Consider the following 72,089-nt stretch of genomic DNA (forward strand, 5'->3'; position numbering starts at 1 on the left):
CTAAACTTCAGCTAAGTTTCATCACGTCTGCCACATAAGTCTTCCAGTAACCATCACCTCATGTGAACGTAAATGTCATTGTCATCAAGCTGTTATATTAATTTACGTCGCGCTACATTGTACTAGCTGGCAGTTCTGGAAACAAAACACTCATAAAATACGAGAGCAATACTTTCCCCCATAAATGCACTGTCAAGGGACCACCACTGAGTCCTCAGTTTATGACCCGCTCAAATACTCGCCTATATATACCACTGCACCACTTGTCAGGGTCAGCTGTGACGGAGAACTATAGAAAATGGCTGGACTGAGACTATATACACAGGTACGTCGTTTTCTCCGAGCTGTTTACACCAATCAATTGTTTGATGGCTATTCATCATCAAACAAACTTGATTCCACGTTAACATTGAACCTATATCACGACTATCTCTGTATTTGGTAGAAGATGTGATTCAGGCTCCCTACACGTTCGAACATGTTTTCCAGCAAGTACTCGAAATTCGTTGCACCCATTTGCAACAGCTATCGCCGTGTTCCGGGAACGTAGTAATTATCACTGGAACTTAGTTTATTCGCGCTGTGGAGTTTAGAAATGGAAGATTCTCTGACTTGGAAAACGTCCTTCAGTTTGAGATACCAAACAGGTACATCCACGGCTTTCATTGCCAACAGTTGGTCCCCTCCATCGAAAATGTATCCTTTGTTTCCCTCACGGGCAGGTTGTGTGTTGCTATGGAACTATTATTAAGGTAGAAAAATTTGGCAGTTTTTCAGCGATTTACACTGTAGAAAATATAACACTAAGCCAGCATCTTACGGCAAGCGAAAGCATCCATTCCTAAACATTTTATATGTATGTGGAAGGTAGTGGCATGTGATGCATACATGACCATCTACTAGTAAGGGCACGAAACTTCCTTGTAAACGGTAACGTGATACAAACAAGGGGAGATCGGGGAGTTTAACGGCGTGATGCTAAACCGACAACTTCTTAACTAAGTGTCGGGAAATTTGGCATTTTCCCCTATTTCGTCCAACAATGTAGATCAAATGGCAGCAGTTTTCTAGTTTTGTAAACTTATAGAGTTGAGGTTCGTACGTATTCTTAACATGATTTATGTGAGAAATTGATGCCCTAGATGTGACATTAGGGAAAATAATGTGATTTGATGGTGACGTTAACAGATATGCTTGCTAAACAACTGTGTCGTACTATCGAGTACTAGTTCATCTGCTGCGACGATAATGGAAAAACAACCAGATATTATGGTCACATTAGAGTCATTTTCCATGACATTAAACTAGGATATAATTTTTTTCGCGTAATTCTATGTACAGAAGTATTTTTGACCCATAAATGAACAGTAGTACGTGCTAGTTTTAGGGCGAATAAATTTTTTGTGAATGCACAATTTCCGCTTATTGTCTAAAAAGTTCTTAATTTAAAACATACATTGGCAAACATTGAATCGCCAGTGTGTGTGTATCATCTCGAGGATAGTCTTCTAGTCTTAGTGATAAACGTTCGTTTCCAGAGATCACTAGCTTTGTCTCACTCCACCTTAAGATATTCCACGATACATTTCTAGTGGCGGCAGTGACGTACACCGTCAACGGAACGAATCGTTACCCTCAGGGTTCTTTTGGAAGTGAATCTGTTCTTTCTGTAGTACTGAATTTTATGCTGTCGCGGTTTCTTAATACTTTTTTTATTGTCTTATTTGATTTCGACACATGTTTTTCCAAATTCAGTGTCAGGATTTCGTATTATTTCTTCTATTGTTCTCCCAAAAAAGACATTCAGCTACGGAGAGCGAAAAATTATTTTGATTTTACAATACATTGTAAAAGAATAGGTCAATTTATAAATAATCACCGCAACAATTAAATGGCTTTTAGTGATATTTATGTGTAGACTATGCAAAGCACCTTTCGTCAGTAATAAAGGCTACTAACATTGTTACTTCCTTGATTCTGGCACTATATTCTGACATTTTTGTATGACTGTCAGTCCCTCGTAACTGCAGCTTTCAGTGTTGAGCCTATCTATGTCATGTCCTCTGGAAATCCTTCCAGCGCGAACACACCATCCTTAGGCGATGCTCTTACGTACCGATGGCATTTGGGGATAATATATTAACAAATGTTACAAGTCTGTGAAATCAGTTATTTGAGATAGTATATTTCCGGTCAGAACAAGTTTAATATACCGGCAATATATTTTCGAAGAATTTTAGTTCAGCTTCCTAACGATTCAGTTATCGTGGACTTCATAAATGATATTAAAGTTACCCATGAGTTAATGTATGTCACTGTGTTCTTGAAAGTATAATGCCTCCTTCAAAAGTAAATGTAATGTCTAATGTGTAAGAACAAGAATCGGTTCGAGAACATTTTTCCACACATGCGACTAATCATTTGACACATCCATCGCTCTCTTCTGCTTTCATCCACGTCAGTCTCAGCTGCTAATTGTGATACGCACTATATACACTGAAGGAAACAAAATTGCAACGTCAAGAATGAGTTGTGCTTCATAAACGAAAGTTGGTAGGCTTGTCTGTATATCAGAAAGGTGATGTCTACTTAGATTTCATGCCAGAAGCTTAACAGTGGTGCTAGTAACACCAGTACGAGGATGTAAATCAGGTTTGCTTTAAGTGCTCCATGTAACGGTCGTGAGCCTTGGTTGACTTTGAGATCTGACGTGGTGAGTCTAAACTCACGAGGGTTCCTTACATAAGCTTAGCAGAAAGCTAATTAGATAATGTGCTGATACAAATTTACATTTCTTAACGACACTCTAGAACACAATACATCAACAAAACAAATAGTCCTGTCGTAGGAGAAGCCACGTATCACGCTCTTATACGGAGTTTGTGAATATATTACACACTTGTACAATGTTACCCCTTTTACAGGACATGATGTGATTTACGAATAATGGTAATGGAATTAAAATTATTAGTTCCTTTTCCTAAGAGTTTTCTAGTTGTTAGAAAGAAACGCAGTAAAATGTAATTATACTGAATCTAGGACCTTTCAGTACAAAGTTGATTAAGTGGTTTGGCCAATGAACTTACGGTCGCCAGTATACCTGGGCAAAGAAATGGTTAAGTTTCATAAATGCAGAAGAAGTAAATTTGGCCTACCTTCCTGATGTTCCCTAAATAACTTCACAACAGATAAATATGACATTTTAGGATATGGTTCTGGGAAAGACACAGGAATCTTTTTGCTACTACACACTTATAAAGTTTGATATAGAAAGGGCACGAATTTGTAATCATGCCAAATGATAAAAAAACTGGCCAGAGGGACTTCTATATTTGCATTTTATATAACCAAGAAATTAAATACTTACATGTTCTAATAGCGTAATGCACACATTCAAATTCATTAAGACACTTTTTTTGTATCATTCTTTTAACCAATGATCTGTCAAAAGCCAAAGGTTGGGTGTTATCGCTCTATATTGTCATTCAGTATTTGTATGCAACCCAAATTCGGTGTTACTAAGCCGCATTAGCTACTTTCTTTTTATAACTCTTTGCACTTTACTGACTTTCTTTTAACAACTGAAAGAATTTCATCTATACTTCACTCAAACGTTATTTACTCAGTTTCGCTTTACATCTTGCCACAAAGAGAGAGTATTAAAATCGTTAAATTTGTTTGCAGTCATCTACTTCAGTACTTAAGCAAAATTTCACTACAGCACTTCTACTACGTAAGTCATACAAAGTCGCTTCAAATGTTAGTTCACAATAGCTATTTTGAAACATTTATTCAAAGACGAAAATTTGTACTTGTAGATACTGGACAAAGCATTTCAACCGTTTTGTAACAGGTTTATTCGGATAATCAAACACCCGGGGAGGACCCTATATGCGTGAATGATTGGGATAACAGGGTGAACCAAATTTTATGTTTAACAGTCCGAGGCTATCTTGCAGCAATTTCCAGACAACGCATCGCCTGCTCCGTTCGTGTGTTGCCTCTTACACTGCTGTCAAGAGACTGTGTTTTCTTGCTCCACATTGTGAGGTAATGGGCGAGTTGTGGTGCCCTGAAATCTTTATAAGTTCGGAGTTTGCGTGGCGACGCGGACCGCTCGGCGGACCGGGGCTCGTCAGCAACCGGGTGGTGTCGAACAGTAGACGGAGCAAAAGTAGAGGCCACAGCGCGTGTTCCAGACGGACCGCGTAGCTGGGAAGTCCACGTTAACGCTGTGTCCATGACTGTGCTTTGTGTCGATGAAAGAGATTTGTATGCCAGGAGTGCCAAAGATGGTGGAATTCGTGAAACCATAATGGCAGACATTTCACAGTTCATGTAGAAATTAATAATAGCCAGAAGAATCATGATACCTTAAAAAGAAACGTGTACGTTACCATTATTTGCAAGACTATTCCGATGGTGTAATCAAATTTTCAATATCTTTATTAGTTTAAAGTTTAGTATCTGACTGTTAATTATACAAGTAACACCAAGCGACGAGTTTCGAAAACCAAAACGCTTCATCAGATTTGGTCGATCGACGCGTCTTTAAAAAGCTATTAGCGTCAACTTAAATTGGTACTAATTACAGGCATGTAACTTGAATACTACATGAGTTATTGGAGGTCAAAGCGGCCGATTACTGTTGATCGCGTCGGGTCAAAAGTACTCCACAGTTACACGAAGAAACGGTGGCAGCATGCTTATAAATATATTTATTCGTGTATGTCTTTGTTTATATCCGATATATGCTACTCATGAAGAAATTAGTCAAATACTTACTGTGTGTTAGAAAGCACAGACACATTAGGCTGCTTGCCTACTTTTGTTTCTATTTCTTTGATACATGTTTATTTGATTTCTTTACGTTTTTAATAATGCGTGTTGGTGCCTGTTTATGGTTCAGCCACAGGAATATTTATTTAATTTCAAGTTATTTAAATGTAAATCCAGTATTTAGTATGTGTTTCAATATATTCGTGACTGTGCATTGGCTTGGAGACACGGCGGTAGTGCTCTAGCCAATCACAGTGTTCGTTACTATGGTAGGCGATTATGGAAGTCAATGGAGACACTGTAGAGAGATGGGGGAGGATCATAGCGTCGCACAGGACACGGGAGAGTGCTGAATGGGAAGACGCGAAACATGGGCACAGGAAATACTTGCAGAGTGTTGGGCAGTTTGCTCGTGGTTTCGGGAGATAGAAATATTTCGTAGTGCCGACTCGTGTACTTTTGAGATATCCGTGGCTTCTAGTGAAGACGTCGTATGTGTTTAGAAGTGAATGTCTCGCGAACTATGTTGTTGTTCGTAACTAATTACGTGAAGTAGGGATCTATTGTTTCCCTGTTGTTCAACTTATATTTTATTTAATTGTTGGACCATCGACACCGATATGTGTTTTGCGGCATTCTTAAAGGTACTTCTGCTACGGTACTCATCTTTTAAAGTCGTTAGCATAGTACCTCCAGATTTTATTTAACTGCAATCTTTCATTTATGGATTTCTAAGTTACATTAAAAATTCTCTGTTGATGAGTGATAGGAACCTCGGACCATTCGATTCATGTGTGTATTCATATAGTATACTGCAGACTCAGCAGTATTTGGCTTGTAATGCAGCAACTACGTATCCCAGCCTCTAGACAACGAAACCAGCGAAAACTTTTAACATTTCAACTCTGAGTATGATGGTACGTAGTTGATGGACACCATAATTTTTTTTGAATGCCCGCACCCTCGCTCTACAGGTTGTGCGTCACGAACCCAAGCCACCTTTTACGCTTCCCACAGTAACTTCCTTACAGTACAGAAGCACTCAATCTTTTACATAACACATACCCTACACATTGTCCATAAGTGTGTAACATTTTATACAAATGACAACTTGCGCAAATACATAAAATTATATACACGAATATTTTCGTGTCAGTAATCCATGACAAAATATTATGTAGTAAATTATACGTTTCACATATTTTCTTACGTGAGTCGCAAATATACATTAGCAATGCACTCTTAATCACACATTTCACGCTTTCCAAATAGTTTTTCAATATCACACTTAGATTATTACGAACATTAAACAGTAAAAGTTTTCATAATTTAGATGCCCTAATGAATAATAGTGTCATATCCTCTAACAGAGTATTTCATCAAATTTAACTTAAGATTTTTTAAATTTTTTTAATCATAAAACCACTGCTTAGTGCGCAATATCTGTCAGATGGAAACAAAAGGCTCAGGCCACCCTAATCCATTCCTATCACCAATGATATAGTAAACAGGAAGCACCTTACGGGTTTTCATGAGTAATTTTCCGCGCATCAAAATGTGTGACATAAACGGCAGTATCTTCTGATTAGATTGATTTGGACGCTTAATGAATTCACACCGTAAATGGGACTACAGATCTTAGTATGTGACAAATTTCAACTTCGTCCTGTCCTTTCTGAGAAATACATGATAATAGACGGACAGCAGAATAACAATTGACCAAAAAAGTTTTGTCGTGTCATATATTCGGAAATTAAAAATTTTCGTATTTTTTTCCTTTAATTGTACTGTAACATCCAGCTTCTGACAAAGTTCCTGATTGTAGGTCAACAAGAAATACCCAGTTGGTTTCGATGAGTGAGTTTGCAACAGACCTGGCCTTATCTTCTGATTGCATTGATTTACAAGCTTAAATGTTTTACACCGCAGATGCACCATTGACCTTAGCAAGTAAAGTAAATTTGACATTGATACGTCCAGCAGTTCCAGAGAAAAAGCGTTCTTAACAGTCGGGCAGACAGACAAGCATACAACAAAGTAACCCTGTAAAGATTCCGTTTTTACCGATAGAGGTACGGGACTAAAGAAACGTAAAAACCGCTGAAGGTACCGGAACTTGATCCCACATTGTTGTCTGCCTTTGGCGGCACCCTTGCAAAACAGATTTTTTCTCTCTTTTTTTCTCTATCAGTCTTCTGACTGGTTTGACGAGGCCCGCCACGAATTTGTCTCCTGTGTCAACCATTTCATCTCAGAGGAGAAGTTATTTGCTAGATTTATTCTACTCTTATAGCTTTTACTCTCCACAGCTTCCTCCAGTACCATGGAAATTACACTCCTAGAAATGGAAAAAAGAACACATTGACACCGGTGTGTCAGACCCACCATACTTGCACCGGACACTGCGAGAGGGCTGTACAAGCAATGATCACACGCACGGCACAGCGGACACACCAGGAACCGCGGTCTTGACCGTCGAATGGCGCTAGCTGCGCAGCATTTGTGCACCGCCGCCGTCAGTGTCAGCCAGTTTGCCGTGGCATACGGAGCTCCATCGCAGTCTTTAACACTGGTAGCATGCCGCGACAGCGTGAAAGTGAACCGTATGTGCAGTTGACGGACTTTGAGCGAGGGCGTATAGTGGGCATGCGGGAGGCTGGGTGGACGTACCGCCGAATTGCTCAACACGTGGGGCGTGAGGTCTCCACAGTACATCGATGTTGTCGGAAGGTGCACGTACCCGTCGACCTGGGACCGGACCGCAGCGACGCACGGATGCACGCCAAGACCGCAGGATCCTATGCAGTGCCGTAGGGGACCGCACCGCCACTTCCCAGCAAATTAGGGACACTGTTGCTCCTGGGGTATCGGCGAGGACCATTCGCAACCGTCTCCATGAAGCTGGGCTACGGTCCCGCACACCGTTAGGCCGTCTTCCGCTCACGCCCCAACATCGTGCAGCCCGCCTCTAGTGGTGTCGCGACAGGCGTGAATGGAGGGACGAATGGAGACGTGTCGTCTTCAGCGATGAGAGTCGCTTCTGCCTTGGTGCCAATGATGGTCGTATGCGTGTTTGGCGCCGTGCAGGTGAGCGCCACAATCAGGATTGCATACGACCGAGGCACACAGGGCCAACACCCGGCATCATGGTGTGGGGAGCGATCTCCTACACTGGCCATACACCTCTGGTGATCGTCGAGGGGACACTGAATAGTGCACGGTACATCCAAACCGTCATCCAACCCATCGTTCTACCATTCCTAGACCGCCAAGGGAACTTGCTGTTCCAACAGGACAATGCACGTCCGCATGTATCCCGTGCCACCCAACGTGCTCTAGAAGGTGTAAGCAACTACCCTGGCCAGCAAGATCTCCGGATCTGCCCCCATTGAGCATGTTTGGGACTGGATGAAGCGTCGTCTCACGCGGTCTGCACGTCCAGCACGAACGCTGGTCGAACTGAGGCGCCAGGTGGAAATGGCATGGCAAGCCGTTCCACAGGACTACATCCAGCATCTCTACGATCGTCTCCATGGGAGAATAGCAGCCTGCATTACTGCGAAAGGTGGATATACACTGTACTAGTGCCGAAATTGTGCATGCTCTGTTGCCTGTGTGTATGTGCCTGTGGTTCTGTCAGTGTGATCATGTGATGTATCTGACCCCAGGAATGTGTCAATAAAGTTTCCCCTTCCTGGACAATGAATTCACGGTGTCCTTATTTCAATTTCCAGGAGTGTATTTCCTGTTTCCGTAACTGGCGACTTACCATCCTCTCCCTTCGTCTTGCCAGTGTTTTGCATATAAGCCTTCCCTCATCAATTCTCCGGAGAACCTTCATGTTACTTATCTTATTAGTCCACTTAATATTCAACATTCAAATGCTGCTATTCTCTTCTGTTACGGCCTTACCACAATACATGTTTACCTGTCATACAATGCTGTGCTGCAAACGCACATTCTTAGAAGTTATTTCCGCCAGATTAATGCATATGTTTGGAACTAGTAGACTTCTCTTGTCCAGGAATGCCGTGTCTGCCAACGTTGGTCTCTCTTTATGTCCTCCTTGCTTCGTCAATCATCCCTTTCTTAGACGTCTTTTAATCTGAGTACTTCGTTTTTGGTCTCCTACACTTCTTATCCCCTCTTGGTTCTGGTACGCATTATACATCACCTATCTTTCCCTGTAACTTATCAACATTTTTCTCAGAATTTCAAACATTTTGCGCCATTTTTCTTGGTAGAACGCTTTTCCAGATCCTCTGATTCTACGAAGGTGTCTTTATTTATTTTCGTTATTACTTCCATCATCAACCGCAATGTGAGAACTGCCTATCTGGTGTCTTTACCTTTCCGAAAGCCAAACTATTCGTCATCTAACAGATCCTATTATTTTCTATTCTTCTGTATATTATTCTTTACTTCAGCTTGGGCTCATGCGCTGTTAAGCTAGTTGTGCAATACTTTTCGCAGTTGTCGGTCTTTGCTATCTTAGGAATTGTGACCAAATGGTATATCGCCAATCTCATACGTTCTACACACCAACGTCAATAGTGTTTTGGTACCACTTCTCCCCAATGGTTTTAGAGTTTCCGGTGGACTGTTATCAGTCTCTTCTGCCTTATTTGATGTTAAATCTTCCAGAGCTCCTTCAAATCCTAACTCTAATAATGATTCTCCTATCCCTCCCCTATCGACTTCTGTTTCTTCTCCTATCTCGTCATTAGATAAAACCTCCCGCTCTTAGAGACAGTCAGTGTACTCTTTCCACCTATCTGCTCTCCTACAAATTTACCAATGGAATTCTTATTGGGCTCTTAATGTTACCACCCTTGCTTTTAAATTCCCCAAATGTCATTCCAACTTTTCTGTATGCTGAGTAACTCCTCCTGACAATCCTTCCTTTTTCGATTCCTACTGATTTTTCATACAGCCATTTGGCCTTAATTCCCCTTCACTTCCTATTTATTGCATAGCTAAGTAACTTTTATCTCTCTATTCCTGAATTATCTTGAACAATTTTTTACTTCCTTCTTTCGTCGATCAGATGAAATATCTCTTCTGCTACTAATGGTATTCTCTCAGTAATCTCCCTTGTACCTGTATTTTTCATTCAAACTTCTGTTATTGCCATTTTAGAGATTTCCATTCTTCTTCAACTGAACTGCCTACTCACTTCAGTATTGCAGTGACTATAGCCTCAGAGAACTTCAAGTGTATCTATCCATTCCTAAGTATTTTCGTGTCCTACTTTTCTACATATTGATTTTCCTGACTAGATCGTTAAACTTCAGGCTACTCTTGATCTCTACTACATTGCGACCTGAATCTATATCTACTCCTGTGTATGTCTCATAATCCAATATCTGATTTCGATATCTCAGCCTGACCGTGATGAAATTCCGCAGAAATATTTTATCATCTCCCGGCTTTTTCCAAACGTACCTCCTCTTCTGATTCTTGAACAGAGTATCCGCTATTACAAACTGCAATTTTATTGCACGACTCAATCATACTCTGTAAATTAAAGGTGGAATGGGGAGAAAGGAAAGGAAGAAGGAGGAAATATTTATGTAATTACAGTGGTTCAAATGGCTGTGATCACTATGGGACTTATCTTCTGAGGTCATCAGTCTCGTATAACTTAGAACTACTTAAACCCAAATAACCTAAGGACATCACACACAGCTATTCCCGAGGCAGGATTCGAACCTGCGACCGTGACAGTGAGTACCTATAAAAGACTGCATAATGACCTTCAGCGCTTGAATCAGGAAACTGTGACTGACTACTTCAAATGATTTATTAAAATCAGTAAAAAGGAAGGGTTCAGAAACAGAAGTTGCTGCATCCACCGAGACGACGTCCTAACATTCAACTATAAAAGTGAGAAATGTCAGACACACAGCATTGGTGAATAGCACGCATTTTCTCCAGCAATATCACCATACGGCTATTAACAGCCCGTTCGACTGTTTTACAATCAAACTGAAGTAGTATGATCAGATTGAATTTGTCAATGTCTGTACGTATAGTTGTCTTCGGAAGTAGAGAGATTTTACCAATCTAAAAGGGCCACTAATCAAACCCCCTCCACTTCCCTAGCACATTATTTACCAGTGACGAAATTTTATCCTCTGTAAGAGACCAATAATATAAGTAAAATTCCTTAGAAATACCGTGGAGTCAGTAGAATTTTGCAGTGGTGAACCAACAATAATGGAAATTATATTATCTCTAGTAAAGTCACTTAGAATATCATAATTTCATGCAGGAGTAACTACGCAATCCAGGAAGGAATACATGCATCAGTGAACATCGTATCCGTAGCACGGAGGTAGTAAAGGTCGGTAAAGTAATTATTGATAGCTCTGGAAATACCACATTGGAACGTCAGTTCACGACTGTCGGTTTGAGTGAGGGACTCATTTTCGATGGGTCCACCAGTGGATAAGATAACATAAGGAGGCCAATTAATTCAGAAGGACGAGCGGGATTTTGATCGCGCCCTGAGTCCTTTCATTTGTTGTCTCTTTAACTGAAGGAGCTTCGCCTTAACATGGCGGACATTCATAATCTTTAAGGAAGCTTTTGTGTCACTTTCATAAAGTTGTCGCAGCAGGTAATAACAAAATTCCTGGGTCTACCGGAGATTCCTCGCCCTCTCACCACCATAAAGCCTTAACGCTTTCAGGAGCAGTGGATTTACATGCCATGATCACCAATCCATGAGAGAAGTGTAAAAGTCATGCGAACGCAAGCTACCGGCCCAAACCTCTCGAACGATATTCTCGAGAGAAGCATCCTTTGAGAGAGATGTGTTCAGTACCCAGCGGAGGCGATAAAGATTACTGGGCGGAAATTCAGTACCAGGTGCAGAGGAAAAACCCTACTCTTGCACAGGTTGGCGGTACGGCTCCAGAGAGTCAACGAACTTCTTTTACCGTCACGGTTCCATTGGCATTCTTGTGCCGATCTTGTTCTCATCAGCAGTGGTTTGTGGCATACTTACACCCACCCGTGGGTGCAGAAGACGGATGGGAATTCCTTATAGATGCAGGGGTTTCCAGCAAGTCCCTCAATATAGTACTCAGCTCCGGAGAAGGTCTGTCCTCATGCGATTCCCAACAGGTGGTCTCTGCCTCGGCATACACATCAGAGGAGGTGCTGGACACTTCCTAATATTGAGCAGCATCTGACATTTTATCACCCGGCCTGAGCTCAGGGCGTCGAGAGGTCTCCTCTAACGGATTCTTTCAGTTTGCGGAGCAGTGAAAATGATTCGTCTGACTCCTCATCATCTTGCGTCCGTATACACCTGTTTCGAGGAGGAGAGGGCGGCGGCGTGGAAGCTACAGTGGTGAAGTCTCTACCCGAGGACTAGGACCATCGAGCTATGGCTCGTGTTGCCACTCAGGAACTTGGTTAGGCACAACGGCTTTCAGTAGGGTAGCAGGTCCACTAGAGGTAGCTTTCTACGATGTTCGTCAGTGGACTTCAAGACCATGGCATGATGCGTAAATTACAAGGTGTTTCAAAAATGACCGTTATATTTGAAACGGCAATACAAACTAAACGAGCAGCGATAGAAATACACCGTTTGTGCTTGGGGCAACAGTACATTTTCAGGCAGACAGACTTTCGAAATTACAGTAGTTACAATTGTCAACAACAGATGGCGCTGCGGTCTCGGAAACTCTATAGTACGATATTTTCCACATATTCACCAGGCGTAGCAATAATATGGCGTAGTCTCTGAATGAAATTACCCGAAACCTTTGACAACGTGTCTGGCGGAATGGCTTCACATGCAGATGAGATGTACTGCTTCAGCTGTTCAATTGTTTCTGGATTCTGGCGGTACACCTGGTCTTTCAAGTGTCCCCACAGAAAGAAGTCACAGGGGTTGATGTCTGGCGAGTAGGGAGGCCAATCCACCCCGCCTCCTGTATGTTTCGGATAGCCCAAAGCAATCACACGATCATCGAAATATTCATTCAGGAAATTAAAGACGTCGGCCGTGCGATGTGGCCGGACACCATCTTGCATAAACCACGAGGTGTTCGTAATGTCGTCTAAGGCAGTTTGTACCGCCACAAATTCACGAACAATGTCCACATAGCGTGATGCAGTAATCGTTTCGGATCTGAAAATTGGGCCAATGATTCCTTTGGAAGAAATGGCGGCCCAGACCAGTACTTTTTGAGGACGAAGGGACGATGGGACTGCCACATGGGGCTTTTCGGTTCCCCATATGCGCCAGTTCTGTTTATTGACGAAGCCGTCCAGGTAAAAATAAGCTTCGTGAGTAAACCAAATGCTGCCCACATGCATATCGCCGTCATCAATCCTGTGCACTATATCGTTAGCGAATGTCTCTCGTGCTGCAATGCTAGCGGCGCTGAGGGGTTGCCATGTTTGAATTTTGTATGGATAGAGGTGTAAACTCTGGCGCATGAGACGATACGTGGACGTTGGCGTCATTTGGACCGCAGTTGCAACACGGCGAACGGAAACCCGAGGCCGCTGTTGGATTACCTGCTGCTCTAGCTGCGCGTTGCCCTCTGTGGTTGCCGTACGCGGTCGCCCTACCTTTCCAGCACGTTCATCCGTCACTTTCCCAGACCGTTGAAATTTTTCAAACAGATCCTTTATTGTATCGCTTTTCGGTCGTTTGGTTACAGCAGAAAGGCGACGTACAGAATGGCGCACCCACAGACTGCGTTGTCTTCTATATCTTTCACATCACTTGCAGCGCCATCTGTTGTTGAAAATTGTAGCTACTGTAATTTCGAAAGTTTGTCCGCCTGAAAATGTACTGTTGTCCCAAGCATATTGCAACAAACGGTGTATTTCTATCGCTGCTCGTTTAGTTTGTATTGCCGTTTCAAATATACCGGTCATTTTTGAAACACCCTGTATGTATACCCGGTATCCACAGACCTCCAAGTAAGAGGGGATATTCCGTTTTATCACCACGTCCACGGATCGAACACAGTTACGAACTTGTAGACAATGTTAAACGACGGCCCCAAATGGAAGCATTGCAGTCTTGAGGAAACTTTCATCTTCAGACGAAAGCTTAATCACCCTAACATTCGAACGTCTCACCTGCACGTTCACCAGGATAGCCCTACCATTAAGATCATCACTATGAGTGAAATTGACGTGTTGCCTATGCTGCAAAAGGAACCTGTCAGCCTGAAGAATCTTAACAGAAAACACATGCGATTCAGAATGCAAGTAAGCTGTGTGAACCTGTCCGGAAGCTACCTTGATCGTGTCTGCAAGCCAATCACGAATTTCTAACGAACTTGGCTGCACATGCCACGCGGATTTGTCAAAACTGCGAGGGTTGCCCAGAAAGAAATGCACCGCGTATTCTTTCTCAGCCCAAAACAGTGGTAAGAATGCGGGCCGTTACGTGTGTATTATTTGAAGTCTCCTGAGTGAGCGTGCCAAGTTTCCGTCACTTCCGACAGATAGCGTACCGTCATTAAATTTCACACTGCAGAGAAAGAAACTGTGGAGAATATTCAAAAACGCTTGTTCGAAGTCTGTGGAGCATCTGCTGTCGACAGAAGTACAATTAGTCGCTGGGCACGGAGAGTGAGGTCACCAGACAGCGGCTCAGCATGACTCCACGATTTGCAGCGGTCGGGGCGACCATCCACGGCTGTCACACCTGACATGATGCATCGTGCCATCTGACTTCCACTTGTTTAGGGCATTAAAGGATGCCACTCGTGGACGACATTTCCAGGAAGATGAGGAGGTGATTGACACAGTGAAGGAGTGGCTCCTCCATCAGGACAAGGTTTGGTACCGACAGATCATAGTCGCCCTTGTTTTGAGCTGCAGAAAAGCCATAGAGCGCGACGGAGATTACGTGGAAAAAACAGGGTGTGTAGATAACACACAAATCTGTCGTATGTGTAATTCTCATTACGTTCAGTAACGAACTGTTGACGTAAACTACGGCACATTTCTTTCTACGAAATCCTGTTAGAACTGACAGTACTTACGTGGAATGCTCGTGGGAACCGTGGACGACATCGCAGCGTAAGACAACATCATGTCAAAAATTTAGTCACCGGCGCTGAGACACAAACAACGGCCGGCCGCGCTAGCTGAGCTGTTGTAGGCGCTTCAGTCCGGAACCTCGCGACTGCTACTGTCGCAGGTTCGAATCCTGCGTCGGGCATGGATGTGTCTGATGTCCTTAGGTTAGTTAGGTTTAAGTAGTTCTTAGTTCTAGGGGACTGATGACCTCAGATGTTAAGCCCCATAGTGCTCAGAGCCATTTGAACCACAAACAATGATTCGACGCACGCACTGATTCACACGGCACTGAAGCAGAACACGGAAGCTCTCGAGCACCACGATAGAGGCGGGAAATGTATAATCTACTCCCCGTCGCGTCGAAGCGGGAATATCCTTAAGACCGCGAGGTCTATCACAACGGTATTCCGACGAAATTCCACGCCCCGTTTTGTTGCCCTACAGGGCAAGCCGTCCTGCGCTTACACTTCCCCAACGCGAGAGTTTCTACTGCGTATCTTCGTGGTTACCAAACCTCATTTTGACCATCAAGGTTGCCAGTCTCTCCGCAACTGCGAGAGCTTGGTCATTATAGGCAGGGCCCTCAAACTGTCTCGGGATTTTGATGATCTAAAGCGTCAGTTGAACATAATTTGGCACAGTATCTCCCGGAAGGACATCCAACCACTCTGTCAGTTAATGTCAAGCCGGATAACTGCGTGCATATGGGCCCAAGGAGACCCAATGAGTTACTGATTTCCTCAATTTGTGAAGCTGTGTATCGTGGACAAATCATCCAGTTTTTCTGAAACTGTAATCATGTATTTATCTGTGTACATACATCACACCCTCCTATATCTGTCCCGTTAAGATTATTTCTTCATGGTGGGTCTTTTTTCTCATTAGAGGGTACTTCTAATTGAACTCTTCAGTATTAAATCGAACCTATTAAATGAAACTCTTGAGAATTCATTAAATAAGAAATTGGTGAACCTGCACATATAAATAATAACGCATAATATAATTAATCCTGTTCTGATGATACTTGGGGGGAGGAAAGCGGGGGGGGGGGGGGGGGGGTTGTAGCACGTTTCTGCTCATTTAAAGCTAGTATTTGAAACTTTGTAAGTAGGGTTTGCCAGGATAGTTTATGTCTACCTTCGAGTGTTTTCCAGTTATTTTTCTCCAGCATCTCAGTGACACTCACACATCAAACGAACCTGTCACCATTCGAGACGTCCTTCTTTGATATGCTCAGTACCTGAGAACCTGCTGCACTGTACTGATGAGTCCGTACTGTGATTTGGCAAAGCCCAGCGGGCTGAACAGTGCTGGTGGGTATCGACTAAACTCATTGGCTCCTAATGTGGTGATTTCAGGTGGTGCTGGTGTCTGCGATGCTGATGGTGTCGGCCTTAATGCTGGCACAGCCTGCAGACGCCGCTGCTGTGGGCGCAGCCCATGCTAAGGCGTTGCCGCCGTCTGTGGTGGATGAGGATGCCCTAATTGACATCGATTTGTCGGGCGCCGTGGACGGCTTAAGTGGCCTCACTCACCATCTTCTCGGTACGGGCATCGTCGGCGTGAACACGCGCAATGGGAAAGCTCCGGCAGGTCGCTCCCCTCACAGTTCTATCAACAAGCGTCACTCCTAATCGAAGAAATGACATTAGCATTTTTGCACGCCAGCCAGCGTGTGTAACAAGGTTATGAATAAATACTGTCATACTAATGGCTTTTACATCTGTTATTGTTCCTGCAATTATTTCCTTGTCGACTTGCCAATCACTGTTCTATGAGCTATTTAGCAGACAACGTCTGAGAAAACTGCGAAGCTAAGCAACATACAGTTCTCTGCTGTTAGCATTGTACAACAGGTTACGTGCATAGCATTACAAAATCATTAGGATCACGAACTGTCAGTACTCTCTGGGTCTCTGATTTCACTATATTATTAGTCCCCCACCGGTATCACTCAGACTTTCAATCGTGACATGCAAGGATGATCTGGACACCAGGAATCGCATTTCGCCTATGGAAGAACAATACACAGACGATTAGTCATTGTGGTTGTACGTTGTAACATGTACTGACGGCTCTACATCAACTTTAACTTTCAATTCTCTTCCAGGCTATAAACACTTTTAACAGTAGAAATCATATTTTACGTTTCCCAATATTTTATTCTTGCACATGGAACACACCATTGTCTGTGACACTCAAAAACCAAGAAAAATACAAATGACCGAAACGAAGTTCATACAACAGATTAAGTAGAAAACAGGACATAAATTATGGTTTGAAGCCTCCGTGTGCTCCAAACCTTATTGGTCAATGCCCCTCTATGCGCTTTATATTTGAGCAAATGAAAAAAAATAGAAAAGAAAAAAACAGTAGTTCCTGGCGGTTCATCATCAAGTGTTTGCGGACCAGTTGCATCGGACACACATTTGATGGCTGAGATATGAGGGTGACGTGGCCCGGGCATCAGTGGTATACGTAGTTCTGTGAAAAAAGTTTCCTCATCACTATCCCGTTTTTTCGTGCCTGAACATGGTACATGGACGATCCGATATTACCGATATTGTTAAGTATTCACCTTTTTGGTTCTTTATCGGTCTCGATGGCGAGCATAGAATGGTTTCGTAGCATCTTAATGTCAGAGTATTGGTACACAAATCATCGAATGGTGTTAGAAAAGAGAATAATATGTCAGCTCTATGAATTGCAATAGTCGTTGAAACGTCTGAATTTTATAGTTGACAATGCTGTCTAACACCCAGAAGAATTTTATTGACTGTGACTGTTTCAGCCCTTGTTTATTGAAAATTAAAATGTCTGCAATGCCTTAGTGTTTCAGTGAATAATTTTTACCATACCAGACTAAACCTGTCGAATTTCAACAAAATACGCCAGTAATATTAAATATGTGTTCATAATGTTGGTAAAATGGCTGGAGCATTCATTTTATACTGAAGATAGCATGATGGTTGATACTAAAAAAGCACCAGGTCTCCCTAGCTCTTAAAAATGATATTGTCATGATCTCTCTATTGTTTGCTGTTCGAATTCTTCTTGTTTTGTTTATCCTTTTATTAGATTTGATCAGTTTTTCGCCAAAACACTGCATAATTATCATTTTGCCTTTTATTGTGAATAATTCCTGCTATGATAAAGAAAAACTTAAAGGTACATAAGTAACAAATAGCCTCCAATACTGACCATTTCAATATGCCATATATTATCAATACCTCGATTACATGGGTAGTAGTATATCAGCACCTTGTGATACTGTCAGTATGGATACTTTTAGGTTCAATGCTATCGAATTATGCTAAGTAACGGTACCTGCTGCGTGCTCTTTCCCAGTTTTCTAGGTTACTAAACAACCTTCATCATCTCCCTGAATTTCAAAATATGCTGAGGAGCAGAGACGTTGTTGGACGGTAATAATCACAGCTAATGAAGGACGACATGAGACACGGTACATACTAACAGAGGTACATGGACCCGCCAGGTTAGCCGAGAGCACTAATGCGCTGCTTCCTGGACTCGGGTAGGCGCCTTGGCCCCGGATCGAATCCGCCCGGCGGATTAACGTCGAAGGCCTGTGTGCCAGCCAGCCTGGATGTGGTTTTTAGCGGGTTTTCCACATCCCAGTAGGAGAATACTGGACTGATCCCCACGTCCCGCCTCAATTACACGACTCGCAGACATCTGTAACACGTTCGCACTATTTGATGATTTATACTGTATGCAGACAACTAGAGTACACTGACTACATCCAGGGGGGGGGGGGGGGGGGGGGGGGGTGAGGAGGAGGAGAGGTTCGGGGTGGCGGCAGAAAGGGCATCTGGCCACCCATTCAAATTAACCTTGCCAAATCCGATTGTAACCACGCCGACCCTGAAAAAACTGCGGGACATAGACGCAAACGAAAGAAAGAAAGAAACTTAATCGAGGTGGATTGGCGTAATCATAACGAAAGGTGGAGTGGTATATTGATGAAGAAACATGGTGCAGATCACCACATGGGATAGTAGGATAACAGACATAATTAGCGCTTATGTTTGACACAGGTCATACTCCCAACACAAATGACGTTAGTGGACTCCCCTCGAGCGTTAATGCACATTTTGCAGTGGTTATTCATGCTGACTACGAAACTGTGGAGAGATCCTTTGGGTATACTGTCCGATTCAAGGTGGTTTTCAGTTCTTTCGCAGTTCTGGGAGGGGTTTTCTTTAAGAAACGCGTCTGCCATCAACATCCCAGGCATGCTCCATAGGAGTTTTGTCCGGAAAGTACGTGGGCCCTTCCATGTGTTCTGTATCTCCACTTTCCAGTGTGTCCGATAACTCAGCCGTCCTGTGTGCGTCGGCATTGTCGTCCATAAATGAAGTCGGAATCTGCCATTTCCCCAAGCAGATGGGCATTGTCCACAATCCTCTTCCTTTTATACCTCTCTGCGAAGATAACCAGCGTTGTTAGGTCATTGTGTAATGCCTCCCTGTACCATAACGCCTGGGACATGCCATGACGTTCCCGAGCGCCTAACGTTTACCCCTCTCTGTCCACACTCAGTAGTGGCCAGAAACACCTGCGGGAATCGTCTGGGAATGTCACACCGGAACTCTGTTGCTGAAGCCTACTAACATGCAGCCTACACCAACGAACTTGAGATCTCAGTGGTTGCCCCGGGATACATCATCAAATTAACAGGCGGAAGGAAGCCCATTTGTTGCTTCAAGATAGTTGGTAATCCTGTATTTAACAAGATATAGATACTTAAAAACAGCAATAACATATAAATAAATAGTAACTGTCAGTCTGATTTCAGGGAAGCGGACCAAAACTAACAATAACTTTTTTTTCTTTTTAAGGACAATAATACCTCTTAAAAATAAACTTGTTAACATTTAAAAAATGGAGCTCCCGAGCGCTTTACGCATCTGTAAGATTTCAAACGGGGAAATATGACTTCACTACAATTACAGAAAGAGCATTACAATAACAATTTGAAAACCACTCATCAGGTAGTGAACTTCAAACACAGTAGATGACCCTTATTTAGAAAAAATTTTATACGTTCGGCACTACCATTAAAATAATTTGAGGGTGCTTTTAGCACTAGCAATTTAGCAACTTTTCAGACAGGGAGCTAATAGTATTCAAAGTTTACACGTTCAGCATTTGACAATATTTTAAAGTCTACAGATTCAGGATTACAATAAATATCTGGAACGCCCTTTGGACCCTTTACCGACGATCAACTTTATATGATCAGTCAATTTTAAAACACTCCTAATGCGTACTCCCAGATAGTTTATGGAATTAACTGCTTCCAGTATCTGACGTGCTATATTGTAGCTAAATGATAAGGGATCTTCCTTTCTATGTATTCGCAGCACATTACACTTGCCTACATTGAGATTCAGTTACAACCTCTCGATATACCACAGCATCATCCGCAAAAAGCCTCAGTGAACTTCCGAAGTCATCCACAAGGTCATTTATATATATTGTGAACAGCAACGGTCCTACGACACTCCCCTGCGGCACACCTAAAATCACTCTTACTTCGGAAGACTTCTCTCGATAGAGAATGACATACTGCGTTCTCTTATCTAGGAACTCTTCAATCCAATCACACAAATGGTCTGACAGTCCATATGACAATAGGTCACACATTTAGTAATTTTTCAGGCACGTAGGATGCTGTTACATCATTGAAACTTTGTTAAATTATTACCCATGGATTCCAACACTACATAAAAAATAAATTGGAAACTGCTTTTTCTGGTAAAATTCACGCTGTAACTATACCGCCGCCCTTCCGCCGTCCTCGTAGCACCAACCAGGGACTACTGCCCGTCTGCTAAGGATATGACAGCCAACATTCTGCCGCTGGAGTTTGCAATCTGCCCATTGTTGCTCCCAAACCATCGATCCAGAGTTAGACTTTGGACGCTAGAAAGATCTGCCACAGGTGCGGAGACGTCTCTGTCCTGTCCGTAGCAAAGTACATCCTGTCTGGGCCGCCACTTTCAACTCGGCATCCAGCATGCCTCCTACGCCAGTTCAGCGCGCCAGCATCTTCTGGGCAGCACGTGTACACCGCATGCTGCGACTACTATGCTCGCCACTACAATTTGGAATATTACGGAGCTGACGCTCAACTACGCCAGAGACAAGGGCGCACCTAAATGAGTCTTCATGCTCAGTGAGTTTCAAAGATCTGCTTATTTCATCATTTCTTTCCATGTCGCTGCGCACCACGACACATCTCTCTCTCTAGCCATCGAAAAGAAACAAAGCTTTTCCTTGTGAAGTCGAGCACATCCTGACACACAAGAAGACGACACCCTCCAGCCAGTAATCGTCATTGTCACGCTCCGTTCCTCTAAGGTGGGAGGGCATCGGTGTTTTCTTGGGTACGTGCGGTGTACAGACGATTGTGTCCGTTTATCCCACCATGAAAAATTGTAGCTAGAGCCAAATGACAGGTCCCCAGTCTCAGTGAAGAGGGTACATCTTCACCTACCTTTATACTCCGCAAGCCATCCAACGGTGTGTGGCGGAGGGCACTTTACGTTCCACTGCCACTACCTCCCTTTACTGTTCCAGTCGCGTATGGTTCGTAAAAAAGAACGACTGCCGGAAAGCCTCCGTGGGCGCTCGAATATCTCTAATTTTACATTCGTGATCTCCTCGGGAGCTATAAGTAGGGGGAAGCAATATATTCGATACCTCATCCAGAAACGCACCCCCTCGAAGCCTGGACAGCAAGCTACGCCGCGATGCAGAGCGCCTCTCTTGAAGAGTCTTCCACTTGAGTTTGCTAAACATCTCCGTAACGCTATCACGATTACGAAATAACCCTGTGACGAAACGTACCGCTCTTCTTTGGATCTTCTCTATCTCCTCCCTCAACCCGACCTGGTACGGGTCCCACACTGATGAGAAATACTCAAGTTAGGCCGAACGAGTGTTTTGTAAGCCACCTCCTTTGTTGATGGACTACATTTTCTAAGGACTCTCCTAATTAATCTCAACCTGGCACCCGCCTTACCAACAATTAATTTTATATTATCATTCCACTTCAAATCGTTCCGCACGCATACTCCAAGATATTTTACAGAAGTAACTGTTACCAGTGTTTGTTCCGCTATCACATAGTGATACAATAAAGGATCCTTCTTTTAATGTATTCGCAATACATCACATTTCTCTATGTTTAGACTCAGTTGCCACTCCCTACACCAAGTGCGTATCCGCTGCAGATCTTCCTGCATTTCGCTGCAATTTTATAATGCTGCAACTTCTCTGTATACTACAGCATCATTTGCGAAAAGCCGCATGGAACTTCCGACACAATCTACTAGGTTGTTTCAAAATTTCTTCCTAACTGACAATTTAGAACAACCTCAGGTAGGGCAGTTGGGTACATCTGTACACCGTCCACCCGCAATCAACGAAGGCTCCAAAGACCATATAAAGTAGGAGGACAAGAATTCTGTACGCAACCCTATACATTTAAATGTAGTAAGGCCTTTGACATACTTAACATGTGGCGAATGGCGAAGTATTTCATAGAATTAAAGGAAGAAGTACCTTTTAAAATTCATCGTGCTGAATTCAATGAAATATGCGACATGATAAGGGAGCAACAAGCGGTTTACTACATGGTTTGCTTTTTATTCCAGGTGACAATGAGATGAATATTGTGCGTTCTTTAAGATTAATTACATGGTAGCTGGCCCATCCAGTTTAGCACATATGCGATTAGTCAACGACAATGTACTGATTTCTTTCAGAAGCTGTTGTGTAGGCGTCTATGTAGTAATTCGGAGGGAAGAAGTCTTCCACTTGTTTTTCTGCTTCTGCACTTCATGGATTAGGCGTGCTTGCCCGTTCTCACTTCACTGTTTTCTGCAACGTGTCCTGTGTCGTCCTCTCCTTCTTCGGTGTATCACACGATGCTACCGTGGAAAGTCTGGTATCGTCCATTCTTTGTAAGTGATTGGTCAAATTCTATTACTTAATACGTTATTACGTACTGATTATATATTTAGTTCTTTCTTAATATCCTCATTTCGCGTCCTATCCGTCCTTCTACATCCTTTAACATTCCTTAAGAATCTAATTTCTGCCAATTGTACACTGATCACTTGTTTTTGAGTCATAGACCAGTCTTCGGTGACTTAAAACGATGTGGTTAAAGCCACTCCAAGATTTTCCTCCACAGAGTTCACTATACCTATCTCATATCTAGTGTTTTACGTCTTGGCCGACCACCGCTGCCGGTTGGACGTGTGAAACTTCGTTATTGACGGAGCCGGCGACGAACTCCTTCAAATATCTTTCGGTCTGGTAATCTGGGCAATGGGAAGCGATCCTGGTAAAAGCGAAGTGCTTCCAATGCATACCCATCCGCCAAACGGTACATCTAATTCATGGTCGCGAGCTCTTGGTTAGTGCACGTGTTTAGACTGAAAACCTACACTGTACAAAACTTTGTTAATGGCTGCGGATACATTTAACGATCTCATTTCAGAGCAGATTACACACCATAAATACTAAATGGGAATACGTATGTAACTGGTGTTCATTGTACGTCCTCTGCGCTTGCTGAAGGACATTCAAGCTCATATCAAATTTATTCACTATTTCATTGCATGTGTAACACTTGTAACCGGAGATGTACACTTCCTTCCTGCAAATAGCGCCTGTTTGCGTGCACTGCGTAACAGTAATATACTCGAATAGCTTAGCAACTACTCACTTCCGGACTCAAGTTAACATAATCCGTTTCTCTTCTTGTTATACGAGGAGTCCATTTCTGAAATTTCGCCTTGGAGTTTTGAAACACCATTCGTAAAGATTGACCCACGAGGAATGGTCAGTATTCACGGATATGACAGGAACGATCCTTAGAAGCAAAAAGCTTCAAATGGATTTATGCCATATTCCGAATGGTTTCCAACACACAACACTTTTAATGTACATCGTTATTTGTTTTCTGTGTTAATCAGTACATGGTAATTATTTACAATGTACCACATCAGTGTAGATGAAGGCGAGGCGAACAGTTTGAAGGGACCGATGACCTCAGCAGTTTGGTCCCATAGAACCTTACCACAAAGTTCCAAGAAAATTGGAACAGTTTGTTACAGGAAACTTGTGGGCTATCATGTGGGGAACCTACCTCAAAAACTACTTAACGCACAACGCATGCGTGTAATGCAGCGCGCGTGGTTTCTTTGCACAACTTTGCGCAAACTATAAGCCCTAGAAAGAAAAGGAATACGACCTTCTTGGAGAAAATTGTACTACTACACGTTTCCGATATGCTGCGGTTTTCGGGTTATGCAAGAGAAACGTGCAAATTAACATTTATTGTGTTCTGTCTAGGAAACAATTCGGAATAGTCAAACGTACGAGGTGCATTCAAGTTCTCAGGCCTCCGATTTTTTTTCTCCTGACTGGAAAGAGATAGAAACATGCGCATTGTTTTAAAATGAGGCCGCGTTCATTGTCAATACGTCCCAGAGATGGCAGCACCGTACGGCAGATGAATTTTACCGCCAGCGGCGAGAATGAGAACTGTCTTAAATACTTAAAAAGAGTGCAATCATTCGTTTTCTGAATTTGCGTGGTGTGGAACCAATTGAAATTCATCGACAGTTGAAGCAGACATGTGGTGATGGAGTTATGGATGTGTCGAAAGTGCGTTCGTGGGTGCGACAGTTAAATGAAGGTAGAACATCGTGTGACAATAAACAGAAACAACCTCGGGCTCGCACAAGCCGGTCTGACGACATGATCTAGAAAGTGGAGAGAATTGTTTCGGGGATCGCCGAATCAATGTTGAACAGATCGCCTCCAGAGTTGACATTTCTGTGGGTTCTGTGCACACAATCCTGCATGACGACCTGAAAATGCGAAAAGTGTCATCCAGGTGGGTGCCACGAATGCTGACGGACGACCACATGGCTGCCCGTGTGGCATGTTGCCAAGCAATATTGACGCGCAACGGCAGCATGAATGGGACTTTCTTTTCGTCGGTTGTGACAATGGATGAGACGTGGATGCCATTTTTCAATCCAGACACAAAGCGCCAGTCAGCTCAATGGAAACACACAGATTCACCGCCACCAAAAAAATTTCGGTTAACCGCCAGTGCTGAAAAAATGGTGTTCATCTTCTGGGACAGCGAGGGCGTAATCCTTACCCATTGCGTTCCAAAGGGCACTACGGTAACAGGTGCATCTTACGAAAATGTTTTGAAGAACAAATTCCTTCCTGCACTGCAACAAAAACGTCCGGGAAGGGCTGCGCGTGTGCTGTTTCACCAAGACAACACACCCGCACATCGAGATGACGCAACGCAACAGTTTCTTCGTGATAATAACTTTGAAGTGATTCCTCATGCTCCCTACTCACCTGACCTGGCTCCTAGTGACTTTTGGCTTTTTCCAACAATGAAAGACACTCTCCGTGGCCGCACATTCACCAGTCGTGCTGCCATTGCCTCAGCGATTTTCCAGTGGTCAAAACAGACTCCTAAATAAGCCTTCGCCGTTGTCATGGAATCATGGTGTCAGAGTTGTGAAAAATGTATACGTCTGCAGGGCGATTACGTCGAGAAGTAACGCCAGTTTCATCGATTTCGGGTGAGTACTTAATTAGAAAAAAAAATCGGAGGCCTTAGAACTTGAATGCATCTCGAACATATGAAATTTCTTACTTCAGAGTAGAGTTACTGTCAAAGTACTGATTGGCGAACAGTCCTCTTGTGACACCCTTTATAACTGTATTAGTTAGCAAGACAGGGTCATTCTGCATGCTGTGAATGAATTTTTATTTACACACTAACTGACTACATAGCAAACGTACATCCCGATAGGTAATCACAAAGTCCATTCTGCTTCAAATTTCTTTTTTTTGTTTTAAGAAAGAAACTCTGTTACCAGACACACACGCGCACATACAGTTGCGCGCGCGCAAACACATACACACACACACACACACACACACACACACACACGCGCGCGCGTGCGCCCATGTAACAGAGAGAGAGACACAGAGAGGGATAGAAAACAAAGACAAAAATTAGTAAATCCACCAGTCATCTTACTCGTTCGATTCGGTCTGCCAAGAAATTCTTCAGGTTTAATTCTAAGAACAAGTACGTGTAAATTAAAAGTCATGTAATATTCAGGACACCCAATGAGAATGCCTTGTTAAATGTCTAAATGCGTCATACATATGCAGCTACAAAGTTGCGTTTTCTTGCTAAATAATTTTTCAGCAGTTGGCTGGTTTTTTTTTTAGGTTATTGTTTATAGTTAGTTTTTCCTGTCAGACTTGAATTCAGAGTAGGAATGCTCGCGTCTGTGCATTGTACATCGTGCAGGGATGTTAATACATTCTTTATCTGTGCCAAGTAGAACTTCAGGAGCTAATTGAACGTACTCATGGTGCTAACCACAACGACTTGCCTTCGAACGTACTGGAAAGGGTAGAGGAAGATATGTAGCAGCCAGGCTACTATCGTTCCAGAACCGATCACTCATGACAATTTTTGCCCTGAGCCCTCACAAAAGTCCTAGCCACACATTCGTCACTGCATCACATACAATTAGTGGAACAATTAAGAAAAATTATAATTTTGTCAGGTAGAGCTAGGTGATGCCGTGGCAAATACACCAAACAGCTCAGTGCAGAGGCAACCTACCATAAACCTTGAATAAAGATGAAGCAGCTTATGATATGATGACTCCGTGTCACTAAATTACAAAGCCTGTAGCCAAGGGAAACTTATATCACGGATAACTATCTTTGCTATCGCGTCGCAGCTCCTCAGTGATTGATCCAGTAAGGACTCGTTGCTATTCACGGTGCATAACTACAGGAAGTATAAACACGCACATGAGGCCTAATACGGTCAGTAGCTGTCATACCAGAACTTAAAAGAACTGCGGTAGAGACACATACGGACAACCTTTCCTTTTTCTGCGCGTATCTGCAAGTTTACACCTGATTAGAAGACTTAACGAGGTGACGTGTTCCCTTATCATTCTTCCTTTTAAAAAATAGTGCCGTCTTTCTCTCCCTTGAAATACTGCCGCGGCCGTGATTTAGATACTTAGAGATATTTATATCTCACATTCATAGATAAGACAGCCTTACTTGTTAAATTACCTGTCCGAAAGGAAAGAGTATCCTTTAACTTGGGACACAACACTAAAATAAGTGGGGGGTTTTATCACAAGGAGCTGACGTCTATTACTCATTGTTATCAGTAAAGGGAGAGGCCGTTGTTTTGTTCACGTGTGCATGTGCAAAGAAGCTTTCAGCTAGTTTGTCTAGCTATCTCACAACATAATCCGCTATATTCTACGACTTATAACGTTTATAACACTCTACGTGGGTCGTGCGGTAAGTAAGTAGACCATATTAAATATAAACCTCTCATACACATTGGGTGTCCCATGGGAAATGGTCAATATTGAGAGATTTGGCAGGAAATATCATTCAAAGAAAAATGTCTAGCAAACATGGGTTCTAGAGTGCATACTTTAAAAAGTATAGACTCTTCATCTTCGATACTATCAAATAAATCTCTTCTACTGTAAGTTCTATGATTTCTATGTGTTGAGAAGTGATAGTATAGACCTGAACAAGAACAAATATCCAGAAAGTGTGGGTTTTAAAGCGCATACCTTAACGCCAATGAGCTCTTGTCCAGCTTCGATGTTTTAAACCGCATATCTTCTACCGAACCAGTACTCATAGTTCTTAAGGCGTATGTTTCAGGGCCCATGTTTACCTGGTAATATATTCTTTTTGTTTTTGCCCATAATAAAATCCTGACAAACCATGGAAAGCAAAGAGCCGGCAATAGAATGGATTTATTTCACAATATTGAAGATGAATAACTAGCCATAGGTCTTAATGTACCCATTATGAAGCCCATGTTTACTAGACATTTTCTTCTTCAGATGATCGTTCCTGACAGATTCTACTAGATACTCATATTTCCTCCTGGGATATACTGTGTAAATGATTCTTGACCCAATATAAAACAGTAGTACTTCAGAACGTCTAGTAATACACAACAGTACAACAGGAATGCTAGCCGGCCGCGGTGTCCGAGCGGTTGTAGGCGCTTCAGTCCGGAACGGCGCGACTGCTACGGTCGCAGGTTCGAATCCAGATTCGGGTATGGATGTTTGTGATGTCCTCAGGTTAGTTAGGTTTAAGTAGTTTTAAGTTCAGGGAGACTGATGACCTCAGTTCCATAGTTCTCAGAGCCTTTTGAACCATTTGAATACGAAGGCTGCTAAAGTAACGTGAGAATCTAGCGAGCAATTTAGACGGATGCAAGACCAGCATCCACTTCAAATATAACAGATTATTTTACCAATAGCTGCGCAAATGGTGCAGGAATTGAGGTAATCTATAACGAAATAAAAGTCTGCTTTGAGGATCTCCTGAATTGTGAACCATCCTTGGAAAATATGAATCCTTTAAGAACATTGAGAAACCGGATTCAGAACCACCAACGACTGAAGAACTACGAAACCTAATGTCAGGCCTCAAAACGACAAAGCGTCTGGAGAGAATCGAATGCAATTACAAGACGGACACTGACGGACGGGCAGAGTAAAACGAGCCGTTGCGTTTAAAATGGAAACTTCACAACTGTTGGTGGCACGGTGGGGGTGTGTTCAGCCCAGACAGTTGGTGGAAACATAGCGTCAGAGGACATATACGTTTTGAAAACGTAGTCAATAAATTTTACTATTGCAGGTTTCTGTTTCAACACGTGCTCCCCGTCTTCCCACACTTTTACACTGCACTATCACCGGTTTCGGTTTTTGCTAGGTTCAGATCACAAAATCTTCCGATGTAGGTATCAACTTTAAATTATATTTGTAGGTACACAGCACTTACTGTGTACCTATAACGTATAATTTTACGTTGATACCTACATCAGAATATTTTATGATCCGAAGATGACAGTAGCCAAAACCGGTAAAGGTGAAGTGTAAATGTTTGTGTGATCGAGACGGAGCTCTAAAGTAAAGTTACACGTTTTCAATAGTAAATGAAAGTGAATAAAGTGAGTGGATGAGCAGACCAAAGTGTTTCTCCAACGTGAGTTAGTGATTGTCTGCAGTTTACAAGTTTCGACAGCTAGAATAGAAAGACGTTTATCGGATTAGTCGATAAGCAGACAAGCGGCTCGGTTCGAAATTCATGGGAATATTAGGAGGAGGAGCCGGGCATACACAGGCCACATGCAGCCGAGAATCGAACCTGGCTGCTTCGCATGCGACTCAGCCCCTCTGACTATCCATCAGAGGAGGTGGACCAACATTTAAGTAGCTTGTTCGCGGGAGAATGGCGCGCCATGTGAAGAACGCGGATTTCTTTTTTTTTTTTTTTCGCGGTTTGAAACTGTGTCTCCTGCAGTTCTACTTATTTGAAATTTGGTTAATAGATGGCTATCTTTATTCATTCCCTTCAAAGCGTTTTCGACGGGTCATCTAGGTCTATTTTACCTCTTCCAGCGGTGTAATTATTTAGGCTTGATAAACATTCCGCATTTAATTAAAAGTTAATATGGAAAATACTCTTTCGTGAGTGACCTTGGTATATTAAAGTGATTTTCTTCTTGGAGAAATGTTGTGTCTACATCAATGATCTGTCATATGATTCTCCGTACGTTGCCCATTTCCACGTCAACTCCCACGACCATTCTCTGATAAGGATGAATGTGACATTTCCTTTAAGCCTGAGCGTGTTGTCAATACACGGAAGACGGCAAGAGAAGCTACGATAAAGTTTGCCAGATACAATCGTGGTCGTGTGAAGCCGAAAGGAGGAAAATATTAATCCAAACATTAGTGTCTACTACGGAGTCATTAGCGATGGAACACAAAATGAAAATTGGTTCAAATGGCTCTAAGTACTATGGGACTTAACATCTGAGGTCATCAGTCCCCTAGACTTATAACTACCTAAACCTAACCAACGTAAGGACATCACACACATCAATGCTCCAGGCAGGATTCGAACCTGCAATCGAAGCAGCAGCGCGGTTTCGAGAACCGCTCGGCCACAGCGGAACACAAAATCGTAAGGGGCAAATATTGGTATGCAAACCGTCTCAATCTTTTCCAAAAGAACTATTGCGGCATTCCTATCAATCGGTTAATAGGAACCTTAGATAATCGGAACTTGAGTTGTCGGTTTGTGATTTAAAAACAAATACCAGTGCGGCGTGTAGATCGACGTGCGTTGTCCGTCTGTTGCATCACTGACCGCACGTGGCTGTGGGCTCAGTCCACACCGGGGACACTTGTTTCCATGTTGCGTCCTATAACTCATTACCTGCAGGTGAGTCTCAGAAGTGAAATATTGCTTCAGAGACAAAAGTGTAGTTCTCACTGGTCATAAATTCCCTTACCGACAAGCGCAACTAGCATGTCAGCCGCAGCACTTCACACAAACTGTTCGTTAAAGTCGGAGGTCGGACCGTTCATTAACCGTTATCTGTAGTCAGACACGTCGTTTAGTTATTGAGTACTTCAACTTGAGCGCTTTTAATTATTTCTTAAGCTATCTGGCCACTGATCTACTTGCTGCAGTGTAATAACTTTTTCTAATCGTCACAGTTGCGTTTTGTTGCGTAATCAGTTTCCTGACTGGTTTCATGCGGCCCGCTACGACTTTTACCCTGTGTCAGTCTCTTCTTCTCATAGGACGATCCCACGTACTCAAACATTAGTCGATTATATTCCTGTCTATGAATTCAGCTACACTTTTTACCCTCTACAGCTCCCTGAACTAATATGGACATTATTCCTTGAAGTCTTAACATATGTCCTATCATCCTGTCCCTCCTTCTATTCAGTCTTTTCCTCATGTTTTTCTCCTCTCCGATTACGCGGAGAACCTCCACATTGCTTACAGTACCAGTCCACCTAATTGTTTAACATCCCTCTTAAGTGACACATCTAGTCTCCGACTGTCTTGTTTTTCGGGTTTCGCACAGCCCAAGAGTCACTTCGGCACAATACTGTGCTCCAAAGGTATATTATCCGAAATTCAAAATCTTAAACATCGCTGCGAAACAGCAACTGTGTAAATCTGATGAGGGTGAAATATCAGCCAACCAGTTGCCTATAAAGATTTATTTGCCATTGATCTAGGTTTCGATATTTGTAAAAATATCTTCTTAAGAAGTAGTGGGCTTTGTTACGTCACATGATGGCACACTAGATTAGATGAAGCCGAGCGGTTCTCAAACAAACAAAAAAATTGACAAAAGAAGAATGATCGCAAACCATGGTCTTAGATAGCAGACGGATTACATTTATCGTACTTCAGAATGAATGTTCACTATTAAATGCCCACAGACAGAGCCTCTTGTCGACATAAAATTGTAATAAGCGTTACAGGATAAAATATTTGCATAAGTTACGTGTACCTCATGCCAGAGACTAAGGCCAGCTGCAGTTAGCATGAAACGTGGTGTGGTGGCAACAAACGTCGATCGTGTAATAATTCTGTCAACGACTTCCTGTCACGTGGCACCGAGCACTAGGAGGAAAGAAAAATCTTTAAGGTTTGCTACGTGTGTGGGAAGAATGAATTATCTCCACATTTGAACGAACCGTTCAGCTTCATCGTTACACTGAGGGTGAAAAATAGCTGTAGCTATGCAGCATATGCTGTGGGCTGCACAAAACTGTTGAAAATCGACTGACGTCAATTGTGGTCTCTTGCCGGAAGCAAAGACCTTAGGAAGACCTTAGAGATGATTTATTGAAGAGGGAGCTGATTCATTACTAGCAGTGGTGGTTGTCATGGGGAAATTTAGTGTATACATCTATCACCAACAACCATCATGTGTTCCAGAATGTGGACCATCGATGTCAATACGGATGCTTTACCAAATTCAGAAAGAATGTAACTACTGAAAAAAAAAGAGTTTCGGTAGAGTCGACTGATGCTCTATACATATTACACATCTCCTGAATTTGGGCGTGCATTCCCTGCCAAGTACAACGACATCAGGTGAGTTGCCTTGTGCCACAGTGACTTTGATGGAATAATGACAAAATTTCCAGCATCTTCAATCTGTACATGCAGCAGCTGACTCTGCGGATTATGTGTGATAATGTGAAAAGTAAAGACGTGCCACTGGGTGGGGGATCTCATTGAACGTATGGAGCCACCTATGGCACATGTACTGCAAAACTACCCTAAGGCCTCGGTTAGGAGCAGTTGCTCCAACATTATGCCAAAATAGAAAAGTTCTGAAGAAGTCCAGATGTATCAACATGATAACATGATCCCTCAGGTGAATCAATTACTGTGTCGGTACCGACCGTAACCGAGACAACAAATAATAATCTTAATTTTTTTGCACTGGGACCATACAACAACTTGTACAGATAATCAGACAATGCAGCCCAATGTTACAATTTTTGCACTGGACAGGACTGAAATGTTTGAACAAATCTGTTAAAGGTCGAAGACCTGTAGTGAAATAGAACTTCCGACCATAAGAATATTGGTAGAACTTGGTCACACCATACATAATGGTGAGGGCCTCTTTTTCAAGTCAACTGTAACTTCACTGCGCTTTGTTGATAGTTCTCGGGGAACAATCAATGGAGCGGTCTGATGAACCAATTCTATGGAAGAGTACGGCTCCAATTCAGCAAGAAGGTGTATCTGCAGCTAACTGAACAGACTTAGGTGGATCAAATTGAGTTAGACGATAACGACTTAGCAAATCATCCCGTAACTGCGTATATGCGTCCTGACATTGTTGGAACCACACAAAAGGAACTTAATCGCAAACGCGTGTGAACAAGCAGGACGAATACAGTGCGCATTTATGACGGAAATATTCAAGTTCTTCGTAGATGAAGGAGCACTTTTCCTTGTTACACTTCAAGCCAGCCGCAGCAAGAAATTTGCAAATGTTCAGAATGAGTATATCTCATGACAACAATATCGTTCAGATAGTTAGCACATCAGATGACTTTTACGGTTAATTGTTCCAGAAAACATTAAAATAACACTAGCTGAATGACTTCCGAGCCGTAGTCCTTAAAACTAGAAAGAATCCAGCTGTTGACCACAAAGTATTACTTGGAATGCTCGTGCAGTGGTAACTGAAAGTATGTCACACACAAACCGATCTTGGAAAAGAATCTTCCTTGTCTTATTCTGTCCATTAATTCCTTTGGTCGCGGAGAAGGACATGAATCCACAACAGTTTGTGGGTTTACTGTTGCTTTGAAATCAGCACACAGATGTAAAAACCCTGACGGCTTGTTGGCAATGACAGAGGGGTCGGGGATGGGGGGAGTGGGGGATGCTCATTGATTTGCACAAATGGGTTGTATTACGCCTTTGTCTCTCCATCGTTGCAGTTCCTGAGCTGTCAGCTCGCCTGGCGCGTAGGGGACAGGCGTAACCGCGATGCGGCCGTGATTGGATGTTGCCTTTAACAGTGGTAAGAAGCTCAAAAACTTTTAGCGCTTCCTAAACCTGGTTCAGAACGTTCAGTGTACTTATTAGCGAGGTCATAAACGTTGGTACGGGGCAACGAAACAGTTATTTGTAATACATCGTCCCGTATGCTCACGTAGAACAAATCAAATAATTCCAAACTACATATAATTTCACTGTTTCTAGAACGTGGTAGATGAAACTAAAAACTCTGTTGACCACAAAGCCATGAAAATTTGCTGTCTAAATGCAGGTGCCGATCACAGATAAAAAAGAATGGTTTCATAGGTGTCTTTATTGATTAGGGAAATAGACACAATTTGTCTCTTGAGCCACTTTTAAATAGGCAAAAAGTTTCTTATTTTGCCTGTACACAACAGAAGAAGGTTACTGAGAAGTGGCAATACGAGCATTCATTGGCGCTGGTTGTAAATGGAGTGCCGACACGGCGTTCACTCCCTGGAAGCTATCCCAAAGCCGTACGGTAGACCGTTGCTTGTTCTGTCTGCCTTGTGAACAGACTGTTCAGATAGTACCTTCTTTACCGCATTTCAAACGGTGATCACCAGCGACAAGGACAAGCTTGTCTAACATGACTTGAAAGACAGTGAGGGAAAGACTTCCTCGCCCTACTCAGTAGTAGACAACTGGTAGCGCGTAACATAGTATTTACTTTTACGCTTACTTCTAAGTCCTGCTTTTATTCCCTTTAAGATTAGCACGAACTGGAGACTGAGTTCCTTGTGCGTTATGAACAGGAGATCTAGAAAGAGCCAGTAAATCAACGTCACCTCTATCCACAATATTTTGAGACCCGACAACAGGCAAAACTGTTTTCCAATCCGGATCTGGCACAATTAAAACAGCAGCGAGAGTGCGTACATCTCACACATTTTGCGTGATTACAATAAACGACACAACATCACTCGTAGTCTACAAGAACAATTGAAATTCAGATAGACACATCAAAAGAATTTTGCATCACCCCGGTTGCCAGAACTCCTGAAGACAGACGTTGATTGTGGATACTGTATTCCAGACACAGTCCCTTTGACTGTTCGGAGATGTAACTAAACCCACCGAAACATATAAACAACCATTTATGAGCAGTGCCCATTAGACGCAGGTGGTCTGACAGTCAATTAGTTCCAGTCATTTCACCAGGAAGGAAGTAAACAGCTCGTGTTGGCTGGCTGGAGTGGCCGAGCGGTTCTACGCGCTTCAGTTTAGAATCGCGCGACCGCTCCGGTCGCAGGTTCGAATCCTACCTCGGGAATGGATGTGTGTGATGTCTTAGGTTAGTTAGGTTTAAGTAGTTCTACGTTCTAGAGGACTGATGACCCCAGAAGTTAAGTCCCATAGTGCTCAGAGCCATTTGAACCATTTGAGCTCGTCTGTAGTACAACTATGCATAGACGGTCAATACCAAGGTTCCATCGCGTCCGCATTGTGCCACGAAGGGCTCTCAACAAGGTAATTGTCCAGGCGTCTCGGTGAGAGACAGGAACTGTCGATGACATTCCTCGCTCAGGCCGCCCAACGGCTACTACTGCAGTAGGTGACCCATACCTACGGATTATGGCAAGGCGGAACCCTGGCAGCAACGCCACCACGTTGAGTAATGCTTTTCATGCAGCCACAGGACGTCGTCAGGACGTCGTGTTAAAACTCAAAGTATACGCAAGAGGCTTCATGATGCGCAACTTGTCCCCCGGCGTCCATGGCGACGTCCATCTTTGCAACCACAGCACCGTGCAGAACGGTACAGATAGGCCAAACAATATGCCGAATGCAACGCTCAGGATGGGCATCACGTTCTCCTCACCGATGAGTGTCAAATATGCCTTCAGCCAGACAATTGTCGTATCCATGTTTGGAGGCAACTTGGCCAGGCTGAACGCATTTAATTGATTTAAAAACAAAGTTCAATTTTTCAGCTTGAATGTGTGATGGCTGAGCGAATGAGGTTTGTGTTGTGCTGTGTTCTAGTTCCAGCGTCGATGTTATTGGTCAGTTTGTAATCGTAGCAAATGTGAGGTAGCTTTACCTGTGGACAGCTGACGATTGCGTCAATTTAATATTTAATCGTTCTCAACAAAGTCTCGCGAGAAGAATGCCTGCACACACACCCCAAATATTGTTTCGACATCTTCCTACATAGTTTAAAGTGAGGAGTTGTCGTGAGGAGTTGCCTGCTCGTCAAACGACCCTAGAAATTTTACATATGCTGTTGCCACATAACCCTTCAAAACTTTACTACCATCAAACCGAAGTCCCACCTTCAATGAAATGGTTATGATCACGGAAACCTCCCACAGTTACAGTGACGTGCTTCTTTGATTTCGAACGGCTCTTCTTGTAAAATAATACGAAATACAGTATAGATTAAATGTTTTGCGTAGCAGATTTTAAATGTGTCAACGCCATAAGAGATACTCTCTTCAAGTGTACCAGAGAATCTAGGCTCTAATGTTTATCGAAATCCTATTCAACAGGCATTGCCATTTTTCAGGAACTGACAGTAAATTTCATGTTTTCTGACTTCTACACAAACGATACCGCTTTGCTCGCAGTATACCAACATTAGACTTAGGGAAGTCAGAAAGGCTTAGAAAAGCGACTATGTATACTGTTGCAAACCTTTATGCAACTGCGTCTCGTGAAGGGAATCGGCATAAGAGCTCCCGGCAGTGGCAGCTCTCCGCCCGGACAGCTGGAGTGCAGCCGAGCCAGCCGTTCTGGCCGAGCAGTTCTAGGCGCTTCAGTCTGGAACTGCGCGACCGCTACGGTTGCAGGTTCGGATCCTGCTTCGGGCATGGATGTGTGTGATGTCCTTAGGTTAGTTAGGTTTAAGTAGTTCTAAGTTCTAGGGGACTGATGACCTCAGATGATGAGTCCCATAGTGCTCAGAACCATTTGAAATATTTACCCGTGCAACCGATGATGATTGTGTGCGTGAATCATATACAACGCTATGTGGCAACACATCTTACACACGTCATTCGCGTTAGCCTCTGGCCGAACTTTCGAGGTATACCGTTCACGCTCTTTTCGCCAGATGTACAGGGTGGTCCATCTGTAGTTTCCGATGACATTATCTCGAAAACTATACATCCGGTAAAAATAGTGGATAAGACAAGTTTGTAAGCTCAAACGGGGACATCAGATGACAGTACACGTGATCTCCAGCCCCCACCTTCTTGGGTGGGGCGGGTGGCAACTTTTGAATCTTACATGGAAACACCCATTTTTATCGCAGACACGGATTGTCCACAAAAAAGTAATCATGTTTTGTCTGAAAAATTTCTAAACCATTGACAGATGGCGCTGAAATCGAGAAAAATTTAAACTGGGGAAGAAATCTGATTCATTTAGGATGATCCGAGAAGGACGCATCAGATCGATACCAGATGTACACCAATTCTTTCATTACCCTCAATTAAGCTATTTTTGTAAAATGTGTCCTATCCGCCGCAGTTTCTGACGAAGGGAGGCGGAAAGGTATTAAAACCTCGTTAGGAAACTCTCCACAATATGCATTACTCACGCGACTGTGGCGCTACCTTGGCCAAACTGCGAAGTATGGCTCAGCATAAAGATCGGTGCAATGTGATCAGACGTCACTTCACTTTCAGATTGTGGACCGTAAACATCAAACTGACGAAAGTAAATTATTGTTTAGCGAAACGTGGCTCACTATCCTCCTACAGAGATTGTTGATATGATGTTAATTTTAGGTGAATGCTATAACAATTACGCTGCAGCTGCGCAATTGTACGCGGATCGTTTCCCAAACAGACGACATCCACGCGAAAACATCATTCGAAATTGCAGTCAACGAGCTCGAAATGGATACATGCACCGTCCACCTCGTCATCGCGAATACAATGAAAATGACGCTCGTACCCTTACCGTTCTCCCCTGTCTTCAACTGGATCCCGAAATGAGTAGTCATGCGATTCAGAGACAAACTGGAATACCGAAATCAACTGTTTTGACGATTTTGAAGGCACATAAATATCATGCGTATCATATCACACTGACACAGGCATTAACGCCGAAAGATATGCAACTACACGTGCATTTCTGCTAATGGGCCTGACAAATGATAAGAGGTGACAATGATTTTTTAGATACGTAATGTTCATCGATGAAGCCACATTCAAAAACAATGGCGAATTAAATCGTCATGATTGTCATTATTGGTCCTTTGTCAATCCATACTGGCACAGACCCGTTGACAATCAACTCAAATGGTCGTTAATGGTCTGGTGTGGAATTTTAAACGATTACTTGGTAGGACTATATTTTTTTGACCAAAATGTTACTGGGGAATCTTATTTACAACTTCTCAGCGATGGTTTTTTGGAGGTAATGGAAGATGTTGATTTAGAAACTAGGCAACGAATGGAGTTCCAACAGGACGCAGCAGCTCCCCATTATGCTAAAAACGTGCGAACGTTTTAAATTTACAGTACCATCGTCGGTATATAGGACGCGGCGGACCAATTCAGTGGTCTCCACGTTCACCAGATTTAACATCTCCTGAGGTTTTCTAGTGGGGTTATCTAAAAATATACTGTTTATGAGAAATAGCCCATAACTTGCAACTATATGGGGCAACGCATTCGAAGAGCGTGTGCAGCCATACCACGGGATGTGCTGCTGAAAACTGTGGACAACTTTTGCAGACGATCGACATTATGCATTGGAGCAAATGGGGATAATTTTGAACAATTTCTTCGTGGCTAATTTCACTAATTCAGCACCCCAAATTGTGAGAGGCAAGGGGCCTCACCTTAATGAAGCACCCCAACATATGAGAGGCAAGGGGACTCACGCTAATGAAGCATCCCAACATGTGAGAGGCAAGGAGACACAAACTAATGAAGCACCCCATGGTAACATCATTGTACTACCTCCACGTCGTTCCTGGGTAACGCTAAAAGTAGGACACAGTAAACTGTGTACAAAAATAGCTTAATTTGGAGTAACGAAAGAATTGGTGCACATTTTTTATCGATTTGATGCGTCTTTCCCGGGTAATTACTAAATATATCAGAGTTCTTCCCCAACTTTAATTTTTCTCGATTACAGCATCATCTGTCAATGGTTTTAAAAGCGTTCCAGACAAAACTTGATTACTTTTTATGGAGAATCCGAAACTGCAATAAAAATGGGTGTTGTAATTTAATATTTAAAAGTTGCCCCCCGCCCCACCCAAGAAGGTGGGAGCTGGAGGTCACGTGTATTACCATTTGATGTCCCCGTTTGAGGTTACGAACTTGTGTTACCAACTATTTTTACCTGATGTATAGTCTTCGACATAATCTCATCCGAAACTTCAAATGGACCACCCTGTATATAGAGATCTCTGGCGTGTCGCACGGCGATGCTACAGCCATTTGCCGTTAGTTGACGTTGCGCTCCACTGTATAGGTAGTTTAGTTTTTCATCTTGATACATCGTGTATAAGTAAGGTATTGCCCAATATTGTCGTAGGAAAGATCATACCTTCCCATCATACGTACATTTGTCTCATTTTGATGGGTGCAATTCGATTTGTCAGTAAGTGCAAAATGTGGAAGTGGCCACCATCTTATTATGTCATTCAATCAGGAGTATGCATGTGTAGCCTCTCTCTGCCAGGAGCTGTCACTGACGGACTGTGGGCTGAATACTGGCTGCCAGACTCTCAGGCAACCTCGCTGGTTGACATCTCTGCCCAACACTCTGGAGAGTGGCAGTGGTCCACTGTGGCGTACTTCTCGACCACGGAAATAGAGCTCTCCATGAAGAGGTATTTAATTGATGGAAGTGTCCCTACTACACAGAGTACAGTATTGACTGTAACTAAGGGAGTGAGTCGGTGCGGTATGTCTGGAAGGTCTGTTCCTCCCACTGTTTGTTTAAATAATGAAGCAAGAAGGCAGACTCAGGAGAAGCAGTGACTATTCTCCTCTGGGAGAACAATAGTGGTGGTGGGGGAGAGGGGGGGGGGGAAGGAAGGACATGTCAAGTACTTCAGCAGATAGGTCTGGACCTGCCACAAACGTCCTTTGCCTCTGACGTTATAGTGCCAGTATGACGACATAGGGCCTGTCACAGTAGACCCTGGTGCCATGTTCTATCGCCATTTTGTGTTGCATTCCAGGTCACCTACCTCGGATTCTGGCGTCATATTAGAACCACTTCAATCTCTCACACCCGGGGCAATATTCCAGAACTCCACACTGTTATACACTGAAGTGACAGAAGTCGTAGGACTTGTGCCATACTGGTCTGTATTTGTGTGTTTCGCCCTGAACAATATAATGGTCGGTATTCATCTATGTCTAGGATATTAGATTCACCGGTGTTAGTAGCTAGCTCTTCTAGTGTATTATCTATCTACCTACTGTGGTAGTACCTTACTTTTAGTGTCTTGTGTTCTTCCGTTTTCGCCTGTATCGCTGTCGATTTACCTGTCTCTCTGGTATTGTCTGGGGAGCCAGTCGTTGGCTGTGCTCGTCGCCGACTGTACTGTCATCACTGAAACATCTCTTTACGTAGCACTCTGTATATTCTGTCCGCATTGTAGTTGTGACGTGTCTACTAGGTTTGGTCCTAAGTGGCTGTATTACGTCTGAGTGCGCTAGTTGCGTCTTTTGCGACAAACTGTCGCGGTATAGAAATACGTGTTCTGGGATCCCTCGCTCTCTTGAGACACGATCTCTTTCCTGACAGAGGCTTATTGGTAGCAAACGCGTGAGGTGTGACACAGATGGGACTGCAATCTTTCATCCTCAACCGCTCTCTGATGTTGGGGAATAGTGAATATATCCCAAGGGCGTTTTCACAGTTGTCCCACATCCATGTATTCAAACACCATTTCTTGAGCTATCTCAGGTCTGTATTTCCTCCCCTAAGATCTCTCACACTGTGATTAGTCTGCTCCTTTACAGCCAGTATGTTGCGGTACATGTCTATTTGACCAAGCACCACAAATTGAGCATTCGCCTACCTGATTCCAAAAGCCCTCTATAGCCACAACCACACTCTGTTTGTGCGTAACCACCATGACGTTCGCCATGGTACTGGGTCGATTTTCCCACATGTTGGCAGCAAGTATGTTGCCTTGAAGAGAGCGCAGTGTTTGGTCGTCTTATAGTAACAGGTAATCTGTAGTTAACTGTGTTGAGCCTAATAAGGTTTGCATGCACCTTCATGTATCTATTTGAATATCTTGTGTAAAGTTTATAGCCTACGAGTCTCATAACTGTGGTATCACGAATCGATACCACCCCACGGGTGTCATAGCAACAGAATTGCAAGTCTCTGTGAGGCCTTGATAAAGGGGGATCTGGCGGAGCCAATGCAGCACACCCGCTGGGCCACACTCTAGTGGCTCGGTGCCATGAGTGCCCTCTGCCACTGTGATATTGGATGGCCAGGAGCAGCAGCTCAGCCCACTTGTATTCGGAGCCACCATGTTACGACACCTACATTTGTGCCACATCCTTGAGAACAGTCTGACAGACCTGTTTTTTGCTGCATTACTTTTAATGAGACTTCATACATTAGAAGCAATACAAGTTAAACACAGCATCTGTTTGTTGGCTTATCCTGTTTGCCAATTTTTTCTGCTCCTGTCCAGCTTTCTTACGACGAAAGATGCCACACCACTCTGTAGCTTACCTCTCCTTACCATTGTGTATGAATTCGTACACAACAGAAACAATGTTTCTTTTCACCTTACTTCCATACAGTTCAACACATTCCTTCCAGTTAATTTGGCACAGCAGCAAGTGTATTTGTAGCACTTCAATTGGCTTACAGTATTGCTGATGTTTACGCTTCATGCTACTATATCTAGTTGTCCACTATCAAAAGGATGCCGCTAGGACATGCGACAACTCCTTTGCAACAGCCCCCTTCCAGTCCTATTAAGCCCTATGGTGATTTTCCAGGAAACGAGCCCCTAAAATGATCACTGTGGGTATTGTAAACTGATCTTGTTGATCTGCTTACAGTTACCCGCTCGCCGCTCTCTGATCCCATTCCTGCGCTAGTTAAGAATACTTTCTGGAAAGAACATTTCAGTCGAACTGTAGACAGACAGGGATTGCTTTGAAAATAATATATTGTCTGGAGCAGTCACAATAATGTCAAACGAAACGATCGGTTTCAGTTGGCCTAAGCCTTTCTCACATTTACAAGACGTAAGTTTAGAAATGTAAACAGAAGTTTGCCTGCTGCCTGCCCTTGCAGTCTAAGCATGGTTGCTCTCAACAAGAAAACTGCCAACAGGACGCTCACTACGAGCAGGACGCCAGACTTCAGGGCACTCTGTTGGTGAGAAGCAAAAACATCAACATCACTGAACTTCCTCAATTCGTTCAGTGTTTCCTTGTAACTATAGCTTTAATCTACTACATGCTTATCATTCAATACGAAATTTTAAACAATGTTTAAAATGTTTTCTTTAAATTTATATAAAATTGTGTAAACTTGTTAGCATACTGTCATATCATTTCACGTAATGTACCTGCCTCTTACAGCTGCGTCGTATGTGTTATAAAATACCGTAATTTCAGAACTTGAAATGAAGTTTTATACAATTTATTGGGTAAATTACATATGTATGCTCTTTTAAAATTTTGACAGCCTGTTTCTTTATTGAAATTATTAAACAGCAAATGACTAAGCAGTCGCCATCGGATTAAGACACTCCTCATCTATATCAATGAAAAATCGGTTCAGCAGCGATGTGACCGAACCAGTGCTTGTGTTTAATGGTATGGCATCATTTTATTTCGCTGTATTTTAACTTGAAGTAATCTGAAGAATTGATATTAAAAGACAGTCCTGGTTTGCATAATTCACTTTATTGGCTCAAAAACAACGCGGGCACGATCAGGTTACCATGGATATTGGAGACTCTTCCGAAACCGATATGTTTGTTGATAACATAAGCATGTTAAAATACGTCGTTTTTGCACCAGTGAAGAGAGTTTTGCAACCTAGGAGTGTCTTAATATCAGTCACAGTACAAGGCTGCTGTACCACCGCACTACAATATACTGGAATAAATTTTATGCTTTTCCCAAGTTCCCTCAATTTTTAAAATTATTTGTCCTGTGTAAACAAATATCACAGATTCTCCAGTCCGCGGTGTAAATTCTTGTCTACTCAGTGATTCATCTCCTAAACAAACTGCAGAAACCTTAATAGCTCTTCAAGTACATTTACACCGGAGTTACATGAAGATGCAGGGAATGTATGTAAGAAAGTAATTACAAGAGGTTATCGCAAAAAAGTCTATCTAATGCATACCATACGTACGGTAGAACAATAATGTTTTATCTGTAACGCACACGTATAATAAAACTGCACACGCATAAAATGAGAAACACACTGTAATTATTACCCATTGTTACACGAGCACCTTAAAAAGAATAACTGCTAGTTACATTGCGTTCCTACTTTAGATATTACATTCATGCTCACAAATTAAGGGTAATGCTGATACATGGTGAAACAACGCTCTTGTGGGCGGTTTGCGGGTTTAAATCACCTCGGGGTATGACCATGCGGTGTATTTAACCTGCGGTCGTCGCACGGTGCCGCTGGCATCAGTCCACATACACAGAGGTGTCTTGGTGCATGCCAGAGTACGGTGCAGTGAAAAAGTGTGCTGACGCTTTCAGACGTGCTAATGGTGACTGTGTGTAGAAAAAACTGTTCAAATGTGCGACTCAAGTGCTAAGGTCATCAGTCCCAGACTGCAGCGCCTCAGACCGCTCGGCTAATCCCGAGCGATTGTTTGTTGAAAATGGCTCGAAGAACACATATTGACGTCGGTATGAGGGGATAGAATAGTAGGGCGACTGGAGGATTGTCAAACACACCAGGTCGTAGCACGGGTCATCCATGTGCCACAAAGTATTATCTCAAGATTATGGGAACGATTCCAACGGACAGGAAACGTGTCTAGGCGCTACAATACGGGACAATCACAGTATCACCATCAGTGCCAACAGACGGCCACGGAGTACTGCAGGTAGCCTTGCTCGGGACCTTACCGCAGCCCCTGGAACAGTTGTCTCCAGACACACAGTCTACAGCTGACTGAAGAGACATGGTTTATTCGCCTGAGGACCAGCAAGGAGCATTCCACTGACCCCTGGTCACAGAAGAGCCCGTGAAGCCTGGTGTCAAGAACTCAGTACATGGTCATTGATCCCAGTTTATGTTCACATACGAGTCCAGGTATAGTCTGATCAATGATTCTCGTCGGGTTTTCATCTGTCTTGAACCAAGTACCACATACCAACCCCTTAATGTCCTTGAAAGGGACCTGTATGCAGGTCGTGGTTTGATGGTTTGCGGTGGGATTATGATTGTTGCACGTAGACTCCTGTGTGTCTTTTACAGAGGAACTCTAACAGGTCAGATGTATCAAGACTTCATTTTGAACCAGTATGTCCGCCTTTTCAGGGGCGCAGTGGGTCCCACCTTTCTCCTGATGGATAATAACGCACGGCCCCACTGAGTTTCCATCGTGGAGGAGTACCTTGAAACAGAAGATATCAGGCGTGTGGAATGGCCTGCATGTTCTCCAGACGTAAACGCCATCGAGCACGTCTGGGACGCTCTCGATCGACGTATCGTTGCACATCTTCAAACCCCTAGGACCTTCACGAGCTCCGACCCGCACTGGTGCAAGAATGGGAGGCTATACCCCAGGAGCTGCTCGGCCATCTGATCTAGAGCATGCCAACCCGTTGTGTGGCCTGTGTACGTAAGCATGGTGATCATATCCCGCACTGATGTCGGGGTACATGGGTAGGAAACAGTGGCGTTCTGTAGCACATGTGTTTCGGGACGGTTTTCTCAACTTATCACCAATACCGTGGACTTACACGTCTGTGTCGTGTGTGTTCCCTATGTGCCAATGCTATTAGAGCCAGTTTTGTGTAGTGCCACGTTGTGTGGCACCACATTCTGCAATTAGCATTAATTTATGAGCATGAGTGTATTACACAGTGACCAAATGCGACACTATACTTAAAAACACATCTATGAAATATTATGACATGGTTTCATCTTCGTTTCATTGCGTACACCATCTGATCAAAAGTATCCACTTTCTGTTAGTGTACCTTAACATGCTGTTTGTCCACACTTCGTCTTTGTAATGAGGATACATTCAATGACGCGTCTCAAGATCTGTGTAGGTCTAGCAGTCTGTTCTTCCACATGAATCGAAACCGGAGCAAGATTTCATAGACGTTCTGACTCAATCATAAGGTATTCAGTTAGGTCCAAGTTGGGCCGCTTCCCAGACCATTCCATTTCAGGAATATTACTGTTCACAAAACGTCGCCTCACAGGTATTGCTTTATGACAGGGTGCAATTTCGTGCTGATACAAGACTCATCGTCTCCGAAATGTTGCTCCTCTTTGCGTAGTACACAGTACTGTAAAATGTGTTCGTGTCTTTCAGTATTAACCGTTTTATTAAGCTCAATAAGGAGACCACACCCTAATCATGGAAAACACCGCCGTACCGTAAGAACAAACGCTCCTTACTTCCCTGCTGGCTCTGCACATAATGACGGTCAACATTCGCAGGGCGTTCGGCAAACCCAGACCCTTCCATTGGATTTTCAAAGGGTACTGCCTGAGTCATCTCTCTAAATCATTCGTTTCTAGTCATCCACTGTCCAGTAGACTCCCTCCGTACACCACCTCAAGTGTCACTTAGCAACGATTGCAGAAATGTGTGGCTTTCGAGGGGCTACTCGACCATGCCATCCCATTCTTCTGTGCTCCCTACGCACAGTAACTGTGCTGGCTGGACTGATGGCAGCACTTCGGAACTCAAGAGTGACTCCTTACGCTGATATGATATGATTTTTTGCAACCACCCTCCGCCATGCTCGACGGTCCCCGCTCGCCAGTCCATGAGGTCTGCATGGTTTTGGCTTAGCATTGGGTGTTCCTATGCATTGCCAATCCAAAATAACTTCACCAATAGCCGTACTGCTTTATCAGGATTAGTTACTCAGATATCCGATGATTAGTCCGTGTTCGAGGTCCATAAGCTCTCTTCTCCGATCCATTCTGGTTTTACTGTTTCCCTACTGTTAACAAGCTATTTCCTGGCCTCTTTTATACTGACGGGTTCGCCTCTCGTGACATCTAGTAGCCAGTTCCACATTACGTGGTGGTGTCTGCATACTTTTTATTGGATTCTAGTGTATATGCTGCAAGTATTGTACTGACTACGGGCATCTCCTACTCATATCAAACAAGTGATACTTTAAAACTTTGTGTTCTGCCTTATGGCAGGTCTTGTGATGGGAGAAGCCTCGTCAGAAAGGTCCACCGCATGAGCGTCTCGGGAAGTGATTCCAGTGGTGGTTTCCAGTTGCCTTCTACTGATGATTATGAAATGATAATGAGGACAACACAACACCCAGTCCATGAGCAGAGAAAATCTTCGACCCAGCAGGGAATCGAACCCGGGACCCTTGGCGTGACAGACCGCCGCGCGGCCACTTTTTTACCCCTTTTTTATTTTTTATTTTCTTTTTATGTTTTTGTTTTTTATATTTTTTCCCTTTTTGTTAACCCTTTAATAAAATGGAACTAAAAAAGAACCAAGTGCCACCGCCACTTTTCATCCTATAACAAAAAAAATCTGGTCCACTTCAGGCATTGGCTCCTGACTAAACCTACCCCACAGAGCTGCCTATATACCAGGGCAAATATAGGATATCAAGGTTAGGGCTATCCTTACAAACAAAACAAAATCTTCCTTTCTCTGAATTTTATTTTTATTTTTATGTTGTTATGTTATTATTATTTTTTGGTTTTTGTTTAGTTATATTGTGTAATTGATCAGAGGCCTTCTGCGCCCCGCTGGTAATATGTTGAGTCACGTCATCTCGAAATTGATGTGTTCTGTTCAATTGTTCAGAAATGTTCAGTGGTTCAAACAGGAAACGTTCTTCTCTCTTGGCTTAACACATTCCAGCTGCGAGGCGGGTCGTGGAAAGCACTCCCAAGGAAGTTCGAGAAAAATTGTCTGTATTTTGGGTGACGGACAACGACATAATGACGGTCATTGAGGTATATCCAAAAATCGAGTACAGAGTCTACAGTTTGTCCAAATTGGTAGTGAATGGCATGTCCGCGAATCCAATTCACAGCATTGGTCTTTGTCCGAGGAAAATTTTCACGATCCGGAAATAATAATGAAAGGGGAGTAATCCGATCCGGAATGTCCCGAGTTAGAAAAGCGACAATAAGACGAATCAAGTGCCAAACCTCCGCCGCCGGTCCGCAAACAAACCGATGTTCATCATTGTCTGGCACACCACACGTGGAACAGAGAGGTGATTGGGCGAGGTGGATACGATGAAGGTGAGATTGATTGATTTGCTTACCATTGACAGTTAGGTACCAGACAGATTGAACATTCGTGTCAAGGTAACGGGCGAAAACCGCGCGCCATACATGACGCCTGTCTACCTAGGGGAACTTTTGTTCAATCGGGTTAGGTGGACGACCTAACTGGAGGACGTTGTATACTGCCGTCGTCTTGAGTAACAGCTGTCTTCGTAAGGTGAGGCGTAGATAACTGAGTTCAAGAAAGAAGTATCGTATATAATGGAACTGGGCCGGAACGTCCGAGATCATCACTGGGGCTGACAGTGAGACCGGCGAATATGCCGACAGGAGGAGACCAGTGAGGCTCGTTGGGCAACGTGCCCATACCGTCATCTGGGAGCTGAAAAATAGGGCGCGAGCTCTATCCGGCACGTGAAACAGACCTATCCCACCTCGTTCACGGGAAAGAGTAAGGGTTGCATAGTTAACTTTGAACAACAGCCCAGAGCTGACGAAAGATGCCATTGCTGCCAACATGCGATGTGCCACAGTAAGCGGGAAAGGTAGAACTTGTGCTACATGGGGAACTCGGGTTGCGATATATATATTGACATATCGAGCTCGTTGGAGAATATCTAGGGATCGAAGGCGATGGTCCATAAGACCTGCTCTGATCATTAAAAGGAGGCGTCGGCAGTTGATGGCGGCTGAACGCCGGTGATCAGATGAAAAATCTATTCCCAAACAGCGAATGGTATCAAAAGTGGTGAGAGGTGTAACCCACTCCACAGGGAGTCCCGTGCCAATGAACATAACTTGTGACTTAGGTACGTTTACAGAGCTACCCGAAGCCTCACCATAAGTCGCTACCCACGTCAAAACAGCTCGAACCTCGTCGGCATTACGTAAACAGATGACTACATCGTCAGCATAGGCCGTGCAACAGAATCGGTATCGATCTATGGACAACCCTACCAAACGTTGTCTGAGTCAACATAGCAAGCATTCCAAGGAAAAGGCGTACAAAATCACTGATAGAGGGCAACCTTGACGTACGGATCGACCTATTTTTATCGGAGGAGTGAGTCTGCCATTGTACATAATCCTGGAAGAGGCACCCCGCAGAAGGCGCATCACTACCATGATAACGGCGACTGGGAAACCCATATTGTGGAGAACGGCCGTAAGGAACGAATGGTCCACCATATCAAAAGCTTGACTAAAGTCCAAAGACGCAAATGCCCCAGAGAGGCGTTGTGCCTGGGTAACGGCGATCATATCCCTGTAGCGGCATAAAGCCGTGCGGATATTACTATCCCCTCCCAAAGATGCTTGGTCTGGCGACACAACATATCGGGCAACGGTTTTAAGTCGTGCCGCCAAAAGGCGAGTGAAGATTTTCATATCACTGTTAAGGAGGGTGAGGGGCCGATAATCAATGAAATTGTTGCCACCATGCGGTTTATGTACAGCAATAATAATTCCTTCCATGAAAGAGTCCGGCACAGGTACTTCCGGAGACACCAGCTTCCGACATATGGAGGTGAAGGTGGACAAATCACGGAAGGTGCGATGAAATTCGAGGGGAAGACCGTCGGGTCCTGGGGAGCGATTGATGGTTCCTGCTCGGATCGCATCGCGGACTTCATCATCAGTCACCTTTGACACCAACTCAATTGTCGCAACTCCTGGGTGACCACCGAAGTTGAGCTGTGAGACTTCCTCGATCAACTCTGGGGATTGTGGAATTGCGGCGTAGAGCTGCTGGTAGTGGGCGTGAAGCACATTCCCTATTGGAGATTGGGTTACGTAGCGACGCCCTTCTTGGTCTGTTAGGATGGGAATAAATTTTCGGCGACGATGTTGGCGTTCTTGGATGATATGGTACATAGATGGATATTCATGAGGCATTCGATCAGCAGTACGAGATCGTACTATCGCTCCTTCCAAATGCATTCGCATGAGATTGGAGATTTGGGCCTTAGCATGGTTCATCCTTGTATGGCGCTCAGGGGAGGCTGGCATCGTGGAGCATTCTCGTAGGATCCTGTAGTAAACGTACATAGTGCTGTTCCTCCAGGTGACAACGTCTTTTCGAAGAGCAGGTTTTGCACACTGGATCCACCAGGATTTGGTAGACGGATACGTGGGACGGCGTCTATTACATGTGATCCAAGTGTCTTCTATTAGAAGTCGACAGTCAAGTGAATTAAGAAGTGCCGTGTTCAGTTTCCATAAACCACGTCCGTGCCATACTGGCTGTCTTGTGATAACAACGTCACAGAAGTAAGCCTGATGATCTGAGAAAGCAACAGGCCAGATTTCAGCCTGTCGTTTGTGTTGAATTAGGGATCGCGAGATGTAGATATCATCCAGTCGGCTAGAGGAGTGCGCAGTGTAGTACGTAAAACCCAAACGATCACCGTGAACATGTCTCCACGTGTCGACAAATTGTAGCCGCGTCACGACTCTTTCCAGAGCTGCGCATGGTGAGTGACGCGGCAATTGATCCTGAGGTCGCTGGGTGCAGTTGAAGTCTCCACCCATGACCCAGTCATCGTGTGGTCCCATAAAAAGGGGTGTAACTTCATCTGCGAAGAAGGCATTGCATTCACGACGGTAGCTGGAGCCCGACGGCGCATAAATGTTGACGATGCGTACACCAAAGAGAGTAAGGGCCATACCGCTGCCGTTGGGGAGGTATAGGACATCTTCGGCAGGAAGACCTTCTCGTAAGATGATGGCAACACCACTAACGGTGTCCGAATCGGGAGAAAGATGCGCCGTGAAGCCATGTGCGGTGAAAAATTGGCGACATGCACTTCCTGAAAAATCGCAGTATCTATGTCCGCATCATAAACCATATCGCGTAGCAGCGCTAGTTTGTGGGGCGCACGAATGGCCGCGAGGTTAATCGTTGCGACACGATAATGCTGGTGTTGGGGTCCCACAGGCACAGGTGCGGCTGCTTCTTCAGGAGCGAGAGGTCGTCGATCTTGGCGGTCCGTTGAAGAGGTTGCTATTGTGGAGAGTTTGCGGGCGCGGGTGCAACCGATGGGGGCGCTCCATCATCAGCACCGTCCACCCCAGTCCCTTCGATCTCCACGTCGTCTGCCCAGGAGACTGATACTGCGGTAGGGTACCGACTGTGTACATCATCCATGTGGAGAGGAGACGTGGTTTTCGGCTCAGGATATAGACCTCCTTCAACGTCGACTTGTGGGGGCGACGGCGCCAGTAAGGAGGGGTGATCGTTGCCAGTGGTCGCCTGTGGCGGGTCGTTCGCATCAGACTTTTGGACATCATAGAGCGGTTTGTCGTTCATCTTCGGTTCTGCATCTCTGGCATCCATCCTTAGAATGGATTCATCAGGGGGTGTACGGCTACGTTTCTTTCTCTTTCGTGTCGACCCTTGTTTCCGAACAGGTCGTTCCGAGTCTGATTGCGGGTGGCCTTCGTCTGACTCCGGACCAGTCTGAAGGAAAGCAGAAGTAGGTACCACTGCCGGATCAACGTCCATCTCAGCAGCATTTTCAGTCAAAGTGCTGCGATGATGTGGCTGGTCAGGATCTGGCGTCTGTGGCACCTCAGAAGGAATCTCAGTAGCGGTTGCATCTGCCTGATCAGACGACGTCAACAGAGCAGGAAGACCCTGTGTGAAGGTGCTACCTTACTGGGCAACCTTACAATATGTGACGGGGATCTGAGTGATCACCGCTGGGGACGCTTCCTCGCCGACCGGCGTCTGGATCAGGCGGCGTCGCATGCAGGCGGATCTGACGTGGCCTTCTTGTCCACAACCCGCACATGTTCGGGGTTGGCCGTCGTACATGACAATGGCTCGCACACCGCCAATTGTCAGGTATGGTGGTATATGTTTTTTCAGTTCAGTTTTTACCTGACGGACACCATTAAGGAGGTGGTAGGCCGTGAAGGTTTGCCATTTTTCCTCTACGTAACCGATGACGTTACCATATGGTTGTAACGCAGAGACAACTACGTCCTTCGGCACTTCAAATGGTAGTTCAAACACCCTAATCGTGCGTTGACCGTACTCTGCGAGTTCAAGTGTTACTGCTCCGACGTGACCATCAGAGTATTTGAACTTAAGTCCATTGGTATGGCGGCGAATAACATCTTCACACACCTCAGTGTTTGTCATTTTAATATGAACTACACTACTCGTGATCGAAAAATGGATTACGATAACGTGGTTAGGATCTAAACGAACTTCTTCACGTAGGAACGTTTCAACTTCATGTGCACGAGGTCGCGCATGTTCAGCTGGGAAGGAAACTTTAAGGGTCGCACGGCGGTAAGCGCTCGACATGTTGTTCACGGTGGACGGACACGAGCCGTAAAGCTACGACGCGGAAGTAAACAAACCTGCAGCGGAGCACGGGGCCGGCGCGCGGGGCCGTCCGCACGCTGCCACGGCTGAGAGCCGACTGACACTCAGCTATCGGGGGCGAACCACAAGTGATATAATTGAGAATAAATGACCGAATATTCCTGGTATCATATAGTAAAGGAAACAACTATCAGTCACAATGATGTTTAATATTCATCGACATTTCGGTCACTGTGTTGCCTTCTTCAGTGCTAGGAACGTGTGAAGAACAAGACAACGATGAGATTCGTCTCTTGTAACACTGCTTTATGAGCGGATGGGCACGAGAAATTCACAGTTTTAGGATCTGTTTAAAAATCATTGGGATTCGGCCGATCCCAAAAGACGCACTGATCTGGCAATAATGACCTAATTATGACGACACTCTTCCCAGATGGCACAGGAGTATGAAGTTTCTGGAGAAAAACGTTATATATTTCCAATATTACTACATCATGTAGTCGACGGTTTATTAGTTTTAACATCAAACTGTCTAAAGTACAAAGTATTTGTATACAAAATTTATAAGCAGACATTTGAAATGAGAAATATTCTTGGTCTTTCGACATAGTACTGATGGTACGAAGACTTTCAGCATCACTTATCTGTTCCACTGACTGTAACTACACTTAATATTCAACATGGTTTCAATAAAAAAGTTACTTACGTATCTGAAGAAAATGTTTTGTATTTTATAAAGTATGTTCAGTTGTAAAATGTGCAACAGTAAATGATGCCGCTGTCTGGTTCACAAAGTTACCACTATGTACAGATGTACAGCTGTAAAAGATTAGTCACTGCTTTTAAATACAACCACCCAATTTGTTTTATGTACACAAGTTTTTAAAAGTTTTTCCTCCTCACTTGGAAAACCTTCCGCTCCCTTCATCACATTTCCTTATCTTCTATTCCCTCCATCTGTCTTTTTTTCCCTATTCCTCCCTTCTGTGGCCGAGCGGTTCCAAGCGCTTCAGTCCGGAACAACGCTGCTGCTACGGTCGCAGGTTCGAATCCTGCCTCGGGCGCGGAATTGTGTGATGTCCTTAGGTTAGTTAGGTTTAAGTAGTTCTACGTCTAAGGGTCTGATGACCTCAGATTTTAAGTCCCATAGTGCTTAGAACCATTTGAACCTATTCCTCCTGTTCCCCATCTAGTTTTAGCCTCTCCAATTCCTTCCCTACTTCACCACCTCTTCTCTCCCAAGAGCTGTCCACTCCAATACTACCACATTCCTACCTTCCTCACCGGTCAACCTTCTCCCCTTCAACAACAGACTCCCTATCCTACGGCAGGTGCTCCCAGTTTTAGTGCCACGAAAGTGCTTCTTTTAAATATCGTAGTTCCAGTGACATGTTTTAAATATGGTCTTATTGTGTTTCGTTTTACCTTTCACAAGTTCAAGAGGTGATATCTCTTGTACAAATAAAAATTTCAGTTTTATTTTCACCATTCAAAAGTTTTAAATTTATTGTAAATATCTCACCTTTCTGTTCCTTGTTTCTGATCTCATTTAGTTTTTGTTCCCATTTGGCTGAAGTGCATGTTGACTGTACAGCTGAGAGCCCATACCCTTGTCCCTACGGGAAAGACGAATGACATAGAGAAAAGTATAAAAAATATTTAAAAAATGTAAAACATATGAGTTGTAAAGATAAAAGAATATTAACATGTGTTGTCAATGTAGCATACATGTAAGAAAGGGGCTGCAGATTGATATGACCTACACTGAAGTCTGCTGTGTTGTAATTGTAAACAGCGGCCTCAATGTGAATTCAATTTCTGACATGAATTATCCGGTTGGGACTATGTTCATACAAAACTGTTTTCAATGTTTTAACTGACATTTACTGGTATGTATAATATGACTGACTTACATAGACGTTATGGAGCTGCACGTTTGGTAAGGCACGCATGTTAGCTTACTGTAACTGGTTCTTCACATGCTTTGTAGCACTGAACATGGCCATAGCGTGCGAAAATTCAGGAATAAAATAAAAACCATTGCGACTGACTGCTGTACCCTTCACTACTTGAAGTAAATACAGGCTCTGGGCACAATTGTTTCCCTATTGTATCAAACCTGATTCCGAGACTCTTGTGTGACTTTGCAGCTTTACCAAACTGTACGTGTGCAGTTCACTTTGAAGAGTATGCCACACCTCTTTTATCCTACGGACCAAGTATTGTATCATTCAAATTGTAATTTGACGCTGAATATAATCTTTACATTAAACTGTAACTCTCTGTATGTTACCTTCCGCTCGTAAAGAATCCTACTCTAGTCATTGTATTACATTTTTGAAACCAGATATCTTTATCTTCTTTTCATGTGATAACACAGGTCAGTATTAAATCTAGATTAAGCCTTTGTATTTCCTCTTTTAAATTTATGTTACGGGTTTCAAACCTATGAATCTAGATCGCAAATGAAATCTTCTTCATTTGGATTGATTTCTAGTTTCGGCTAAGAATCTAGCAATCTTCGTATCACAAAATATTCTTGATTAGTGTTTACTGCTTCATACAGCGTTAAGAGCCGTAAAGGCACCAAGGCTAATCAAGAATGTTTAATGCTCTAAGGATGGCCAGATTGTTAACCGAAACTAGTAATCAGTCCAAATATAGATGATCTCATGTGTGATATCGACTTCATGGGTTTTAAGTCCTCAACATATCTCTTGGTTAACAATGTCAACAAACTTTGCACTTCCGTATCTAGTTATTTCTAGGTTCCTTATCACATTTAGATTTCTTACATTTCACGTTTTCACTGAGCTCCTTAGTTACTACAAGATATTCAGTTATTAGACAGGTTTTACGTAGTTTCTCTTATGCTAAGAAGCTTTCCGGACTTTCACCTATCTTCAGCTGGCATGAATGATTTTTCATGATGTCTTCGCCGACTTCTGTTTGAACGCTGATGTTTTATTCTAGTTGCATTTTTCACAGCTTTACGTATGGCACACACATTTTTAGCTTCACTCGTGCGCCAATGCATTTTTTTTCAACTCTATTTGCACGGAATTGCTTTTCATGCTAGCAGTTTTATTTTAGCACCATTTTAAACATTTATATCCGTAGCACATACGCTCTTGTCTCCACTGATGCTTGAATGCAGTTTGTCATCTCTAACTGCATGGAAGTAAGTTCTCGTCTCTTTACATGAGCTTCGCCGCTGAATACTGAATTTACCTCGCTTTTGTTGGAATTAATCGTACGTTTCGCAGTCGTGTTGTACAACGCATAATAAAGAACTCTTCCATAACCGTACATGATTTGGAGCAGCTACAGTAAACGTGGTAGACAAGACACGGTCACTAACTTCGTTAGTGATTTTGGATCACGACCTAGAGCCCTGTTTCAGAGCCACATCGTCCCCAAAAAATGTTTACCTCTGATTTCTGACCAGATTTCGGTACTTTACACAACCTAGTGGAAATTGCAACGATGGTGAATGGATAAACAGAAAATCTACCTTACGCTTGTTTGTGGTTTATAAAAGATACATCGCATTTCGTTGGAAAGGCCTATTGTGACATTTAACGGAAACCGTAGAATCAATAAGAATTATGATCATCTACATCTACATTTATACTCCGCAAGCCACCCAATGGTGTGTAGCGGAGGGCACTTTAGGTTCCACTGCCATTACCTCCCTTTGCTGTTCCAGTGGTGTATGGTTCGCAAAAAAAAGAAACGACTGCCGGAAAGCCTCCGTGGGCGGTCGAATCTCTCTAATTTTACATTCGTGATCTCCTCGGGCGTATAAGTAGGGGGAAGCAATATATTCGACACCTCATCCAGAAACGCACCCTCTCGAAACCTGGACAGCAAGCTACGCCGCGATGCAGAGCGCCTCTCTTGAAGAGTCTGCCACTTGATTTTGCTAAACATCTCCGTAACGCTATCACACTTACCAAATAACCCTGTGACGAAACGTACCGCTCTTCTTTGGATCTTCTCTATCTCCTCCGTCAACCCGATCTGGTATGGATCCCACACTGAAGAGCAATACTCAAGTTAGGCCGAACGAGTGTTTTGTAAGCCACCTCCTTTGTTGTTGGACTACATTTTCTAAGGACTCTCCCAATGAATCTCAACCTGGTACCCGCCTTCCAACAATTAATTTTATATGATCATTCCACTTCAAATCGTTCCGCACGCATACTCCCAGATATTTTACAGAAGTAACTGCTACCAGTGTTTGTTCCGCTATCATATAATCACATAATAAACGATCCTTCTTTCTATGTATTCTCAATACATTACATTTCTCTATGTTAAGGGTCAGGTGCGACTCCCTGCACCAAGTGCCTAACCGCTGCAGATCTTCCTGCATTTCGCTGCAGTTTTCTAATGCTGCAACTTCTCCACGATAAAGCCGCATGGAACTTCCGACACTATCTACTGGGTCATTTATATATATTGTGAAAAGCAATGGTCCCATAACACTCCCCTGTGGCACGCCAGAGGCTACTTTAACGTCTGTAGACGTCTCTCCATTGATAACAACATGCTGTGTTCTGTTTCCTAAAAACTGTTCAATCTAGCCACACAGCTGGTCTGATAGTCCGTAGGCTCTTACTTTGTTTATCAGGCGACAGTGCGCAACTTCCGGAAGGCAAGGAAAATAGCATCTACCTGGGAGCCTGTGTCTAATATTTTCTGGGTCTCACGAACAAATAAAGCGAGTTGGGTCTCACACGATCGCTGTTTCCGGAATCCATGTTGATTCCTACAGAGTAGATTCTGGGTTTCCAAAAACGACATGATACTCGAGCAAAAAACATGTTGTAAAATTCTACAACAGATCGACGTCAGAGATATAGGTCTATAGTTTTGCTCATCTGCTCGACGACCCTTCTTGAAGACTGGGACTACCTGTGCTCTTTTCCAATCATTTGAAACCTTCCGTTCCTCTAGAGACTTGCAGTACACGGCTGTTAGAAGGGGGGTGGGGGGGGGGGGGGCAAGTTCTTTCGCGTACTCTGTGTAGAATCGAAATGGTATCCCATCAGGTCCAGTGGACTTTCCTCTGTTGAGTGATTCCAGTTGCTTTTCTATTCCTTGGACACTTATTTCGATGTCAGCCACTTTTTGGTTTTTGCGAGTATTTATAGAAGGAACTGCAGTACAGTCTTCCTCTGTGAAACAGCTTTGGAAAAAAGGTGTTTAGTATTTCAGCTTTACGCACGTCATCCTCTATTTCAATGCCATCATCATCCCGGAGCGTCTGGATAAGCTGTTTCGAGCCACTTACTGATGTAACGTACGACCAGAACTTCCTAGGATTTTCTGTCAAGTCGCTACATAGAATGTTACTTTAGAATTCACTGAACGTTTCAAGCATAGCCCTCCTTACGCTAACTTTGACATCGTTTAGCTTCTGTTTGTCTGAGAGGTTTTGGCTGCGTTTACACTTTGAGTGAAGCTCTCTTTGCTTTCGCAGTAGTTTCCTAACTTTGTTGTTGAACCACGGTGGGTTTTTCCCGTCCCTCACAGTTTTACTCGGCACGTACCTGTGGGTAAGAATAGATTCACCGTGTGTGTCAGCGGCAAACAACGCTCTTCATTAAAAGTAGTATCGCTTAACCAGTAAGTTTTTATAAATTGGTAACTTCCTGTCTTCTGAGGCCGCGTTTAGTACGAAAATAATACGGTAAATTACTAGAGGAAGGGCTTCTCTATACTGGTCCCATACATCTCTGGCCTCATTTTCTTACTATTGGCTCCCAACTAGAAGAGCACAGTACTCTCAGCTGTAACTTTTTCCAAGAACATCAAAGGCCCTTTCAGGTTTCTGTGGAAGTGAAAATACGGGTCTTGCATAGACGATGGACCAGCGTATAGCGCTCGCCATGCCGTAGCTCCACGTGTCGGAGGCAAGAGAAATGCATACACGACCTCATCTTCCTGAGTGCACCAAAGAGAATCTTGCCTTTTCCTCTATCTTTGGGGCCGTCTCTATTTCTTCTGTTATACTTACGTTCTAAAGCTGCACAGCAGAAATTTGTCAATCATTAAGCATTGAACCAATTTATCTCCGAAATACAATAAAATATTTTCACAGTATGGCGAACCACTCTATAATGCCATTGTTGCAAAGTTCATAAAGTCATGACGTATTTTGTAGTACGAATATTTCATAAATAAAAGTGGCACTCGCAGTCTGCGCGGCTTCAAACAAGCAGTTCTATTACCTGACTCTTATAACGAACTAAATCTAAACGTCGACATATAAAAGCTATGTCGCGGTCTCGGCATCGAAAAGAAAAGCTACAGGTATGAAGTTCTTAATGTCTAATCGTTCATTCTTGCAGAACGATGTTGTCTACCCTAAAACCGAAAACCCTGTTACGTAAATATGAATCAGCAAAAACGAATGAACCTAGCTCCAACGTCGTTTCGACATTTTCATTTCCGGATAACGTCGACATCTTGCCACGATATTTCGGCACAACCAGTCAGCCATCTTTAGGTGTTCTGATATGCTTTTCGATAATTCGTCTGAATGGTATCAATGCTAGCGATCTAGCAAAAGTTAAATATGAATACCAAGCATTTTAGGTAAACTCAGAACAATGATTCTTGTTTTAAAAAAACTTACTTTCGTATCAGAAATCCGTTATAGTTTTAATCAGCTCTATGAGAGTTCTGTCACAGTGGATTTACACATACGTTTTCCAAGACTTCAACTTTGACACAAAACACTTTCATTTATAACGTGTATAAATGTATATCCCACAGCGGAAAAAGTTTGCAAATTAAAAATAGTGTACCTATGTCATAAACATTATCAATAATTTTTAAAGTTATGCCTAGTTTCCCAAATCAATGTTGACTCAAAAAAATGACATTCAAATGAGACATCAAATTAAATGCCGTATTATCAGCAAGTTACAATATCTTGAATAGGCTCACTATTAAAAAATATGAATATGAGTCAAATATTAAATAAAGGTCTCTTCCAAACTGAGAAAACGTTCTCCTTATTGATACAGAGAATTCGATTTTCAGTAAAAGTGAGGGATATATTGCGATTTGTGTTACCAAATAAAAATACTTGTTTTTCTCAATTTTTTAAGCATTCGAACGTGACTCATATCTAAACATGTAGACAAGTAGAAGGTTGTTTTTCAGAGTCAGAACTACAGCGCAGGACAAAGTCGCCCCTACTTTCTCTGTTGATTTCAATGCGAGTGACTTGTGACGTGACCACATAACACAACGATGTAGTTCTATCCGTTTCTGTCTCTAACGCTGTGGTGATTTTTCCTGATTGGGCTGCAAAGTTTTTTTCACCGTATGATGTTAAATTATGGGGCTAATAGCTTGGGCCCATAAAGTAGGCAAAGCATGTAAAGGTGACAATCCCTGACCTAAAAGTTTTTCTAAAATTCTTTCAGAAGAGGAGTTTCTAACGTCTAATTTTTCAGCTAGAGGAAACAGTTTGCTATTGAAACTGTCATACTGTCACAGGTTTCACTTGGTAGTTCTTTTATCCATACTCGGCAGTAAAGTCCTTTTATTCAGCGTTTCTCAGCTGCATAGTAGCATGGAAAGAGAATCCTGCTGATAATATTTGACAAAATCAGAAATCTATTATGTACAGTGTGGAGCTTCAATGGTTCCCTCAGTTCAGTACAATTTTCAAAGTTTCTCTTTCGAAAACTCCACTCCTTTTCTTGCTTTTATGTCCACAAATCAGTAGCATTTATTGGACAGCGTGCGAATTTAACTATGTCTCTAATCATACTTTGCAGTAACACACTTCTCCGGGTTGGCGCCATTACAGCTTCACACATCGTTAAAAGCGGTAATGGAACCAACACTAATCGAGAATGTTTCATATTCGAAACATGGCCATATTGTTAAGCGAAACTAAGACTCTATCCAAACATAGATCGCATGTACGGTATCAACATAATCAGAATCTACCATATTACAAAGAGAACAAATGGGAAGTAGCATTTCTACAGGTATTACAACAATACGGAAAGGTAAAGTGTGTGGCGAAACCCCTTTCTCTGGCTACTGATCTAACTGCACGTAAAGCGAAGTCTTTGTTGTCCACGTAACTAAGATGGTTAGGGTGGCGGGTTCATCGCGCCCGGCCGCCATTTGCTTGCAACATACTCAGCATTTATTTAATAGCAGGCTGAGCGAAACTGAGGGCGTCCTGGAGGTGCTGCAACGAAGAAACAACGCCACGTATATATGGTATTGAACCCCGGAATCTGCGTGACCAGACACTAGTACTATATCCGATCTTATACTGTAAGCGTTGTTTAAGAAGGGATTTTCCGAATGTCTACTGCTGTGGGTGTGAACTATAAGAAGAAAGTTTCTTCTATGTCGCTATTAAAGCAAGTTTGAAGCTAGAGCTAAGAAATGTGGTATTTGGTTTCCCGGTCACAAACAAAGATATACTTGTTCCAGCACTTTTTGGAAATTTAACCCCTGCTGGGTGGGGGGGGTGGGGGTGAGGGGGGGGGGGTTGGAGGTGAAACAGTGAGTGGAATGTTTTTGAAAACTAATTCATCATTAAAGAACCGCTAAAATAGTTTTAAAGCTACATCTACGAAAATTGGAATCCGACTTCTCAGTGACAATTTCAAAACTACTTGTTTCACTGGTTTTGCAAATTCAACGTTTAAGGGGGTGATAAAATTGGCGAATATCTTTAGGAAAATATTTTTCTACACTAAAAAAAAAATTTTAAACAATTTATGAAAGTTGCTGTTTCACTCATCGGTTAGATACAAAGGAATATTTGTTAGGGGATGCAAATTTATATGGAAATATCACCACAAGAACGCAAAAGACACGATTAACAAAAACCTTATACTCCAACTACCAGAACTGCTTTTTTGTATGAACTACGTTCAGGAAGAACTACGTTCCAACGGCCTTCATTAGTATGAGAAGTTTAGAAGGTGTTGCAATTTATGAACAACGTAAGAATTGGATTAAAGAAAAATAAAGAAAAACCTCTGTGCACACCATACAGTCTACGCAAGCGAAGCAGCGTGTGCTAAGGTAGTTGAACATGTATGGAATAAATCAAAAAGTTACCACATTTAAAACTCTCGTTATGCTGTACCACATCAGTTCTCATATACACTTGAACTATAGACTAGTGTTGTTGACTAAGATAACCTTAATTAAATTACAATCTGTGGCGTTTAAGTAGTGGTAAATTCAAATTGAATTGTTTTAATGTTAAAGTTCGATTTTAACGTATGATCTAAAACAAACATATCCATTTCCTGGTATTAAGCATTCAGTCATTTTAAAAATGTTGCCTATAAAAATAGTAAAATTGTCACATGTGACGATGGAAACGATACAACATAATGCTTAAAATTATACAAAGCAAACAGCATAAATGACTTTTTCCTCTAATGGAAACCACATGACAGCTATATTGCAAGCTGTTTTCCCTTTGTAAAATGAGTACATAAAAATGACAACCTTCTTACTGCAACATATAGCAAGGACATTAACATATTCAATTAAAAATAGAACTGTTGACTTTGGCATGTTCGCCATCTCGTGGCTGTTACGTCCACCTCTGCTGTTGGCGCTGAAGGTTCGCCACATTCGACGCAGCTCGCAGCCTAAGCACTAATATATTTAAAGTACAACTTTTAGTAGCCTTGTGCATAATTTCTTAATCATATAGTACAAGGAATATTTTATGTTTATCGCAATTCACAGGATTACCAAAGGCACTCTTGTTTTGATCATGTGTGTGCTCTTTCTACCTAAATGCTAATTCCCTCTCCGTTGACCCGCAGAAAGTTTATTACAGACTTGACAGGTTCTTTTATAAACGTCCGAATTCACGAATTTATTACGTTTCTCGACGATTCGATGACGTAGTCTCGCTCCAAAATTACCTTCTGAACAGACGGCTACGTTCACTTTACGCCTTTCAAAACTATGAGCAATTCGCTCCAAATGCACATCATTGTGTCATTACAACATATTCCCTTATCGCGAAGACACTTTGCACAGTCATTAGTTTCATTTTTTCTCCTCAACTCATCTAGGATTTTCTTGACATTACTCTCCTTAAAACTGGAGACACTCCCTTGATTTTGCTAAGTTTTTTCTCGATCTCGTCATTCTTAGAGGAAGCTTTAGGATCCTATGGGCCGCTGAAATAAATAAGCTAATCTACACATTTTTCAATCTCTACAGTCGACTTTAAAATTGGATCTACGTTCGTCGATTTTCTGAACACTCCAAATTAATGCTTGCCGTCTATCTCGTTCACTGTAAGGTCAATCAAATTGATGGTGTCCTCCATCTCGAACTATACTGTAAATTTAATCTTTTCGGCTTTACTGTAAACTTCATACTTACCTCTCTTACAGATAGGTATGGCGTCGTCAACATATCTTCTATAAAATTAATTTTGTCAGCTATCTCAGAATTTGAATCACGAAAGCTGTTCTCTTATTCGTTAATAATATATCAGCCATGTTTCCTGCGGAATTATTTCCCATAGTTCACCCATCATGGCGTTTTTTAGAATTATCTCTTTTTAATGATTTCAAATTGAATGGCAAAATGTTTTGTCAATAAGAGAGGTTCGCCATGGAAAATTGCGTGTCCGGAGCTGTGGATGGTATTTTCATAGGTGAATTAGAGAACAAGCTTTGTAATTCACATCGTGATATATGGACCTCGAAATGGAAGACAGCATCAATTAATTGACCTTACAACAACCTAGAAAGACGGCAAGCATTTATTTTGAGAGTTCAGAAAAACGACTAACACAGTTGCGTTTGTATTACCAATCCAAATAGATACAAAGTAGCCTCTTTAACTCAACGACCAATGGGATCCTAAAACATGCAACATGCGGTCGTGCATTATCCTGCTGAAATGTAAGGTTTCGCAGGGATCGAATGAAGGGTTGAGCCACGGGTCATAACACACCTGAAATGTAACGTCCACTGTTCAAAGTGCAGTCTGTGAGAACAAGAGGTGACCGAGACGTGTAACCAATGGCACCCCATACCATCACGGCGAGTGATACGCCAGTATGGCGATGACGAATACACGCTTCTAATGTGCGTTCACCGCGATGCCTCCAAACACGGTTGCGACCATCATGATGCCGTAAAAAGAACCTGGATTCATCAGAAAAAATGACGTTTTGCCATTCGTGCACCGAGGTTCGTCGTTGAGTATACCATCGCAGGCGATCCTGTCTGTGATGCAGCGTCAAGGCTAACCGCAGCCATGCTCTCCGATCTGATAGTCCATGCTGCTGCAAACGTCGTCGAACTGTTCGTGCAGATGGTTGTTGTCTTGCAAACGTCCCTATCTGTTGACGCAGGGATCGAGACGTGGCTGCACGATCCGTAACAGCCATGCGGATAAGACGCCTGTCATCTCGAATGCTAGTAATACGAGGCCGTTGGTATCCAGCACGGCGTTCCGTATTACCCTCCTGAACCCACCGATTCAATATTCCGCTAACAGTCATTGGATCTCGACCAACGCGAGCAGCAATGTCGCGATACGATAAACCGCAATCGCGATAGGTTAGAATCTGACGTCTGAAACGTGATGGTACGCAGTTCTCCTCCTTACACGAGGCATCGCAACAACGTTTCACCAGGCAACGCAGGTCGACTGCTGTTTGTGTATGAGAAATCGGTTGGAAACTTTCCTCATGTCAGCACGTTTAAGGTGTCGCCACCGGCGCCAACGTTGTGTGAATGCTCTGAAAAGATAATCATTTGCTTATCAGAGCACCTTCTACCTGTCGGTTAAATTTCACGTCTGTAGGACGTCATCTTCGTGATGTATCAATTTTATTGGCCAGTAGTGTATTACTGAACATCAGTTTTTTTAGCTACTTTCTGCAGCCATCTTTTACTTTTTCCAAAAGACGGATCATAATGAATAAAATATACTAACAGGATGTATATATAAATACTAGGTATGAAGAGAAGGAGAACATAACTATATCAGTCAAATGTCTGATGATATGAAAACTTGATGTCTGAAACTGAAAGATAAGGAAAGAAATTTACACATGCTCTGGAATCTATTATTTACGCGTTAAGTCGACCCCGCCACTGCCCTCTTCATTTCACGTTATCCTGGTCCCCAAACTGCTGTTTACACATGAAACCGTGCTTTGAGGACAAAAACCACAGCGGCTTCTTATAACGGACTAATTTCCGTCCCTTAGGACCAGCGTAATGCTGCAGAGATAGCAAAAACCTCCAGCCACTAATGCAAATTGTAAGACATTGCGTTATCTGCTTTTCGCCACCTTCCTTTGTGACCAGGGGAGAACACGAGGTAGGCACGGGCCCGCAGCCAGCAATCTGGTTGAACAGCCGCAGCTGTCTGGGTATACCTGAGGAACGATACGCTACATCTGCTAACTAACTCTTCTTTTGCCGTAATGGCCTCGTCCAGCAAGCAGTGCATAACACTTTGCCGTGCTACTTCGCTGCCTGTATCAGTAAAATTTCGCATAGGCTGCTCTGCCAATATATTGGTGAATCAGTGAAGTATGAGTGGACACGCTTGTTTCCACATCCAGCATCCCAACCGACAGCCATTCAACATTTGGTAAACGGATTCTCGTCTGATTACCAAAGTTAAGGAACATCTGTTCTGGTTAGAACTGATACATAATAAAAATAAAACAACTGCAGAACAAGTCCGAGCCAATATCTAACAAATGGTAGCTTACGACTTGTGACCAATACTATGAGGCTGTGCTGAAAAGTAAAGCCTCCGAATTTTTAGTGTGGAAACTCTGAGATCTTTTTATATACGGCGAGCTTCATCAGCATTCTACACCTTAATTCTTCATGTCTACGTATGTATTTCTCAACTCAGTCATCCTAACGGTGAACACATTTCTTCCAGAGAGAGAACAGCTAGTTGATACCATCACTGTATAATGTTAGACTCAGTTGACGGAACCACAACCTCATCTCTGCTTTCGTAGCTTCCTCACTGTCAAAGTGAGATCCTCGAATGCATTCTTGAAGCTTGGGAGACAGATGAAAATCGCATGGAAACAAGTTGGGACTGTGTGAAGGATGACCGATGGAATGATCCCGAGGCGTCGGATTGTTGCAGACCCGGCAGCGCTCGTATCTGACTGGCTTTGTCATTCTGAAGCAGAGGGAGATCCATGTGTGGACAAACTCTTCGAATTCATGCTCGCAGCTTTCTGAGTGTGTCATAGTATTCCGACATAGTTATGTTACACACTGCCATACTACACCCTATTATTCGGAGCCCTCTAGCAGCAGAGGAATACGACTTGTCCCAGCGAAGCGGGAGACTCGAGCGAGTAATTTCATGGCGGATAATACGTCATCTGATATTGAGAACAGAATAAAAAATTCCAAGGGATTAGTTTCCAGCACGTACTCGTTTATTCTACCCGAAAACTAACTACAGCAAACGCAACAAGAACCTGATATCTGCACAGAACATGTGATTAATAAGCATATACCACATTTACTACCAAAATCTTGATTTATGGCCAAATTGTAAACCTGCCCATTCAACGGGGACGTGGTGCAAGAGGTCAACTGGCTACAGAGGCTTGGACACGTATTTAAGGTTGTGTACACCATACCTGCTCCAAAACCAGGAGGAGAATGACCAGGGCTAATCGATCTTCTGTCGAACTGCGCGGCTTTGTTGGTACACACGAATCCAAAATGAGAGAAAACTACGCAGCAAGTCCGACAGGGGACAGATACAGACCTGAGTCCGCAACAACGCTCATGCTCCATACAAAAATTACAATTATACTCGTATCCATGCAACAATACAATATGAAGAACTACTAAGTATTACAAAGCTCCGCCTGTCCCAGACAGACTCAACAGCAGCAATGGGTTCAGTTTTCCGCAGACTAGTAGAATGGGAGTAGGATTCGTTAGGAATAGGAAGGTAGGGCCAAGATCTAGTTACTGTGAACAGTTCAGTGATAAGGTCGTTCTCATCAGAATCGAGAGCAAATCAACAATTCAAACAATAGTTCAGGTATATACGCTAGCCACGCAAACGAAAGATAAAGAGAATATGAGGATATTGAATGGGTAATTCAGTACGTAAAGAGATATGAAAATCTAGTGGTCATGCGGGATTCGAACGCGGTTGTAGGGGAAGGAACAGAAGAAATGTTTACGCAAGAATATGGACTCGTAGTACGAATCAGGGAGAAGAGAGGCTAATTGAGTTCTGCAATACAGGTGAACTAGTAACAACGAATACTTTGTCCAAGAATCACAAGAGAACGAGGTGTCATTTGGTCAGATAGAGATTCCGAATTCAGATGCTGTATTCCAAGACGTACCCAAGAGAAGAAATAGACCCCGATCACAATTTATTGATGACAAGGAGTAGGCTGAAGTTCAAGCGATTAGTCAGGAAGAATCAATGCACAAAGAAGTGGGATGCAGAGATATTGAGGAATGAAGAGATACACTGCTGTTCTCTGACGTTATAGGTACTGCGATAATGAATAATTTAGTAGGCATTTTAGTTGAGAAGGAATGGACATCTCTAAAATGTGCAGTCACAGAAATTGGAAAGAAAAACGTAGGAAAGTAACTGCGAAGAAGCCAGAAGTAACAGCAGAAATACTTCAGTTGATCGACAAAAGAAGAAAGCATAAAACTGCTCAGAAACACTCAGAATTAGAGAAGTATAAGTCAGTTCGGAATGAAGCAAACAAGAAATGCGGAGAATCTAAGGCAAAATCCATGCATGAAAAATGTGAAGAGATCGGATTATAAATGATTCTAGGAAGAATCGCCTCAACATAAAGAAAAATCCAAACAACCTTCGATGAATATAAAGCAAAGGCGGTAACATTAACAGTGCAATGCTGTTAAATACAGAGCGAACAATAGACAGGTGCAAAGTGTACATCCGAGCGGGATTAGCCGAGAGATCTTGGGCGCTGCAGTCACGGACTTTGCGGCTCGTCCCGGCGGAGGTTCGAGTCCTCCCTCGTGCATGGGTTTGTGCGTGTTGTCATTAGGATAATTTAAGTTAAGCAGTGTGTAAGCTTAGGGACTGATGACCTTACGTCCCATAAGATATCACACACATTTGAAACTTTTTTCTTTTTTTTTTCTTAATGTGTACATTCCAGGCGTCTATGAAGACGAAGACTTGTCTGATGGTGTGATAGAAGAAGAAACATGGGTCTATAGGGAAGAGATAGGGGAGCAAGTATTAGCATCAAAATTTAAAAGAGCTTCTGGAGACTCAAGTTCGAATAGCTCAGAAGGGGTGGATAAGAACCCGATAGGATTTCTAAAATCATTGGAGGAAGTGTCACCAAAACCACTGAATAGTGCGCTGATTTCAATAGGTAGCGACCACCGAGTAGAGCACCGTCTTTGTCGCATAGAGGGTCTTTGGTTTTCTCTCTTGGGGAAATGGGCTGTGCGAAAAGGAAGGTAAAGTCGAAACTGGGTGGTTATGATGGGACGTAGGGGCTTCCTGGAGAGAAATTGGTCAGCATTTCGGGCGCACAGTGTTCCTGATTTGCCTGTGGTAAGCGTCTTCCGTGCACGGCGGTGCGGCTATTGATGTGCGATACTGGGCCACCCCAGTCCATTCCTGGCTGTAGTTATTCATGCTGTACCCGGGCTCTTACCGGAGAATATGGCGCGATTTGGCAAGACGCGCCCGTTATCTCCTCTTTCTGCACTAGACGACCCAAACGCCTTCACCACAGAAATTTTCCTTCTTCTGTTTCCTTGGTCGTGGGAAGACACCGGTTCCGCTTCCTTATGTTTATGGTGAGCTCATTTGTATGTTCTCCAGAGACTTGTCACACACTGCCTGCTGTTGGCTGTGTTTGAAGCTGGCGTTCCGCTGGGTTTTTCAATTTTTTGTTGTCCTGCCCTCCCCCATTTTCATTTAATTTGATTTTGAAAGTATTTGCGGCACGTGCCTAACTTTATACAGTGGGGAAATTGACCTATGTTTAGAGCAAATGCTTTTGAAAAGCTTTTGGCACGCAGTTTTAAGTAAACTAAAGACTATTGTTTTGATGATTGTGATATCTTGTCACAATGTTGGCCTACGGGAAAGAGGTTCCGCTTTGTTTAATGGTTCTAACCTGTTTCTTGCCAATAGTAAGCTTTTCCTTTACACTTAGCTACCACAACAAGCTTAAAGAAAAATAACCGGAATTTTTTTTACATGATATTTGCCTCTATGAAATTATACCTAAACTGTGCTAAAAAAATTCCATAAGTACAAGTGAAGCTCTTAAGAATCATAGATTTTATCATTAAGCTACTAATAAGCTATGGGTTTGTCTTCGGTTCTAGATCTCGGTGTGAACGCTGCTTCTGCATTTACTAATATTGTGTTGATACTGGTTCTGCATTTTAGGTACTATTAATTTTGATCCTTGGGCGTAGCAGTTCCGTCTTTAAGTATATTTCTCACTCGAAACTGATACTTTAACTACACTGAAGCGCCAAAGAAACTGATTTAGACATGTTTATTCAAATACAGAGATACGTAAACAGCCAGAATACGGCGCTGCGGTCAGCAACACCTGTGTAAGACAACAAGTGTCTGTCGCAGTTGTTCGATCCGTTACTGCTACTATAATGGCAGGTTATCAAGATTTAATTAGGTTTGTACGTGATGTTATAGTCGGCGCACAAACAGTAGGACACAGCTTATCCGAGATAGCGATGAAGTGGTCATTTTCCCGTACGACAATTTCATGAGTGTACTGTGAATATCAGGAATCCAGTAAAACATCTCCGACATCGCTGCGGTCGAAAAAATCCTGCAAGAACGGGACCAACGACGACAGAAGAGAATCGTTCAACGAGACCGAAGTGCAACCCTTCCGCAAACTGCTGCAGATTTCAATGCTCGCCTATCATGGATATAACAGAATGAATAGAAGAACATTAAGATACTGCGCCGCACATGTTAGCCCTGTATTTAGTCATATTTGTAGTTTTTCCTTTAGGAATGGTCAGTTTCCTGAACGATTCAAGTACTCAGTAGTAAAGCCGCTTTATAATACGGGAGAAAGGAATAATGTACACCTATTTTGATGCCATCAGTGTTTGCTCAAGTTACTGAAAGGCTGTATATGTAAGGATAATTGATCATTTTATACCAGACAATTTGCTATCAAATGTACAGTTCGGCTTTAGAAGTCGTTTAACAACTGAAAATGCTATATTCTCTTTTCTCTATGAGCTACTCGATGGGTTAAGCAATAGTTTTCTAACGTTAGGCAAATTTTTTTGATGTAACTAAGGCGTTTGATTGTGTTGATCATAAAATATTGCTCCAGAAGTTGTAGCATCATAGAATACGGGGAGTAGCTCACAATCTTTAGCAACAGACAGCAAAATATCATTATTCGCAGTGTTGAGAATGGCTGTGATGTGAGGTCTGAGTGGGGTACGATAAAATGGGAGGGGGAGATTGCCCCAGGGATCAGTGTTGGGTCCACTCCTGTTCCTTATTTAAATAGATGATATACCTTCTAGTATTAAAGGTAACTCTATAATATTTATGTTTGCTGATTATACTAGCTTGGTAGTAAAGGAAGTGTGTGCAGCATTGGCTCGGTTTCTAGTAGTGCAGTTCATTACATAACTTCATGGCTTGTAGAAAATAAACTAATGCTAAATCACAGTAAGACAGTTTTTACGGGTTCTAACACACAATTCAACCAAACCTGATGTTTCAATTTCACAGAATGGGCATATGATTAGTGAAAATGAACAGTTCAAATTTCTAGATGTTCAGATAGATAATAAACTGTTGTGGAAAGCCCACGTTCAGGATCTTTTTCAGAGTCTTAATGTTGCCATTTTTACTATTCGAACGACATCTGAAGTAAGTGAATGTTCGACACGAACATTAGTCTGCTTTCCTTATTTTCATTTGCTTGTCTCGTTTGGTATTATATTTTGGGGTAACTCTTCTCATTCTAAAAGGATATTTCTGTCTCGGAAAATGGCGGTTCGGGCAATAAATGGTGTAAGTTCGCGAACATCTTATCGACCCCTGTTCACTAGTCTGGGAATTTTGATAGTGCCCTCTCAATATATGTATATTCTTTACTTTCATTTCTCGTCGACGATATCAGTTATTCCCAAGAATATGCAGCTTTCATTCAGTTAATACTAGGTGGAAATCAAACTTGCATTTGGATCAGACTTCCTTAAGTCTTGTGCAGAAAGCTGTGCAGTATACTGCTGCATCCATTTTCAGTAAGCTACCACAAGAATTCAAAAATCTTAGCAGTAATCCAAGCGCTTTCAAATAGAAACTGAAGAGTTTTCTCATGGGAAGCTCCTTCTATTCTGTCGAGGAGATCTTTGAAAAATTAAGCTGATTATTATGTTGTATTTTTGACTGCGTTTACTTAAAGTTATGATTTGACTTCATTTGGGTTCATAAACGTTTTATTTTTATCTGTTATTACTTTTACTATGCAATTTCACGTTCCATGACCTTGGAGATTTGCTCCTCAATTTGTTCCTACAGAGCTTGACGTGTAAATTAATAACAAAGCAAGTGTCAGCGTGCGAGCCATTCAACGAAAGATCATCTATATGGGCTTTCGGAGCCAAAGGCTAACTCGTATACCCTTGATGATTGCACGACACAAAGATTTATGCGTTACCTTGGGCCCGTCAGCACTGACATTGGACTGTTGATGACTAGAAACGTGTTGCCTGGTCGAACGAATCTCGTTTCAGACTGTATCGATATTTCCCTGTTTACCGTCCCTGCCAGCTGTGCTGTGAAACTGCACTGCATCATCACACATTCATCCATTGGCCATCGAAGTTTACATATTTGCATTTTCCTTAGATACATGTATGACTATCAGTTTGTGACAGATTTGCGTAAATCCTTCGTGGTGTAAAAAAGAAAAAAAAGTAGTGTGCATTCTTACGAGATGGGTCAGACACCAAACAAATTATCATAGGACGACGAAGAAAATGTAGATACAGATGAGATCAGTTCTTATACGGCACATCAGTATAGAGCTCAGAAAAAGCAGGAGGGAAGGGAAAGTTCAACATATTACACTAATTTGCTGAATAAAAATGAATAATGCTTGGTTATACAATGATCGAATGACGCTCGTAATAGAGAATTAACTGAAATTAAATGGAAAATTAAATGATATTGTCCTATGTACGATAAAATTCGATGGAAATGGACAATTATGCACGTTTTACATACTCTTTAAATTTTTGCGAATGCTCATGTCTCAAAGGCCATTGTTCTACCTGTCCAACTTATGACACCGCCCTTGGAAATTCAGCGCAGTGTTAGAAACCTAAATTTAATAGCTTTTTCGCACATTAGATTGGTGATAAGTCACAGGTGTAATTGAAGTGAACTGCATCATACACGAAATTAATAAATTTTCTGGCTGGTGTCGGCAACATGCCGTCATTGTGCCGTAATTCGAACGTCGGATAGTCACAAAAACTGGCCGCTTTTGCCTGAATGCCTGATTTTATATTTATTGTGGTTTGCCTTCCTATATTTCACGTTATGCTAAACAATGAATAGCCGCCGCACGTGCTCGAATCACTTGTTATCAGCTGCACTCTGCGGTGAATCAATTACATTTTTCAGCGAACAGATTTTATGACAAAAGTACCATTGAGATTCGTGTAATTTTTTGTTTGGTGTCAGACACCAATAACAGAATTCGCAATTTTTCCACGAAACGCTGGCGGAGCTATATAATTAAAACTGGCAGAGGGCAATTATACGTTCTGCGTGCAGGAGGCATAAAATTTCAAAATGTAGCAACTTTATTTTGCCTTTTGCTGAGAATAATACGCAAGGTGTACATACCATCCCTCTCTTATGCACCATAGATACTATTCCGCAGCCACGATGCCACGGAAATAGAGGACGAGCTCCAAGTGATACTGAATGTACACAATATAATAAATTTACTTGCCATTTTCAAGCTTATCGCGATAGCATTTAACATCAGTTTAAAATGAACATTTTTCTGTAGGCAAACAACTACTTAATAAAATATCAGTGAAAGCAGCAGAGTTGTGTCACTTAGGAAGAATCATGATCCGATCGTGACACTGTTTAACCTTAGAAGGATGCAGACAAAAATGATTGTTATTGCTACACTGTGGTGATGGTGTGTTCCAAACGATAACAATACCTTTTTCTTATAATTCACATAATACACTGTAATGGGATGATTGAATTCACGAAACATTTCGTAGAATTTTAAAGTGGAGAATTACGCTATCTCTGCAGTTCCGATAGGTGTCTGTTTGATGTTCGAGGCTAATGAGCTTCTTGGTAGTAGTGCAGTGAGTTAAGATTTACCGGTCTTTGTGAGTACGGAATGTACATCTTGCCGCTGAAGATACACTGTTAGATGGTGCTTCCGATGGTATGTTCTGGATCCCGTGTTTAGCGTGCAGGGTTAGTTCGTGGGAACAGTGTGGGAGCGCTTGGCTGAAGCAAATGAATTTGAGCACTGACGAAACTAATGGGGTCACAAGAGTAAAAACTTGTTCCTGGAGAATTCCAAACCCTTGCGAAAGAATAATAAGGTTATCAATAAGTGAACTATAACAGAGAAAAAATTGAAAGCGTCACACCTGAAATATTGATATAGCTATTGTTAAAGAATAATCTGTTACTAAAGTGTACGAGTTTCTGGGGGTGAAACTATACGTGTTTAAGCATATCAGCGTATCAGGTTGAATTGAAAACAAATCTAGACTATGATTCGTTATATCCGTTTATAGCTTTAATTTCGATAATCGTATCATATTAGAATGGCAAACTTACAGCACTAACACTACAACATTCTTTTAATATTTAAAAAAGCCTCCTTTGTTCAGGACGCATGAAGCTGTATTTGTATGTGAATCAAGCACGGTGA

General features: G+C 42.8%; 1 protein-coding gene across 1 annotated transcript; it reads left to right on the top strand.

Annotated features, from left to right (window-relative positions):
* Positions 1-233: 233 nt before the first annotated feature.
* LOC126278607 (uncharacterized) lies at positions 234-16,538 on the top strand. The gene is made up of 2 exons (XM_049978847.1): positions 234-325; positions 16,200-16,538. The coding sequence occupies exons 1-2, from the start codon at positions 299-301 to the stop codon at positions 16,473-16,475; spliced, it is 303 nt and encodes a 100-aa protein (XP_049834804.1). The 5' UTR covers positions 234-298; the 3' UTR covers positions 16,476-16,538.
* Positions 16,539-72,089: the final 55,551 nt, after the last annotated feature.

The sequence above is a fragment of the Schistocerca gregaria genome, chromosome 6 (genome assembly GCF_023897955.1).
Source record: "Schistocerca gregaria isolate iqSchGreg1 chromosome 6, iqSchGreg1.2, whole genome shotgun sequence".
NCBI lineage: Eukaryota > Metazoa > Arthropoda > Insecta > Orthoptera > Acrididae > Schistocerca > Schistocerca gregaria.

Bases quoted from the DNA above. Each gene is read 5' to 3' on its own strand.
- LOC126278607 (XM_049978847.1), top strand. From the start codon at position 299: ATGGCTGGACTGAGACTATATACACAG. The intron at 326-16,199 runs GTACGTCGTTTT...TGGTGATTTCAG, and splicing joins GACTGAGACTATATACACAG to GTGGTGCTGGTGTCTGCGAT.